The sequence below is a fragment of the Populus nigra genome, chromosome 7 (genome assembly GCF_951802175.1).
Source record: "Populus nigra chromosome 7, ddPopNigr1.1, whole genome shotgun sequence".
In the NCBI taxonomy this organism is placed as follows: Eukaryota; Viridiplantae; Streptophyta; class Magnoliopsida; order Malpighiales; family Salicaceae; genus Populus; species Populus nigra.
In genome coordinates, this window is record NC_084858.1 from 14,294,739 (window position 1) to 14,365,022 (window position 70,284).

Genomic DNA, 70,284 nt, shown 5'->3' on the forward strand with positions numbered 1-70,284 from the left:
ACCCTCGATCTCTCCAACTCTTCCGCAGATTCTTTGTTTCTTGGCTGATTCCACGGGACTTCTCCTCTACCAAATCCCCCATGTTTCTCCATTGTTGCTTGCAATAACAGATCAAGAAACAACAAGACAGTGCTACAAACAGGAACAAGAACTGATATTTCGATCCTTCTCAATTGTTTTAACTGATATTTGCTTCTCTAATATTGTTTTATATATAGAGAGAGGGGATGAAGTTAATCAGTATGGAGTTCGGAATGTGGAAGTCGGTCAGTATGCAACTCGGAAATCGAACACGAAAAGGATTAAATTCTGTTATCAGGTAATTCAACGGTAACGAACGTACTCGTGCTCTATGTTTTCCAACCACCTCGCCCAATAAAATTATCCATTGGGTTCCCATGCATCGCCCAGAAGCGCTCTTCTCATCTTGGGCTTGGCTCGTAAATGATCCATCGGCTTTTCTATTTTTGATTTTATAAAAACCATGGATATTAAACCCTACACGCTACCCTGTGACCCATTTATCCAGATTTTAAAATAAATAAGGTTAACTTGAACTTGCTACTCCATCGAAATTTAATTTAAATATTTTAATTTTTAAAAAATAATATTATTTTAATTTAATATAATTTAATTTACTCTGATCAAATATTAAATTGGGTTAAGTTTAGTAACTTTAATAAAAACATTCCCACACAATTTTCGATTAATCTTTTTAAAATTCGTTATTTTACTACATAATTTTCTCGAGACATAAATATCATTATGGTTAATCTAAAATATTCAAGAGACTTTAATAATTATTTTTATTATTAGTTTCTAAACATAAACTTGATTTTAAAAATCAAGAAAGAAAATATTACTTTTTAATATATGTACGGATTCTATCTTCCTGCTTCGGCTTTATTCTCTTATTTCGGGCCTATAAGCTGACAGTGGTTTGACTGTGTGTAGGCCTGGCCTGGATTGTTCTACCTGTGGGCTAGATTCTGGTTTGCGCTCTTGCGTTGAAAGTATGGGCTACATGATCACCTCTATTTTAAGCTTAGCCCAGTCTATTAATTGGAAGCATTTAAACTAATAATGTTTTTGGACTTACCGAGATAGTAATAATAATAATAATGTTTTTTTTTCTTAGAATGATACTACATCACTTGCTAGACAAGATTATTAAATAAATAGGTTATGCTCTGTTTTATAAACTATGTATCTTTACTTATAAAATATATAGTTTTTTTCCATACTCAATTCATACCATCTAAGAATGTTCTTTTCATGTAAATTCCAAAAAATAGTACTATTAAGAAAACATTTGGTATTGTAATAGTTTTTTTTTATTTAACCATAATAAAAGTATCAAAATAATTTATTTTAATTTTTTTTTATTTTTAACATCAACACGTCAAAAACATTAAAAACAACGTTAACTTGATGTTTTTTCAAAACATAATACCGAACAATAAATCAAATAACTTCGGTTTTTTATTAGGTTTTATATATAATTACATTTCAAACCTTAATTTTTTAAAAGTTAAAATAATTTATTGCTTTTCTTTTATTTTTTAAAATCTTTTTTTTTTAATACCTCAACTATAAATGTTTTTTCCAAACTAGTTTTTTTAAAACTGTAATTATAAAAACTACCACAATGTCAAATACACATTAATATTTTGAGTGTTTGAGATTATGGTGCAAAATACTTTTTAAAATAACTTTTCACTATAAAATATATTAAAATTAATTTTTTTATGAATTATTTTTATTTTTGATGTTGGTTCAACAAAACCATTAAAAAAATATTAAAAAAATAATTTAATATTTTTTAAAATTAAAAATATTTTTAAAGAAACATATAAAAACAAAAGTTACGACAAACACCCTAATTCTACCTCACAGCATACATCCGCGATCACATACATCTATCTAACCCAAGAACATAGAGAGAAGAACCCAAAACAAAACTCTATCCATCCAGTTCAGAAACAGCCCACCAAGCAACAAACAATGTAACTCAAAGTGGGACCGTCTCAACCTTGTCCGAAGCTAAATTCCTGTCCCTTTAACTGTCACATACATCTAACAATATTGTTTTTCCACGTTAGTTATCATAGTGGTGGACCAATTTATTTTCCAAACTAGTATATTTAGAAAAATAATTTCAACTTTAGCACAGTAACAATGATCATGCATATAGTATTTGCACAATCTATGATGACTGAGTTTTTTAACATGGTTTTTAAAAAAATTAATTTTTTTATTAAAATTTAATATGATTTGTATGCTTTGAATGGTTTTGATTGCTGATGTAAAAAATAATTTTTTAAAAATAAAAAAATATCATTAATATATATTTTAATACGAAAAATTATTTAAAAGACAACTATTACACACTCAATTAACTACATGTACGGCCTATAAATGATGCGTGTAATAAGAGTGTGTTTGGCAGTGTGGTTGCGGGTGCTTTTCAAATAACTTTTCGTGCCAAAATACATGTCAATGATGTTTTTTCATTTTTTAAAAATCATTTTTGACATCAGCACATCAAAACGATCCAAAACATACAAACCGTATTAAATTTTAACAAAAAAAAATTTTCAAATTTTTTAAAAACATTACCGCAACCGCATTCCCAAACTCTGCCTAAATGTATAACCTATTAAAATTCATAGGCGACCATATAGCACATGCGCCACTAACAAATTTTCACAATCTCGAAACATTAGCAGTCCAACATGCTGAGTGTTCTTTGAGTGCGCGCACAGGACACCTTTACTTTCTTTCCTTTCTTGAGCTGCCCACTTGTCTGTTACACCCCCATTTTCTCTCTAGTGGAAGTTCACCGACCCTTCCTTTTGGTAACTTGCATTATTATAGTAGATAGTGATAATCGAATGAAGAGACATTATTGTTGGTGCATGTTTTTGTTTTGCTTCAGTCATGGCCTTCTCTTCCTGCTTTCGCTACCCTCAATTCTCAGTCAAGGTATGATCTTTTTGCTTTTTTCAGTGTTATGGACTATTTGTTTTTCTCTTCTGAGTGTCTTTGTTATCTTTTGAATAAATGAATGGATGAGTTCAGGTGTTTTGTGTAGTATAACGATAATTGAATTGAATTGCAAGTGTTTGCTTGGGGATCTTTTAGCTGTGTTTATGCAGTTTTGGGAATTCTTGATGTTACTGCTTTTCAAGAAAAACTGGCCCATTTAAGTGGTTTTGGATGAATTTCTCTTTGATTGGAAATGGGAAGTTGGGTTACCTTCAATTAAGTTAATATAGACTTTTTATATATCTGTTGAATTTCTGCAAATCAAAGATGCCTTTTCCACCCATTTGATATTAGAGGGATTATATTTTGGGGTTGCCTTTATGAGAGTTTTACCTTTGTGTTGTAAATATATGAAGTAAATCAGTGACAGCCTATATTTGTCTAACTGTTATTGTCTACTCGAAATAAGCTTCAACAACATAAATTGAGTTATGTTTGGGCAATTGGGGTCGTTCCACTAGCTGAGGCTTATGATGATTCAGTAATGTAGTGAGGATCTGTCTCAGATATAAGCTGTTGCATTGCTGCAGTTTCTATGTTCACACTTCACCTATATGTGGTTATTTTCTTTTCTAATTTCCTCCCTCGTTACACAGTTGATTTTCTTAGCATTTCTTTCACTTGAATTGCAGTTGCTAAGTTCACAGCAATGTATTGTGTTACCTCTCTCTATTGTTCACAGGCACTGAGCTTATTGTTCTGTTATGATGTTATATCACAGGATGATCTATTATGTATTCTATGTCTTGACTAGATTAAATGGGTTCCAGTTCTATGAAATTGTTGTCTTTCCAATTGAAGTGTTTTATGCGCTGAATTTGAGTTTGACTTGTCTCTAGAGTGCACCACAGAAGTGAATCACTCAATTTATATTCATGAGCTTGAGGGCTTTTCTTAAGGTTTTTTTTTTTATCTCTTATCAGAATGATTGCTCAGGGCTGACTATAAGATCTCATCACATTTTTGGGAAAGATCGAAAGTTGTTTTCTTCACTCAGAAGTAACAGCATCGAACTTTTTGGCCAACGGGTTGCAAGAGTGGGAGCTGACTTACACAGAGACTGGAATTTTCTTGGAGGTTCAAGAATTATCGTTCATCCAAAACTAACAAATTTCCTTGTCTATCGAAAAAGCTCAGGAGTAAATGCATCATGTAATTCTTCTTTTTTCCAACTGTCCGCTTTATTCATCTTTTATGATGTTTAATTGAGAAGTACGAAGCATTTCTTTTCTTCCATTTTTTATTTTTATTTGGATTCTGCTTGATATATTGTTGTACTGATAGGCAGGTCCTGCTTATTTCTAGAATGTAACCCAATTTTAGCTAGACCCCCTGCTGTTTTCTATGAAAATATTTCTCTGGCTATGGGGGTCAGATGCTTGGAGCAGGTGCTGCTTTGAGATGCTTGAGGTCGATTACTTGGTTTGAATTATTTAGTATCCATTTATTAGCTGTTGTCGATGGGTGATCTGGTTCATCAGAGTCAACGTATAGAGCATCCCAATTCTGGATGTCTGACTTATTATGCCTTTACTTTATCTCCTCTAGAATTACCTGCTATCAGAGCCTCGGAAACCAGGGACTTTATTGGTTCATGCTCTTTCACGGATACCAACAGGGACTTATGGTCAGGCAGGAAAACTTTTCTTGTCCCTTCTTGGATCTTTTCTGCGTGACAAAACAGGTTTTCTGTATTATAAACAAGTAAAGACTAGTATGGAACAAGCTGGTTTCATTCTATGCTATTATTTGTTACTGATAAGAGTCCAGGACTTCTTCTTTTCAAATTCATCTACTAACTTTAAGTCTGTATCTTGAGGATGTTATTCCTTACTGTTTTATTGCTTTATATTACAGGGTTGACAAGTTCTCAGATTGCGAGCAGTGTTTTTACTTTGGGAACAGCAGCTGTTCTCCCATTTTACACGCTCATGGTTGTAGCTCCTAAAGCTGAAGTGGTATGCTTTCTGTACCTTTTAAGGACTTCATATGTATTCTCTCCTTTTTTCATCTTTCAAGTGACATAGTGTCCGTTCTTCATGTATGAATATTCAACTTCCTGAATTTTGCTGATTTTGAACAGAAATCTTAATGGTTTACTTAGTTGTAGGCTTGTAGCGACATTTATACTCTTTTGGACTTTGGTTTTAAGTAGTTAAGTGTCCTCATTTTTTAATTATGTACACTTATGAATATTGTCCACTATCAGTCAAGATGCTCTTGGTTAGAATCTCCCTCTTTCTTTCTCTGTGTATGTGTTTACAACTAGCACTTCAAGATAATAATCAAGTCTAGATTTTTATTTCTTTCTCCAGTGTTACAAAATCCCATGTTGGCCTTTAACTTCTATAGTTCTGTTTGCATGTGATTTTCCTTGGAAGCTCATTGATCACGCCTTCTTTTCTAACAATCAACATAAGTGCTTAAATTTGAGCAAAATGCAGACTAGAAAGTCTATGGAAAGTAGCATTCCATATGTTGTGCTTGGACTTCTGTATGCATTTCTATTGTACCTCTCTTGGACACCTGACACAATGCGTCTAATGTTTGCGAGTCAATACTGGTTACCAGAGGTAAGAATGTAATACCCCTTTTCTTTTTTCCCTTAAATTTTTGAAGCAGATGCCTGTTTACTGGGAAAAGTTAACAAAAACTTCTATCTGGTTTCCGTATACAGCTGCCTGGTATAGCGAAGATGTTCTCCAATGAGATGACATTAGCTTCAGCATGGATTCATTTGTTAGCTGTAGACCTCTTTGCTGCAAGGTCTGCTCATTTCCCCTCTCTATCCACTTTTTATCTCTTGCAGTTCTAACACTTCTGCCAATTATCCAGGCAGGTATTTAATGATGGACTAGAAAATGAAGTTGAGACTCGACATTCGGTTTCTCTTTGCCTGCTCTTTTGTCCGATTGGAATCGCCACTCATTTCATCACTAAAGCACTAACCAAAGGTTCTGGAACTACCAGGCATGACATGTAATTCATTATTGATTTGTGCTGAAACAATCGAATCAAACTATAAGAGGTTGACAAAAATTGGATTTTCCAACATGAAAAAAATACTACAAAAAATATCAGCCTTTTATAAACTCTCTTTTTGCAAAACTTTCGTTGTCTTTTATCATCGAAGATTACATGGTTGGTATTTGCTTCTGTTGGCAATCAAGCCATCAGAATATGGTTGAACATGTATTACTTCTTCCCTTAGTTGAACTCCAAACTTTTGATCTACCTTCTTCTTAGCCAAAGCAATGTGGTCAAGCATGTCTTGGGAAGTTGAACCACCAGCATTTATGAAGAAGTTGGCGTGGATGTTAGAAATCATAGCTCCATCTTCTCTGAAACCTTTCAATCCAGCTTTCTCAATCAACTCAGCTGCTGCAACTCCCAATTCAGATGGATTTCTAAACACGGAGCCAGTACTACGCTCTCCTAGTGGTTGAGTTCTCTTTCTCCTGGAAATGGAACCATACTTCATAAGCATGATCTATTAACCATACTTCATACTTGAGAGTAATGGGGTTTCTTGGAGAGGGAAGCAGCTGGGGACGGGGTAATTGATCTTATTTGTTTGATTGACATCTCCATCACTCCTATCACATTGCCTTGATCATTTTGGAGAAATATGAGATTATGTTACTTGGTCACCCATTGTAAAGCATGAAATTAAGATTAAGTTAATATTAAAGATTAAGGTTTCGATGCTTTACATGAAATAACTTATATTTTTACCTGTAAAATCCCTCATTGAAATTAAAATCCACTCGTCTTTCTAATACAAAAAACAGTGAAGTCTGAATTGCTCTTACTTGTACTATATTTTTCTGATTTTTCATCTTTGGATGAAATTATAAACACCTAGGGTGATAACATCATCGTCAATTGAAAAGAGAGAAAGGAAGCAACCCTAAGAGCTTATCTCTTCAACTTCTCTCTCCTCCGACCTTTAAACCATGCAATACCATTGCCATTCTTCTTCTCTTGAAGAGAAACACAACTATATAATCCTTATAACCTAACAACCTCATTGTGATCAGATTTGAAAGTTACAAAATGAATAGGTAGAGAGAAAAACCACCACCATATATTTCTGGTGTTATATCTCCCATACCGGCGGGAGGTGGCCTGCACCACCACCACATGTTGAAGTAGACATTTGAGCGCACTCTTTGGATCCATCCACACGCTAATCAAACATTAGTGGAGCGTGCAACAAGGCGCTGAATATGACAACTCACTTTTCTTTTTTTTTTTGATTATCAAGGGGTGTCCGGGCCACCTTGCGCGCACCACGACTATTCCCCATGGCCCACTGAGCATCCTGCAAGCCCAGTGAGCAGGTAAGGCACCGCGAGGGTGACAGGCGTGCACATAGAGGATCGAACTCCGGGACAGGAACGAAACAAGTCACACGGTTGACCACGAAGCCAGATCTTTAAGTGTTGACAACTCACTCTTGAAGCATGGCTATCATGTGTCAACACTAATTTTCTTCATTCTAGCAATGTTTTGCCACTATTTCGAATCTCGAACCTCTCTTGAATAGTTGTATTGCTTTATTATTGATTTTTATCGTGTTTCATAATGTGGTTTGGATTGGATAATATTCATTGAATGAATATTTATGCTGAATAAATATCATGATGATTATATATATATATATAGGATTAATTTTATGTTGGAATAAATCTGTCAAATCTTGCATACCCATTCTCATGTGTAAGTATCGTGTGGAATAACATGCGTAGACTTTGTATGTGACAATGTTTAACAATGAGTTCCATGAGCATGCATTCTGGTGGATCACTTCATTTCATTAACCATATAAAATATTTGGTAAGATTTTATTTTATTTTTAAGTACTTTTTTTTTAAAGTTAGTGATTATTTCTAACAATATTTAATTAATGATTTATTTTACAAGCCACATGACTTGGGCATGAGCCAACTTTATGGAGTTATATGTGAAAATATATATACGAAAAAGGATAAATAAAAAGAGTGGAATAATTCGTAGCAATCAAGCTAAGACGTTTGTTATAAGTAAACTTGAAAACCTTATGAATATTTTTTGGACTCATGATTTTTTGTTGACATATTTAGCTTTTTTTTTTAATGAATGGCATACATGCCAAATACAATAAAGACCCTTCAATCCATCTGGAATACAATCCAGAGTGTGGTTGAAATTTGAGCAATCGATAGATCCGTTAGAAATCAGGTTTATGGTATTTCTATTATTACGGTATGAGATATGAGGTTATGTTGTAGTGTCTCAATTGTAGGCATCCTACAATCCAACCTAAGGCAGCCATTATCAGTCATTTAAGAGCTGGTTCAAGAATAAATTTTTTTTGCGTGAATATTTTATTGGTGTTTCTTTCGGTAAGTTACTTTACCGATTGAATTACAAACAAACATGAAATCTCTCATGAAAATTCTTCTGACAAGAAGTTTTCATCAACAAATTTATTTATAATATTTATATGCTACTAAAAATATAGCTTAAACAATGATAAAATATTCCGTCAGTGATAATCAATTTTCTAGTTATGACTTGGATCAAAATTACAAAATATACATGAGCTAAGACATGGATTAATGTTACTAATCATTCCAGTCATTAACCAATAAGTTATGAAAAAATTTCAAACATCTAGGCATGCATATAAATACCTTGCAAGGGGACAGTTAGAGGCATTTCATGCACAAGCCTTGAATCCTAGGGCACATAATTAACTGCGTGATGCATTTCCTCAATGTAGGACACTAAGATCAGACAGGATAACACATATGGATTCACACTTTTTAACACAAACATCTCTTGGGAGTCACTTCAGTCCCCCTCTGCACTCTTTATTGTTAAACCACATCCATATGTATCCCAACCTCAAAATTTAAGGACTGGCATGTCTCGGTTTCTTTTAGGTAATAAGATGTTCCGAGGTCCAAGTTAAAGAATTCTTTTAAAATAAAACCATATTATTTTAATAAAAATAATTAATTAATTGGTTGATATAATAATTTTGTAATTTAGATTTTTTTTTCTAAGTCAGCTATCAAATTATTTTACTGTTAAAGATTTCATTGTTTTCCTCTCACGTGTTATTATGTGTTATTATGGATGGACTATGTAAATTTTTTTATTTTTTTAATTTGATCCTTAATTTTTTTTTCAATAATTTAATTCTAATTAAAAACAAGTTTTAATTCTAATTAAAAACAAGTTGTTTTTAATTTTTTTATGATATAGTGAGTTTGAAAAAAAAAAAAACTGAAATGAAAAGACATCTAGTGTTGATGGTGTGACATATGTTTCATAAAACATATACTTTGATTCTTAAATTTTAAAAATTATACAAATTATATAATTTCAGTTCCTCAGTATTTTTTTAATTTAATTTTAATACAAAAATCTATTTTTATTATTTTTTAATTTCTCGTCAGTAGCCTTCACTAACAACTGTGCCACCACTTCTCTTCTAATTTTGCACATAGCAGTAGCAAGTTCATAGATCAAATTAAGAGTAGCAAAAAAAGGGTTACTGATAACTGTTCTTTCAAATCAGGAAACTTGAGTGGAATATATAATTTATATCGTTTTCTTATCCACTGATGTAATAATACACCTTGGATTATTGAATTACAGGACACTTTGAAACAATTTCCTCTTTACAAGTCCTCTTAAAATGCTATTCTTAGTCAAATCTAGGAGGGGGGGGGGGGGTCATGTTGAGTGTAGATAAGATTTTTTTCCCCTTTTTGTTAATTCTTTTTATTTTTCCTCTAATATTTTCTCTAAGTTAGGTATGGGAGGTTGATGATGAAAGCTAGTGTGCGTATATGTTGATGATTGTTCATTAGGCTCAATGGACATGTTGTCACACGAGCAGTTGTCTGTTCCATGTGCATGCACCAACAAAAAAGACTAGTGATGAAGAAACAAATTCTTTCAGAAAGTAGTCAAAAATCGCAGATAGAAGAAGCTTTTAAGATTCTTATGGTCCTTCTCATTCAAGAAAATCTAAGAACACATATTGCTCTATCTTCTTGTGAGCATGATATGGCCCATTTAAGCTGTCTTCTATCTTATATATATCTTTGGATTCAATGCATCTGTACATGTTTTTCCTCTCTTTAGTGCCATGAAATTATTCTACAATTTACTCATTACAATCATTCAAGTCTATGAATTGGAAACATCAATGGGATTCTATTCATCCATCTGTTTGTAGGACCTATATTTCTGACAATAAATCCTTAAGATTGTTTGTGTCTTGTTATCGTCATTGTTGTATGTCGCAAAGCCTATCGTATGATTCTATTTGAAGTCTGCCTGTCCCTTCAACCAGGGCCGGAGGCAGGGGGTGGCTGGGCCCCTGCAATTTTTTATTTCCTGGCTTCGTCCCTGCTTTCAACGCAAACTGTGCTTTTCACCCGATAGAAACTCATCGTTATGCAAGAAAGAAGTGGTTAGGGTCAAGTGATTATCCAAAGGACATGTGTTTTTCCTTCAAAGACTTTGCTACCAATCTTGATGTTGCCATGATTTCGAATTTTCAATGTTATTGAGCCTTGATGATGAAGCAATTGATTGTGTGGTGATGGATTCCTGGTTGATTAGCTTTGAGCTATTGTTTTTTACACAATGGAGCTACGACTGTTGCTTGGTTAATCAGTATTATGGAAGGCATGATAGAAACCTACCACCTACAAGAACAAACACCAGAGAGCTAATAAGAGAATGAGCCATTTCTTGGAGGTCTATTCCATTGGACTTTATCTTTGTATCATCCCTACAGCTAGCTACTTACTGGGAATTGTTTTTTTCTCAAGGGTTTTGGCCATTATAGTTTTTCTTTAGCTGCTAGTAACTAGTTCATGGACAAGATTGATTTATGCAGGTGATGGTCAAGGGAAAGTCTACTTGATTTGATTCATAGGGAAACAAGCACCAATTACACCAATTCAAATGTTACTCAACAAATATGACTGTGATTGAGATTGAGATTGGATATACATCAAATTTGTCTACATATTTATGGTACATGCAAGGAGTATAAACAGTAAATCGCTAGTATGCATGTTCATATAAGATCATTACTTAGATTCTGCTGACAGCTGCAGAAGACTATCTTCTCTTCCTGTTTCTCTGTCTCTTGCACACTAAAAAAAAACCATGAACCACATGAAAGTGTCTGGTTAAAAGGGTATGACAGATTCACCAAGTGGCCCAAATGCCAAATTCCAAATCATGAAGTGGGTGCATGTATAATTTTGTCACAAAATGGATAATGAATATACAAGCAATACATAAAGCCAAGAGAACCTGTTGAATCAAATGGAACTGCTCATGCCGACAAAGCAGCATCAATACATAGGATGTTAAACACCACAAATCACTATAGAAGGTCAAATTTGAAAAAAGAGAAAAAGAAATTAGCCCTCGAATTGGACAAGTAAATAGCAATATAATCTCTCTTTTTTTGTACTTTATTTCTGGACCTTTTTGTGAAGTAATGCAAATATCATTAGCATCTCTGCCACATAAATAGACATTTGATTTGCGGCAAAGGGTGATAGCTAGGGAACATATTCTTGTGCTATATAGCAACAAAGAGTAATTGCCAAAAATGCAGTCAAATGGACCATGTAGAGTGGAAGCAAGTGATTTCTCCATATCTTTCTCTCGACCATTTCTGTGTCTCCTGTGCGTCATCAGTTGAATTTGTTCCCTGCAGAATTGATAGTTCAGCATCAGTCACTTTTGACATGCACCAGGACATATAGATATGTGCTTACAACTGTATTTAATTCCATGCCAGCACATGTAGAGATACAATGTATGCATATACGAAATGGAACTTCCAGCACATAGTGACCAAATTATCTAATCAACTGCAATTCAACATATTAATTATTAGGGAAAAGATAAGCTGGTCAAGATTCAAGAAGTTAATGTAAGAGCACCTGAGCCTTCTTGGAAGATTCTGTGAGATTTTTCAGGTCATTAGAACAACTGGCAGCGGCAAGCTCCATGGAGAGAAACTGGGTTTTGACAAAACAAGGTTAATCCAAACACGCTGGTGCATGGAACTATAAGATGAAACAGTAAAAATGTTTGTACCAGATTTTGTCATAGTAGGGTTACCTCAACTTGATTCTGCAATGAGTGTACATAATTGATTATCTCCTCTAGCATAACTGCCATCCCCATTGACTGTATGTTCATGCACTCATGTCAGCTACATCTTATGGATATAATCAAGAGATTTAAACTTCAACTCCGAATAAGCGAAGGTACATGTTTTTTACGATTATACAAGAATAATAAATGCATGAAATATACTAACAAATAAACTTGTGCAAAGGATTATTACCTTGTGGCATCCAGGAACAATGTCTTGCAAGCATCTTAATTTGTTATTGATTTTCTCTCTTCTTATCTGGCACAACAAATAGTAAATTCACTGTCAAATTCTTCACTTCTTGACTTTCACTAGTACATTCCTATTCTTACACGTTAGAAGATATAATAAGCCTGGCCAGCGGTTAATAATCAGGCTTTATTGAACGTGTAAACTCTAGTACAAATTTACCCTTTCTGCTATACTGTGACTGTCTGTTGCCTGGCCTCTCTTAGCTCTAACATGAATAACTTCCTTTGATTTGTCCCCTTCTTTCTCCTTGTTTTTGCCTTTCTTACCTCTTCCTAAGTTCTGAACACATCAAGAAAAAGTACTGCTCAACTTACTTTTTGCACAAAGACTAGGAGTTAAAAACTGAAATTATAAAACAACCAGTAATAACTTCAAGAAACAGACAGATACACACATTCTTTTTCTCTGTGATGTTTATAGAGGCTGTAGGAGAAACGTTCTTGGAGCTGCCGGTTGATTGTTCCATTGCTTTTGGCTTCTTCCTTTCATGGAAAACATTTTGATTCAAGCTGACAGAATGAACAAGTGGTGCTGTACTCAAGATGTGAGGATGGGAAGTGCTTGAAAGGTTGTTGTGATTATATGTTGCAGGAAATTCAGGTTGTTGGTGGGCGAAGAAAGAGTCTGCTGAGAAGTCATGAGCGATGCTGAAATTCTCCAAGATGCTTGGATTCAGCTCTGGAAGATGCTTGAGCATTTCCATGTTCATGTCCATCATCTCTGTCAAGGGTTGAGAAGCCCCAAGCCTCTGCAGATATTCTGCAAACTCAGCCATCAAACTTCCAAGTACCAAAGCTTCTTAAAGGGCCTAATTTTGCTTACATACAAGAGGGTTTTGGAATACAATTTATAAGATTCCAACATGGTGCATTATTAGCTTAACAGCTTGTATTATTAGTAACTTGGATCTTGGGCCATCAAAATATGGGTATCAATGTAAATTTGTTTTGCTTTACAGTTAAGCAAGTAAAAATTGAAAGCACAGGAGAATTACAAGTGGAAATTTCATTTTCTGAGTCTGAGTTTAATGGTAGGTACATGCAAAAGATATACATATCCAGTAGAGTAGGCCATGTATGTTTTTAGATAGTGGGGCTAAAATATTGGAAGAAATATGATAAAAGTACACTTCTTTTTCGCTTTGCCAAAAGAAAAGAAAAGGTTAAAGTAGAAGGTAAACTTCGTTTCTAGCTTGCCTTTAGGTCAACTTGGGACCCTGTAAGTATCCTTTACAAAATAAAAATGATATAGGCAATGTTTTGAGCAGCATAAACTATTTCTAGCACACAACCAGTTTAACTGTGTAATGCTTACAGTAATTTGTTGCACTCAATAATTCCATAACATAGCTCACCATCAGTGAACTTTTTCAATGTCATTAGATTTGTATTTTCGAGATTTTTCTAATCATACTAGTAAAGTTATAATTAAAGTTTTGAAATATTTATAAGTTCTTTTAATTTCTCTTTTCTCACTCCTAATGCATGGCATTTCACAAATTTTTTTAAATGTCGCTATTTTGAATAAGAAGAAGTTATGAATGTTGCTATTGTGCAACAAATATGATTTAACATTTAGGTATTGTTTGTGTTTATGCAGTGTAAAAATATTTTTGAAAAAAATTAATTTATTTTGTAGTTTTAGATTGTTTTAATATGTTAATGTTTATTTAAAAAAATATTATTTTAATATATTTTTAAATAAAAAATATTTTTAAAAAATAACTATTATTATAATGTTAAATAAACGAGGCGCAAAACTAAAACCTGAAAAAGAAATAATAAAACCTGAAAAAGAGATTTATTACTAATAAACTAAAAGAATTGAGGAAGAGTAATAGTGTCATTGGATTTGCACTGAAACTCGGGTGCATTGTTGATTGTATTATTCATATATATGAATAGTGGGCAATTTTTTCCTTTCGGGTCATTGAAGTTCTATTATTTACAATTTTATCCTTCTAAATCATATTATCATGGTTCAAACACATAAAATTTTCTGTGTTTAAATTTCTTTTAATTCGCATGTTGTCGTATACACAAAGCGTCAAGGGATATTCTAATATAAATTAAATTTTGATTTTTCAAAATAAAACTTTATATTATAGTTAAAAAATTTTAAAAAATGAAGCAAGCCCCATTTAGATTATTGCGTGGAAAGCTTGACTTTGCTCCCTGCAGATTTAGCTTATCTACTAGATTTATGGACCCACGGTACGTTATGGGCTCAAACTTTTTTATATAAAAAAAATACAACTTGGGAGAGACCTTATTATAACTCAATTTCAATCCTGAATTTTTTTATATATATATTTCAAAAAATTAAAAAAAGAAATGTATTTAGTCAATTTTAATCATTTTTTTATTTTTGTCATTATGTGTCAAATTAAGTTAGAAATAATTATAAAAATCACAAAAAAATACAAAAAAAGTCTAAAAGATAAAAAGCAACAAATATAGTTGGAAGTGAAGATGGACCAATAATTGAGTCAAATATTGAGTTTGGGATTTTTTAAAATCTCAGGAATGGTTTAAGTTGTAATAGGAGATTTAATTGAAGAGAAATCTAAGAAATAAGGCTCAATGGGGTTTAATTGGGCTGAAAATACACAATTCTGGAACCATGGACCAAACAGAAAAAAGAGGTAAAATATAGGGTTCAAATAGGACGATTCAAGGGCAAAATTGAAAGGAAATTTGGAAATAGAAATTCTGATGGGGCCTAATTTACTGGCATTACGAGATCAGGTAAATTGTGTTCCATTTCTTTGTATTATGTTTTCGAAATGTTACAAGATTTTGCTCGAATCATTGCTGGATACAAAGGGCATGCTAAATCAGATGTCATGAATTTACCTGGGTTTCTCGGTGATCAGAAGGTGTTAGTTCTTTCTTTTATATAATCATCCCACGAACAAATCTTGCATCCTGTAAAAACTCAGCATGCCCACCGTTAGAATTCCTAGTAATTATAATATCAATGGCGACTTTATTTTATAAGATTATACCTTTCCCAAAAGAACATAAAAACTTTTTTTTTCCATGTCACTGCAACGTCGGGTAGCCATAGACCCACCAAGGAAAAAGATTGATACATGGATCACCTTTTAAAACAATTCACCTGAACCTGAAAAAGAAAAGAAAGGTTACGAAGTTTCGAGGAGGAACAAAATTATAAAGTTAAAAAAAAAAAAAAAAACTTGAGTTAACTTGATTGGACATGTTAAATATGTAAATCGGGTCATGAGACTGAGATAAATAAATAAAACAAAAGCTAAAGTTAAATCCCAAATAACTCTGGCATCGAATAATAAAATTAAATAGAATGTCAATTAAAAGAAAATAATAAAAAAATCCAAGCAAACCAAACTCTCGAATCTAAATCAACAACTTCGACATCGAATGATAAAATTAAGGAAGATCAATTAAAAGAAAATGACCAAAAAAACCCAAGCAAACCAAACTCTCAAATCTAAATCATGTGAATGAGAGAACTAAATAGAAGACATATAAGGAAACATCATGCACCTCAACTCTAAAATAACATGATGTTGAAGGACGAAGCCCAAAAAATATTCAATTTAAAAATAGTGACCCTGCAAAAAAAATCAAGCCAGCTCAGACCAACTTGCAAAACTTGTGGTCTAATCGATGGACTGGGATAGACAAAAAGAAAGGAAATGGGAGAAAATTATAAAGCCTAATATGAAAAACCTCAACCTTGATTGATAGATTCAAAAAGAAAAATAACTATTTATCGATACAATGTTGAAGAATGAAATCATTTTAAAAAAATCAATTTAGAAAACTTGTCAGAGTAAATCCAAGCGAACCTCTCAAACTTGAGTTAATTTCTAAAATTTGTCAAAGTGAAGCTTGACTGCAAAAAAAAAAAAAAAAAACAAGTCAACCCACCAAACTTGCGTTCGAGGTTATAGGACAAGATAAACGAATAAAAAGAAAATCATGAAGCCCAGTATAAAAAAACCTCAACTTTGAAGGATGAAACTTAAAAAATAATAATTTTAAACCAATATTTTATTGAAGGATAAAATCAGGAAAAAAAAATCAAAGTACATTCAACAAAAAATGACAAATAAAAAGACTCGAGATTAACGCGAGTCAATATGGAAATTCATAGAAAATCCTACATAAAGCAATAAAAAAAATTATGGAGTCTAATCGATAATAATATAAATGTTGAAGGATGAAACTGAAAAAAAAAACATAACTTAAAACAATAAGAAAAACCAAGCAAACTTAGGCGAATCCTTTTAAACATTGGCAACCCATGAAATCCCAGACCCGGGCTAAATAAAAGAACTCAATTCTCAGTCAATCTAATATTGAATAATGGAATAAGAAAAAGATATATCAACTTAGAGAATTAGTCAAAGAAGATTCAATAAAGACCGATAAATAAAAAGACATGAGATAACCCGGGTCATTTTTAAAATCAATGAAAAAACCAACAGAAAGAAAATAAATAAAGATAATATAGCCTAGTCTCTAATTGAATAAATATTGAATGAAAAAACTATATAAAAAAAAGATCTTAAGGAAAGGAAAAAAAACCAAGTAAACCTAAGTGAACCTTTCAAACTCGCAATCCTTGGGCTAAATAGAAAAGCTCAATTCCCAACCAATTTAATGTTGAAGAAAAATAATAATTTAAAACATTTGCCAAAGTAAAAAAAAAATAATGAGAATCAAATTTTATAGAAAAAAAAGTTAAGCATGATGAAATTATATAAAAAAATCAATTCAAAAAATTATTTTAAACAAAACAAATAGCAACCAAAAGAATGGGATCCAAATTTGAAAGTTAAAAAAATGGAAGGGGTGAAAATGAAATTTTTTTGCCAAAGTTAAAAAAAATAGAAATAAAGAGAATGCGGATTAAATTTGACAAAAAAAATAAACATGAGGAGGTTGAAATTATAAAAAAAAATGATCTCAAACAAAATAAATAACAATCAAAAGAATGAGGTTCTAATTTGATATGGAAAAAAAAGCAAAAAAGGATGAGATTGAAAGAAAAACAATTTATAAAATGATCCCAAACAAAACAATAGCAATCAAAAGAATGGGAATCAAATTTGAAAGATAAAAAAATGAAAAGGGATGAAATTAAAAAAAAATCTAATTTTATAGATTATTCAAAATAAAAAAAAATAGCAATAAAAAGATAGGAACCAAAAATCAACTAAGAAGAAAATAAAAGGTTTGGTCTAAAATTTTGAAAGGGTTGGCACGACATTCGAAGTGGAGAGAGAGAAGAAGGAAAATAAAAAAAAATGATCATTAGCACCAAACCGATGGTGTGTTCAACGCGCACCACATCACCATGAAAGGAACGCTGAGATCTTTAAATGTCACTATAAAAAGCGGTGTTTGGTGATCATTCTACCCTGCACACATTGCCAAAAGGGCACGAGAGTTGTTCATTTGATGGTGTATGTGTGGCAAGCGCCAATAATTTTTTGTTTAAAATAATATTTAATAAATAAGAAAATGCCCCCGAGTCTCCTTTATATTAACAAAAAAACAGCTAAAAGGACCAAAAAGGTATTGTGAAGCAGTTTAGTGGAATATTTTTTAGGGGTAATAAAATCATTTTACTGTTTTTAAGAAATTGAAAAGACTAAAATGCCTAAAAATGTAAGTTAAGCTATTTTTTTTATTTAAGAGGCAACCATGTAATTTTACTATACAAAAAATAATGAGAACACTAGTATGCTCTTACACAATTTTAAAAAGATAATTATATCACATTGTTGTCAGTGCTTAAATCAAATGTTTTAAAGCACAAGGACAATTTTGATATTACATTATTATAATAAATAGCTTTTTTAGTCTTGATGAACAATAATTTCACTTCTCTTTAGGTTTCTGATAATTTATTTGGTCCCTTTTATTTTAGTAATTCACATTTTGACTCAAAACTTTATTATTTCACGTTTTAGTTATTGGATGTTGAGAGATAAGAGAAAAAGTTGTTGGAAAATGTTGAGGAGAGAGAAAGTGCTCAGATGATCATATTTTTAATAATAAAAAGGGCTAATTTTGGTGTCAATGGGTTCATTTTTTCAAGAAAAGTTTAAAAGAGGTGGTGTTGTTCTTTAACCATATTAGAAAAAAGTAGATTGGAATTCATACATAATCAGCTAGGCATGCGATACTGGGCTTTTAGATCCCTAGCCAAGCATTACTCCACCTAGCTTCTTTTTTTACTTTGCATTAAATTTTTATTTTTATTTTAATTAATACCATCTCTTATTTTTTAAATTGTTAATTTCACTTTTTTAAAATAATAATTAATATATTTAATTGTTTTTTAATTCTATAATGCTTCAAAGGGATTCTTGTAATTTAGCTTTATTTTTTCCTTTTATTTTTATATTTTACATAAATAAATTGTATTTACATAAAGTATTTATAACAATAAAAATTGTTTGTTTTTACTAACCATAATTAACCTCTAAGATAAAATAATTAAAAACATATAAAATAAAAGGTATAGTCAAGGTTACATATTTGCATAACGTTTATCTTTTTTTTTTCTTTTTTTCTTTTTGCTAGGAAGATTAGTTTTCCACTTTAGTATTCAACTAGCAATGTTGTCCATGCTTCATCGCGGATTGATAAAAACAATTATGTAAAAAAATTGCCATGCTAAAAAGAATCCAAGTCTCGAGTCATTGGTTCAAGTGACAATTTAAAAAAGTATGAAAAAAAAACTGACGAAAAAATTCAACAACAAAAAAAGATAAAAGAATCATATCTGAGTTTATTCAAATTATCAAATAACTCAATGTTAACTTAATAGAAGGAAAATCGTAAAAAAAACTTGAAAAAAAAAATTCAACTCAAAAAAGGAGAGAAACCAAGTAAACTTATACGAACCTCCTAAATCTGGTCTAATATCTAAAACCTAACTCTTGTGAAATCCTATACATGAGTTCAATAAAAAAACTTAACTCTCAGCAAATTTAATTTTGAAAGACGAAACCTCATAAAAAATATTAATAAAAAAACTTGTAAAAGAAAAAAAACAATAAAAATAGGGATAAAATTTGACAAGAAAATAACCTGAGGAGGATTAAATTTGAAAAAAATATAAAAAGAATCCCAAATGAAATCAATTGAAATTAATAGAATGATGACCAAATTTGAAAAATTAAAAAAAATCATAGGGGGTGAAATTGAAAAACATTTATAATTTGATAGATTATTTATAGATTAAAAATTGGTAGGGGTGAATTAGAAAGAAATTGTTGAGGGCTAACCCAATAGAATCAAAACGCCAAAAAAAAAAAACAACCAAAAGAGAGAATAAAAATAAGAAAACATCAGTTTAGAGAAAGGAAAAAAAAAAAAGCAAGCAAACTGAGCGAACATTTTAAACATGGTCTAATCTTTAAAAGTTGCAACCCATGAAATCTTTCACATGTACTCAATTAATAAGTCTGATTCTCAACCAATTCAATAAAAAATAGTGAGGTAAAATTTAAAAGAAAAAACCCAAGAATGATGCAATTTTAAAAAACAATATCATGCCAAATAAGATAAATAACGATTAAAAGAATAAGGATCAAATTTTAAAGATAAAAAAAACATGGGGGTGAAATTAAAAAATAACAAACCTAGGCAAATATAGTAAATCTGGTCAAATTTTAAAAACTCGCAACCCCTAAAATCCTGAAACCGGATCCAATCAAGAAGTTTATTTTGAGTCAATTTAAAAATATAAATTTTAAAAACTTGTCAAGGTAAAAAAGAAGGCAATCAAAATAATAATGATTAAATTTAATAGAAGCAAAAAAAAAGGATGAAATCATCAAATAAAATCATCTATGATTTAAAATAAAAAATTTTCAATGCAAAAAAATTGACAATCAAAAGAAAATGGATTAAATTTGATAGGGAAAAAAAAAGCCAAAGAGGGTGAAAAAATCAATTGAAAAAATGATTCCAAACAAAAAAAAATAGGAATCAAAATAAAGAGGAATAAATTCAATAAATTATTCAAGAAAAAAATTATAATAAAAAGAAGAGGAATCAAATTTGAAGAGCCAACAAATTAAAGAGTTCTTTTTTTATTTTTTTAAAGGGTTGGCGCGAAAATCTAGGTACGGAGAAAGAAAAAAGATGGGGAAGCATCCACCGATGCCAAACCACCTCGAATATTGGCACACGCGCCACCTTATCTGGTCTGAGGAGCTGAGATCTTTCAAACAATGCCCTAGAAGACAACGTTTGATAGTCGGACAACCACCACACGCCGCTCGAACTACACAAAAGTCGTCCACACACTGGCATGTGTTGTGCACCCCTAGCAAGATTTTTTTATATATTTAATAAATGTAATTTATGACAATACCCTAAGCACCCTTGAAAATTACAATAAATACAATGTAAAATGATGAAAAAAGCCCTTGGGTAAAAGTTCAGTTGGTTTTGTCTTTAAGAGTATCATAGTAATTGCAATATTCTAAAAAAATAAAAATACAAAAATGTCCATGAATAGTAGGTATTAGATTATTTTACTCTAGAGTTAAATTAGTAATTTTACTATACAAAATAAAACATAATTACCAATCTAACCCAATACAATTTAAAAAAGACAATTGTGTCATGGTAAAAAGACAATCTTGTCCCTAAAGCTTAGTGCATTGCCTTTTTTTCCAAGGGAAAATTCATAATTTCACTATTATAATGAATAATAATTTATGTCTTTATGCAAAATAACTTCCTTAGCAGATTTAGTTTTTTTTGTTAATAAGTATTAACAACTTTTTTTATTTATTGATTCAAATATTTTTTTATTTTTTTTATTAATCTTAAAAAATATCTTTCTGTTCCTCAATTAAAAAAAATCATGATACATAAAAATGCATTCATAACACTAACACCCTCTTCTCTTGCTTTAAAAAATAACTTAAAATCTTAATCACCACTACTTGGTGCAGATTATAGGTCCATTAAAAAGAAACTAAAACATCTGGAGGCTTTAATCTACCTCGAACACAAAAAACTATGGATTGTAAATAGTTTTCCTTAGTGTTTTTTTTTTATCTTTTTTTGGTCACTTGAATTTTTTTTATTTTGTAATTTCATACATTTACGTTGAATTTATATGGGATTGAACTTGGTGATTTTTTTAAGTTGGCTTGATATATGGTTCTCGCGATTTCAAGGAAAAATATTGGAACTAGGTTAATGCTCGAATCAGCAAAATAAAGTTCAATTTTATTTATGCTAAAGAATTAAAGCTCTATGGACCGAATTTAAAACTAGGTCAAATGTTCAAGTCTTTTTTTCTCAAATCAAGGATTAAATGTCTAACCCTTTTTTCAGCCTTTTTTTTGTCACATAACTCTTTTTCTTTTTTCAATTGGATCCTTTCACATATTGTTGATGTGGTATTGGACTTGATGATATCTTTTGTTTGGCTTGGTTTTGGGTTATCGCGATACCATGAAAAAAAATATGAGGCTTGAAGATCCAATTTTTAATTTTAAATATATTTTTATTCTTTTTTTATCAAGTTAGGGAATAAAATGGACAATTGGCTGGCGCGTGTGAAAAATGTCATCACAATATGGTGGTGTAAGCGGGGTGCATACAATTTCCTCTAGGGTCCAATAATGCCTCATTTCGAATCGTATAATTGTCTCGACGAGGACTTTCATTTAAAGCACATGATGGTGGTAAGGGTTCATGTGGCTCTGATGACCTGGCCTTCTTTTCTTTCTTCTTTTCTATTTCTCTCTCTCTCTCCTTACCTCAGTTTCTAGGCCTAGCCTTCTCCAAAATAGCAAAGTGGCTTGTGAGTTTTTATGTTAAATTTGATATCAATTCTTTTTATTGTTATTTTTTATTTTTTTGTTCTTTTTTTAAATTGATTTTTTTTTTAATTTCACTTTTAAATATTGGGTTGATTGAGGATTAATCATCATAATTTTTTTTTATTTGTTATCTATGGGGTATTCAATTCTTATGACCCGGGATGTTGGACTTTATAACTTGTTTCAATTTTATTTCTATAAGATTATCACAATCTCATGACCCGTTTCACAGGTTTTGCAAGTTAACTAGGGTTGACACAAGTCGATCCAATGTGTCATTGTTTCAATATTTTTTAAAAATACATATTGTTCAATATGCCACCATCTCAATATTTAAAAAAGATATCATCCAATATATATCAAAATTTGAATCAATGATTAATTTATTTTTTCTTTTAATTAGCAATGACTTGGTATTTTTTTATGTTTTAAAAATTGATCACACAAGACAAAGATCTAGTTAGTTATAACTAGATTTGTGGCTCGCACTTCATCGTCGGTTGGCAATTTTTTTAAAAGTAAACTAAGAAAAAAAATTGAGACTCGAGTCATTGTTTAAATTGATAATTTTAAATGATATGAATATAAAATACAACAACAAAAAATAAACTGGTAAAAAAAAGCTAAAAAGAACTGGACCTGAGCCCATCTGAATTAATAAACAAACCAATGTTAAAGGGAGAAATTGAAAAATAAATAATTTTAAAAAAATAAAAAAAAATAGAACTAAGTTAAACTAGGTTAACTTACAAACTCCGCGACCATGAATATAAGATTGAAATAATCTCATAGAAAGAAAAACACAAAAAAAACGTTTGAAGGGCAATTCCTAACAAATCAAATAAGAACATAATAACTCCATAGAAGAAAAAAAAAGTTGAAGCTCAATTTCTAGCAAAACAAATGTTGAAGGACAAGAATTAAGAAAAATATATATAATTAAAAAAAGTACAAAATACTCGATCCGAGCACACTTGGGTTAAGATGCAAAATCTTTGATCAATCATGATGCCAGGGTAATTGCTTTTAAAAGAAAATTGAATAAAATTATAAAACTCAATATTGAATGATGCAAAAAAAAAGAAATTGAATTAAAAAAAGCAATGAAAGAAATTCTAGTCAACTCGGGTTAACTCACTAACCTTGTAACCTAATGTTAAAGGGAGAAATTGAAAAAAAAATATTTTAAAAAAATTAAAAAAAAGAGACCCCAGTTAAATCGGGTTAACTTGCAAACTCCACGACCATAAGCATAAGATTAAGATAATCTCATAAAAAGGAAAACAAGAAAAAAAAGTTTGAAGGGCAATTCCTAATAAATCAAATGAGAAAATGATATATATATATATATATATATTGTGATATCCCACATCGAAAGCGAGCGTCCAAAGCCAGGGCTTTATGAGTAGTGCTGGTCGCTGACCTGTTGTACGCGTTTGGATCGTCAAGCGCAGAAGTGAGCTCGCGTCACCAAAAACAAAACCGTGAGAGCGACAAGGCCTAAAGAGGACAATATACGACAGGTTGGGCCATGCTATTACATATGGTATTAGAGTCGAGGATGACTCGTCTTAAGGTGAGGGGATTCTGATTTCCCACATTAAAAGTGAGTGTTCAGAGCCAGGGCTTTATGAGTCGTTTTGGAGCCATGTGTGGCTACCAAGAACAAATCTGTGAGCCCGTGGGCCAAAGCAGATAATATCTTACTAGTAGGATGGGGTGTTACATTTGGTACCAGAGCTCGGCTCACTGGCTGTCCGATGGTGCCGACGGGGTCGTCGGACTCCTTAAGGGAGGTGGATTTAATATCTCACATCGGCCGGTGAGGACTTGGGGGAGAGCCTTATATGAGCATGCTCATCTTGACTAGTAAGACGCGTTTTGAAGCTATGTGTGGATGCCAAGAACAAATCCGTGAGGCCCGTAGGCCAAAACGGACAATATCTTACTAGTGGGATGGGGTGTTACAATATATATATAATTGAAAAGTAAAAAAAAAAACCTTGATTTGAGCATACTCGATTTAAGATGCAAAATCTCTAACCCAGTCATGATACCAGTGTAATCACATTGGAAAGCAAACTGAATAAAATCAAGAAGCTCAATTATCAAATAACCCAATATTAAATGATAAAAATTAAAAAAAAAACATTTTAAAAAAAAGCAATGAAAAAAATTATAATCAAGCCGGGTTAACGTGCTAACCTTGTAACCATAAACACATGATCAAGATAACCCAATAGAAATGAAAGGGTAAAATAAGCACGAAGAACAATTTCCAATAAATAAAGGCTAAAATTTAATTAAATAAATTTAAAAAATAACAATAGTCATTCTGCATTAACTTTTAAAACTAGTGATTATGGTCATGAATCTAAGACCCCATATAAGACAAATTATAAAAAATAACAAAACTAAACTAAAAAAAATGATAAAAAAAACATCACCTTAAAGAAAAAGGGAAAAAAACCATGCAAAATCAAGCAAACATTTAAAACCCGGTCTAATCTTTAAAACTCGCAACCCGTGAAATGAAAGTAGGAAAAAAAATCTAAAGACCAATTCCTAATAAATCAAATGAGAACATAATAACTCCCTAAAAATCAAAATAAAAAGAAAAAGTGATGAAAAAAAGTCAAAGTCAACTGGGGTTAACAAATTAACCTGCCAATCATGGACAACATAATAGCATGAAAGGAAAAGAAAAGCACGAAGATCAATTTCCAAGACATCAAATATTGAATAATAAAATTAAAATAAATTAATTTTAAAAAAGGATAATAAAATACAAAAGTCCGCTCATGTTAACCTATGAAATTGATGACTCTGGTCATGAATTTGGGACCAACCCCATAGAAGACAAATAAAGAAAAAAGCAAAACTCGAATCAAGAAGGGTAAAAAGAAAAACAACAATTTAAAAAAAAAAAGAAAAAAGACAAGCAAACTCTAAGGAGCCTTAAAAACTTGATTTAATCTCTAAAACTCACAACCTGTGAAATCCTGGACTCGGGTTCAATCAAGAAGCTTAATTCCCAACCACTTTAATTTTGAAGGATGAAATTGTAAAAAAATATCAATTTAAAAAACTTGTCAATGACAAAAAATAAAGATTTGGGATCAAATTTGATAGAAAAAAAACCATGGAGGATGAAATTAAAAAAAATCTAAGAAACGATATCAAACAAAACAAATAGCAATAAAAAGAATGATGATCAAATTTGAAAGATTAAAAAATGAAAGGGGGTGAAATTAAAAAATATTTATAATTTTATAAATTATTCAAAATAAAAAATAGTGATCAAAAGGACATGAACCAAATGTGAAGGAAAATAAAATTGAAAGGGCTAGTCTGAAATTTTAAAGGGATAGCACGAGATTCAATGAGGAAAAAGAAAAGGAAAATGTTGGTCGAACAACCCTAGCACGAGATTCAATGAGGAAAAAGAAAAGGAAAATGGTGGTCGAACAACCCTGCATACATCGCCCGAAAGGCGTTGTGGCCATCCACTAGCTGGCAAGTGCATAGTACACCCCAATATTGTTTTAATAATATTTAATATGTAGTCAATTATAATCATGCCTTGAGTAATCTTCAAATTAAAAATAAAACCAATATAAAAGGATAAAAAACCCTTGTGAGAAAGTTATGTTAATTTTATCCTTAAAGACATCAAAGTAATTACACTATTTTAGAAAAAAAAATAAAAAAACCAAAATGCCATTTAGTGATAGGCATTATATTTTTTATTCCATGGTAAAATTAGTAATTTTTTATGTGCAATAAATAAAATGACTAATCTAACCCCATATAATTTGTAAAAGATAATTTTATCATGGTAAAAATATCACATTGTCCCTAATATCTAGTTCAAAGGCTTTATGGTTGAGGACTAATTTGCCATTGCACTACTATAATAAATAGTGTTATGAGTCTTGGTGAATATTAATTCCCTTAATAGATTTAGATTTTTTTAATAGATCGGTGGCCCACGCTATGCTGCAAATCAGATCAAATTTTATTGAACATATAAAAGAAATATCTAGGCATTGCTAACTTTTTTCTAGTATAAAAAAATTTAAAACCATGTAAAGGTTGACCCAATGTGACATGCGACTTAATGGATCCAAAAACAACCGGTAAAAACATAATTTGATTCATAAAAATTCAAGATAATATTTTTTTAAAATAATATTTAAACAAAACATATTGGATCGATTCGGGTCAACCCAGATTAACCTTTCAAATCTACCTGAATCATAAGACTATGATAATCCTATATGAAGTAAACAAATCAAAACAAATTACAAATCTTAATTCCCAATCAACCCAATGTTTAAGAATAAAATTTAAAAAAAATTAATTAAAAAACAAAAAAAAATTAACTTGAGTTAACCTACCAAACCAGTAACCTGACTCATGAGATTTAAATAACCTTATAGAAAATAAACAAACAAAATGACCTGAGTCAACTCGTATTAATCTGTCAAATATGCGACCAAGGTCATGAAACTGTGATAACCCTATAAAAAACGAATCAAAATAAATTATGAAGTTTAATTCTCAACCAACTCAATGTTGAAGGGTGATATTGAAAAACAAATTGTCAATTTAAAAAAAAAACTTGAGTTAACCCACCAAACTCGTGACACTAGTTATGAGACCGAGCTAATCATGTATAAAAAAATCACAATAAATTATGAATCCTAATATCCAATAAACTAAATATTAAAGTATAAAATTAAAAAAAGATATAGATTTAGAAAAAAAAAAAAACTATTGAGATGAATAGTATTTTTGTGAGGTGATGGAAAGTAAAAACACCACCTCTTTTATTTTATACTATAAAATAATTTAATTTAATTAACCTGTTATAATAAATAACAACTACCAACAAAGGTTGTCAAAAATTTTTTTTTTTATTAAACACAAAAAATACAATATAAACTCAAATCATAAAATCGTAAAATTATGAGTAATTTTTTTAACTAATTAAATATTTACAATTCCTGCCAAGAAATTAAATTATATTAAAATCTAATAAAAAAAGTCAACAATATTATAATCAATGAATAATCTAAATAAAATGAGAGAGAGAGAGATGATATGAATTAAGAAATTAATGATATAGAAAAATAAAATGACTCATAACAAAACTTTCCAATATAGGGGGAATCACCAAATGATATGAAATACACAAGAACCCGGTGACAACTTAGTTATTCCAATCACAACAAGTCCTTATAAATCTTTTTTGGGTTGCAAGCTAATTGGTCTAAACTAGTAATTAACTAACATAAGCTTAATAATGAAATAACCTCTAAACAATGTCTAATATGCCATAAAAAACTCAAATTAAAAATAATTATTTAACATTAAATAAATAAATAAAATAGGATAATAAAAACAAAATCTTCATGCTATAATTTCTTCATGTAGCTTGAATCTCTAATTTTCGCACATTCTTAGCAGATTTTAGTTCTAATTCCAAACACGTCATTCTCTCTCGTATGGATGAATTACTAAACCTACCATATATAGTTGTAAAGCTTGAGATGTCTAGTTTCCAGTTCAATTTTAATTGTAGCAAAATTTCACTGCTCCATATATGTTCCAGACAGTACATCAAGGTTTAGTTTAACAAATTTGATAAAATTCATCTAGTAATTTTGATCCTTTGAAATAATATGTTATCAAATTTTATAATCATGCTGAAATTTTACTATAATATAGTTTCACATGTCTGGTATTTTCTTGTAAAATCACAGCTTAATTTGATATACGGTTTGAAAGATATGTTCAATTTTATAAAACTAATTAATAAATATTTTAAAATCAAATTCAAACCTAACTATCATATTATAAATTTAATAAACTCGTAAAATTATATTAGTTTTACTAATTTTACTGTAATTAAATCTGATTTTATTAATTATTAAATTTTTAGTTAGATTTTACATGATACACACACACGAACGAAATCACGATGTTGACAACAACACTATCAGCAATTACAGGGGGCGAGTAAAGGGCAAAAGAACTGTGATAATAAAGATTAAAAAGAAAAATAAAAAAGGCTAAAGGAGATTACAAAATCTTATCCATGAGTGAAAAACTGAAACTTTTGGTAGTTACCCAAGCTTGATAGCAATGGCTGCCTTTTCTCTCCTCTCCCTATTCCACCCAAACCCCTCAATCCCCAAAATGACCACAAAACCCCTTGCTGTCCTCAACAAAGCCTACAAAATGCAGGTCCCTTATGAGTTGAAGCAGGGGCAGACACGTATTTTTCACCAACTTCCATCTGGTCTGAACATGGAAGTGATTGAGCAAAAGGGTCGTGTTCTGGCAGACAAAGAAAACAATAGAAGCCCAGGAAACAGTGAAAAAAACCCACCTTTGGTTTTTGTTCATGGAAGTTACCATGCTGCTTGGTGCTGGGCAGAGCACTGGTTGCCTTTCTTTTCAGGGTTTGGTTTTGATAGCTATGCTGTTAGCTTGTTGGGTCAGGTCTGTGTCTTTCCTTTCTCTCTCCCACAAATGTTTGATTTTTGAATTCTTGGTTTTTCAATTATTGTTATAATTTCTGTATTGAATGTGCCATTTTCTTGAAAATTTGATACCATAAGTTAGCGTATAATAGATATGTATATCCTATATGGAAGAAAGGCTGTATTTTGGTGGAGCTTTATTCTTGTTGCTGTTTCTCTCTATCTTTTATTTATTTATTTATTTGCTTTGGTTGACTGTTGAGAAATGTGTGATGTGGGCAAAAAAAAAAGATATGTAAATCCTTTCCTCATTATTTGGATCAATTAGTATAAAATTTACATGATTGATTAGTACAAAATCACGCGTTTTTTTGACAATTTCTGTCCGGTTTAAGTGGGTTTTAACAAAAAGAGTTTGGAAGATTTGGAAGGAAAGGCATTTCTTCCTATGACTTGCAAGTAACCAAGCAATGATCTTACATTCAAACATCACCAAATTTCAAAACTATAAGTTCGTTGTCTCATACTTTTATGTCTGGCTTGTAATCTTTTTATTGTTTCATTCTTCTTCTTTTGAGATATAGCAATTCAGTCATTTATTGCTTAATGCCATCCCTGCTGTATGAGCTAGAAGAACCGTTTTCCTATCATATGCATTCAAAGGTGTTAATTATATGAGGGCATTGAGATGCAGTGGAACAAATACCTGGAATTATTTTGATTGCCATTATAGCACTGATTAGGCATATGTTGCCTATGTTTATGCAGGGTGAAAGTGATGCACCAGCTAGTCCTGTTGCTGGTTCTCTTCAGGTAATTTAGCTCTTCACTAGAGATGATGAAGTCCTTCACAGACTTGGATGCTTTCCTTCTATATAATAATCTAAGATATCTCACTATTAAAATGCTTTTCTTATTTCATATTCATTTTCAAATCTGCAGTAGACACATGCAGGTGATGTCGCTGACTTCATCCAGAAAAAACTAACGTTTCCACCAGTCTTGCTTGGGCATTCATTTGGAGGGTTAATCATTCAGTGCTACATTGCAAATATAAGGAATAAACAAACTTTAGGTAATATCCATCTTGTAGTTGATTGATTCTTATATTCAAGATGGTTGGGGTATGTTTAGCATGAGACATGATCAATAATATACTCATACCCTTCATGACAACACTGTCATGTGCATGTGGATTGAAACCTTAACATATACTTGATGAAATTAATTACATTTAAAAACAACAGTTGTTTCATTGTGATCAAGAACAAATATTTTTCATCAGAGTAATCTTCTCTGCTTTATTGGTTTGAGAAAGTCCCCCTTCACTTGTACTTTAACTGCAATGCTCTTTGGGCTTCATTCTAGAAAAGAAAATGCTGTACCCAGATCTTGCTGGCGCTGTTCTTGTGTGCTCTGTACCGCCTTCAGGTAATAGGTATGTTCACGTTTTATGATGGATTTACTTTTCGCTTACTTGAACATAACTGGCCAAACTGAAATTTTGACTGATACTTTCCAGCGGATTAGTGTGGCGTTATCTGTTTTCCAAACCTGTTGCTGCTTTTAAGGTATTTGCTTCAGGATTTTGAAATAGAAGATTAGTATGCCTCTTTAATATTTTTCTTTCCTCTTCAATATTGGAACCTGGATGTTGAAAAACTGGACTCATTACTTCAATTTAGACTTCATCAAAAACATGAGATCAGAATTTCTTCTCTTTATTTTCTTAACCCAAAGAGTAAGATTGGCTGATCAAATAAGTCTCTTCAAATAATAGATATGTTTATATGAACCCATAAGCAGGTGACACGCAGCTTGGCAGCTAAGGCTTTTCAAACTGATCTTTCACTCTGCAAGGAAACATTTTTCACATCAACCATGGAGGATCATCTGGTGAAACGGTTGGTTTATTAGCTCTTCTCCATGTTCTTATAACCTAGTCTACTCTTCATATTGTTCTATATGACAAATGCACAATACACAGCATATTTATGTGGTTTCATGCGACTATGGTTTTGTTGATGTAAGCATATGGCTTGAAATTTACTTTGGGTTCAAAATTACTTTTTGCACGACCTAACTAGAGCTGGAAGCTTGCGTTATGTCAGGAATTTCTATTTCTTTTTTAAAACTTCAAACTCACATTTTTAAAAAGGTGTTGGCCTTAAAGGAAATGAATCAAATGATTTTTTTTGCATAGCTTATTGATGTTGCCAGTAGAAACGTGCATATATCAATCAATTATGTTAGTGTGATTCAAACCAATAGTCCTTAGGGAAGCATTTGATAAGTATGACTTCCGCTCAGAAGTCCTTTCAGGATGCTCAGGACTGTCAATCAACATGTTATACCTCAGGGGTTGGCCAACTGAGAAAACTCAAAATTCATCCATGAAATTCCTAGTTGTAAACACTGAATTGCCATTGAGAATGTGCCAAATCATGACTATATTGAAAATTTATGCATTTTTAGGGGAGTTTATGATGGAAATTTCATGTGCAATTTATCAAAGGCTAGGCTTTAGGTACTGATTTTTATGGTTTTTGATGCCATATTTTGTGCTTTATTAATCTGATATATAAATACTAAATATCTCCAATCAGCAGGAAGCAATGAAAATCATATTTTGAAAAAAAGGAGGATGTGTTATTTCCACTTCACTACTTGTGACTCCTACTTCACCATTTTATTAGCGAGTAATGTGACCTGCATTGAATTCATATCTTAATCACTTTATAATTTTAGATTCTATGATAAATTCATGTTTGTGTTTCATTGAAAATAATAAGAAGAAGAAAAAAGACTACACAAAAAAAAACCTATATCTCAAGAATTTGTTTACATCTTCAATTGATTCAAATTTTATACTTTATAATATATATTTTCTTAAATAATATATTTTGAAGAATCTAACTTGTCAAACAGTGATTGGTATTTATAATTACTATGAGTTTGAGTTCCTAATATATAACTTTAATGTTGAAATCAATACATTATAAAATAATAATATAAGATTAGTAATAATTTAGAATTTATAGTATATGTACTTTGATACTAAAAAATTTTAGGGTCGTGATTCATTGAGTAACGTATTCATAAAGATTGCAATATCTACCAGCTCAATTTTAAGGGGAAAAAAAATATTTTACATGACTTGTATTTTTGGAAAATAAAGTCATAAATAATAAGCATAACTCTTTTTCTTATATACTCTTTAAAAATTAAATTCAAGAAGTACATTAAATGAGGCTATTTTAGTATTTATAATAAATAATGCAGTAGAAGTTACAAGTTCTGAAATGAGAATAACACCAACCAAGATTCAAATGCTAAGTTGCCAACCCCTAGAAATCTAGCATTTGCGAATTATTTTTTTTACCTTAACCATGCCAATTTAAAAGAATTTGTCCTCTCACATAGGCAGCTACATCCTTAAAAGTGCATCCATTTCTAGGTTTATTTAGTTGACCATCAAAGTTTGAGTCATTTTGATTTCTTTCAGTTACCAAGCACTAATGAAAGAAAGCTCAAGAATGCCACTGTTTGATCTAAGGAAGCTTAATTCATCACTTCCAGTCCCTTCGGTGCTAAAATCATCTATTGAAGTGCTTGTGCTGGGAGCAAATGATGATTTCATAGTGGTAACTTCATATATAACTCAAGCAACTCATATCTTCCTATAAGTATTCAGATCTAGTATGTTGAAATCGTTGGAGTGCCTTAGTATTCCTCTCTCATGTAAGTATTCAGATCTATTTCTCTGAAAAGGTACTGTGTTTCTCAATATGCTCCTTATCATTAGAGATAATCATAGTTTCTTATCATTACAGTGATTTTGTGGTTTTCCTTTATCCCTACAAAAGGTTAGCCTGAGAAAGCACCTTGGTATAGAGTCTTTTCCCTCTGTATGTGATAGGGCAGGGTATGTTGTCTACATAGTGAAAAATCATGCATGGCATGAATCCAACCTCAAGAATTCTGGTTCAACCATTTCGGTGTTGCCGACTCCTTCAGGCCTCCAAGGATTCAAAAAAGGAAAAAGTAAAATAAAATAAAATAAAGTGAAAATTTCCGCAGTTGCTGCTTGTCTTAATTCGTTCTCTTTCTTATCTGATCATGGCATGTGTCACACTCATCTATTCTATATTCAAAGCTGGATCCCATCCTTGGCAATGTCAGTTGTCATGTTTGTGTCTGAACTTCTGAGCGGGACCTTTCCTTCTGATGTTTTCTTAAAGACATTTCAGGGGTGGAGATTCACTCTTAAAATGGTAAGGCACCAGAAGGGGCCTTTCTTGATAAGGGCCAGGCTTATTATACTGGGGGGAAAAAAAACTTCCTTTGGTTGGTCTGAAGTCAAGACCAAAATCCCCATCACCTTGCTATGCTCAATGGCATCCTACTCCCTTGAAACCCAATTACATTTTTCTCCTCTAGCATCTTATGATTTAGCTCCCAAATTTTCTGTATCTTTGGCAAAGCATGTAGTTGCCATATTTGTGGCCTAAGCAATTCATGCATGAATCTAATTCCCTCATTATCATAGTGAAGTCTTTGAATAGTGATCGTCCTTTTTGGCAGAATAATCTCTGCTTCAATCTCAATGCTAGAGTTTTTCCAAATGGTATCATTTTATTGGTTTTGTAGGGATATATATCCTGGCCATTCTAGACAATTTGCCTGAGAATTTCTTACCAAAAATCTTGCAGCTTCAACCCAGGATAAAAATTGAATTGCCATTGTCCCAGTTTGGCTAGATCACTGCAATTTTCATTTGTTTGTAGTCTGGACCTATTTTATTGCTTGCGTTACCTCTAAGTAAGTTTATTGTTTATTGCTTGCTAAAATTTTCAGGACACTGAAGGACTCAACGAAACAGGCAGGTTTTATGGCGTATCACCAATCTGTGTTGAAGGGGTTGCCCATGACATGATGCTAGATTGTTCTTGGGAGAAAGGTGCTAGAGCTATTCTATCATGGTTAAATTGTTTAAGCAGATAGGAGTTAGGACCATTGTTTGATTTTGCTCGAAACTTGCTTATCTTGCAATAGAAAATTGTGTGGTTCTTAAAGCCATAATGAATTTCAAATAACAAAGAAAAAGAAAAACTCAATTGTGGGTCTTATATCATTCTCCTTTGTGGTTACAACAATCATAGATTATACAAACGAATGGCATTAGGTCGTGATATCTCAGACCACATAAAATCCTACGTTAAACTGACGAAAACCTTGTAACAATTAGCCATTGCATGATACCGTTATACTATATCGAACTCACAGGCTTCTAGCTATAGCAAAGTATGCCATCTTCTAAGTCATTGTTCCATTGTTCCTAATCGTCTAACCCATGGTGCTAGCTGAAGAAGACGAGGTCGTAAGTGCTTCACCTGAGCCCTTTCCATCTTAGCCAGCAGCAGGGATTTACAAATATGCGGACCATTGCGCGAATGTAGCAGGCGATGGTCGGAATGAGATTCTGGGTGGAACTTTGCTCGGAAAGCATGTTCTCTTGGTTCTTAAATGCTGAGAAAAAACAAACTTACTTGAGAGGCTAATGGGCATGCAATGAGGCATTCAAGAAGATGGTTCTTGAATTTCCTGAGTTTTAAGCACTGAATCCAAATGCGTATAAGCGGCCTCATCCAAACTTGGGTTGACCTGATGCTTGATAAAATGTTGATCTAAGAGAACTTTTAGACATTTTTTGTCTCAGGTGACTGGTCAAACTCTGTTAAATTCAGGCCAGGTCAATGATATAAAAAAAAAATACATTGATATTCCATTTGTGTTGCTTTGATTCCACCTGAACACATGAGCGACGACAATGCTTGGACATAATGCCAAGTCAGAAATCCATATGTTAGCCACCAAGAGTAGGCTCAACGCATTCGTTTTATTATTATTATTATTATTATTATTATTATTATTTACTAATCTCTTTCTTAAGAGAATTAAAGGGCTTGAATGCCACGATGAGCTATAAGAAAAAGAAATAAATATATTCAAAAGAAATGATCAAAGAAAAAAAATACAAGTTTCTTTCCAACATTCTCATCACAACCCCTTTAATTTTACAATAAATAAATAAAAACAGCACATTTTTCAATTTCTCCTTTTAAAAAAATATTCATAGCAAAATTATCTTTTTCTTAAATTCATAGATATAAGTAATGTACTTTTTATTTAAAAAAACTTGCACATATTTTTTTACTGTAAATATGTATATATTTTTATATCTTTATTTACTTCAATTACTATGTTAATTTGAATTTAAAATGATAATGTCAATTTTTAGCTTCTATAAAAATCATAATAAGTTTATGTATTTTATAATTATTTAATTCAAATAAAATAATAACAAGTTTATTACAACATAGCCCAATAATGTATCATCAAATAATTTCCATCAGAATAGAAAAGAAAAAAATAGGAACAAACAGGCCCTATTTTACCGGCCCAGCGTAGAAATCAGCCCATATGTCTAAGCGAATCCTAACCGTCCAAAAAATATGTAACCCTAAATCTTTCTTATTAAAACCACACTTCATCTCATACCGTCGCTTCTCAGCAGCACCAGCACCAGCACCAGCACCAGCAAGCACGTCTTCTTCTTCTCGTTGCTGCTTTGGTAAGCTTCAAAGAATTCAATGGGCTCTCTTTAATTTCTTTTTTTATCAAACTCTTAATATGAGATTTTTACCTTTTTATGTATTTGCTTGTAGTGATTCTTTTAGCTTCGTTGTTTTGTTATCTTGTTCACCAACTGTTTTCTTATATGGGTGCGTTTTGTCTCCGAAGCAAATGAGTAGCTTTTATTTTCTCTTACTTTGCCCTTATTTGAGAGATTAAAGATGCTGTCTAGCGTGTGCTTTTGTGTGCATGTACAGTATAGAAACACTAGATTAGGCTGATGCATTAACCTTGTCTCTTGCATTTGTGTGCTTAGATTTGATGGTTTCTTTTTTATGCAATGTAATCGGTTTGCTAGTAAATCGAGTAGAGAGGGTATAGAGGAGAAGTGAGAATGGTTTTTAAGATGATAAAAAATGGAAGTTTTTTCGTAATGCATGAGTTGTCTGGACTGGTTCTTGGTTTGTTGTGCTTTCGGCATGTATTTGTTAGCTGCGCTACTAATAGTGGATTTTTTAAAAAAAATTCTGTCTCTTTAAAACCCTTGGTAGCTTACCATCTGTTTTCTGCAAGGCGCTGAAAAATTTTGGAGTTAGGTCTACCTTTTGGTGGGATATCTATACAACGTTGTGGGATTCATCATTCATTGATGTTTTGTTCTCCAACTCCTGGTTCATTTCTGAAAAAAAAAATTGAAGGGATCTTACATGCATGACAGGAAATTAGGTGGCCATTAGGTTGACAACTCGTAAAAGAATATGGTGATAGCTATTATGGTGAATTTGAATTGACAATTCTAGTTTAGTTATGGAATGTAATCTCTTGCTGTTGCTAAGTAGATCTGTGAAGATGTTCACTACAAAGAAGAAGATCCAAAAGGACAAGGATGCTGAACCAACTGAGTTTGAGGAGACAGTTGCCCAGGTTAGCTTCTTAGGTTTCTATCTGATTACTTGCATTCCTGGCTTAAATGAGTCAATTGTGATGAAATCTAAATGCTTTTTCTTCTGTAGGCATTATTTGACTTGGAAAATACCAGCTCAGACCTGAAAAGTGATCTAAAAGATCTCTTTATAAATTCTGCGGTGTAAGTACACTATTGTATGCTTGTTATATGCAAAACTTTTCATTCTTTTCTTTCAATTTTCCGTTTCCCTTTTGGTGCCTGGTCTGTTTGCTAAATTTTAATTTTGTAAATTTGCAGTCAAATAGATGTTGCTGGAAACCGCAAAGCTATTGTCATTTATGTTCCCTATAGACTGAGGAAAGCTTATCGCAAGGTTCATCTTCGCCTTGTTCGAGAGCTGGAGAAAAAGTTCAGTGGGAAGGTAACATCTTCTCAGATTCTTAGTTTTCTACGTGTGTAATTGAGATGGGGCCTATTGAAGTCTTGAACTTGCAACTAGTAGGCTGCAGGTTTCATTCCGGTTTCACTAGAATAAGGTGCTCAGCATTTGCAGTTTTTAATCTTGGATAATATACAAGTCAATCCCGGTTTCAGTTGAAAATATATTTGAATCTGAACTCTGAGGCATGTTTCATATGCTTCTCTTATAATCCGGCAGGATGTTGTTCTGATTGCTACCCGAAGGATCGTGCGCCCACCAAAGAAAGGCTCTGCTGTTCAGCGCCCCCGCTCCCGCACCCTAACTGCTGTGCATGAGGCCATGCTTGAGGATTTAGTGTATCCTGCTGAGATTGTTGGAAAACGCACCAGATACAGGATTGATGGATCCAAAATTAGCAAGGTAACTTGGACACTAGTCAAAAGGAACAGAAAATTATAGATGGAATTGTATGCTCTGTCACCATAATCTCTGCTTTTCTCATGAAATCGCATTTTGTTTTTATTGTCTCAGATCTTCTTGGATCCCAAGGAGCGCAACAACACCGAGTACAAGCTAGAATCATATGCGGGAGTTTACCGGAAGCTTACAGGAAAAGATGTGGTTTTTGATTTCCCGGTAACAGAGGCCTGAAGAACTGTTGATGAGTTTTTGTAATGTTATTCTATTCAAGAGTTCTATAACTGGAGGCAGATAGGATACTATTTAAAATTTTGTCTCTTGAATTTGATTGAATGTCATTTGAATAGGACACGTTTCTTCAAGGTTCCTTTTACCATGCACTTCTGAGTTGACTTCCTATGGATTCTTATGAAAAATTTCTTAAGCATCGGTGGTGGTGGTTGTAGAACATGTTACACTTGGTTGTTTTTCACGTACTTGTTTTAAGATAATATATTTTTTTAATTTTTTAAAATTTATTTTTAATATCTTCAAATTTATTTTTTTTGACAAATATAGGTAAAAAAAATCAATGTTTTAATTTTTATATAAAAAAACTCCTATCAAAACAAAAGGCAACGCAACTTTTTGATAATTTTTTTTTAAAAAAGTCAAACTGGTTTCATCTTGTCAATTTTAACTGGTTTTTATTTTTTGAAAAAATAAAAAAAACTCCACATATCTCGTAAAATTTAAAATAATGTTAATTTTAAAAGAAAACAAAAAATAAAGTCAACATTGTTATCTTGTAAAAGTTAAAATAATGTTATTTTGAAAAAATAAAATAAAAGTCATTTGTTTTGACAGGTTGATTTTATAACTATGATTATAATAATATTATTTCTTCTCTCTCGTATTGTATTAGGATCCCATGTTTCATATAAACTACAACTAATATACTCAATCCAAAGGTAGAAACCCTATAGCTACCATTCCCTTGCCTACTTTAAGATTTGAATTTTTTTTTTTTTAATGCGTGTATGCAAATTATCCAAGAATATTCAATATCAATATTATGCTATAGTTAAAAACAAAATTGAAATAACAAGTCAAAATTAGTAAAAATAAAAATATTATTTCTTAACTATCTATGAAAGGGCACTTTTGTTATTTTATTATGGTTTTTTTGTTATTATTACATGGGATTAGGGGTAATTAGATTTTTTAATATATAAAATATTATTTTTATTAAAAAGTAGCTACACGTGCGCAGCAAATGAGTGTTGCTTACACTTTTAAAGTGGTGCGTGTGGCACTAAAATAGATCTGAATGCTGCTAGTTGAGCTTTGATCACATGTTTTTTTTTTCATCTTCTTTTCACTCTCCTTTCTTAGATAAATGATTATTTATTTGTTGAGTTAAATTAGATCCTTATTTTTTTATTGTAATATATTTGGTTTGAAATCATTTACTTAGTTAATATTTTTTCAATTTCATCCATTGACATTTTATTTTTATATCAAATTTGGTTATCATTCTTTTAATTGCAATGTATTTAGTCTTGAATGATTTACTGAGTTAATATATTTCAATTTTATACCTTGATATTTGATTTTTATATCAAATTTTATCCTCATTCTTTTGATTATTATTTTTAGTTTTTCTTATCATTTTTTTAATTGAAATTGGTTTTTTGTGTGTCAAATTTGATTCTTGTTCTTTTCAAATCATTTTTTTTTCAAGTTTATCCCCAATTATTTTGATTGGTTGAGAATTTTACGTTATTTTTTTGGATTTATCTTTTATGCTATGATTCATTTTAATGATCATTATCATAAATTCTAAAAGTTAGACCAGATTGGCTTCGATCATTTTTTATTTTTTTATTTCATCCATGATCATTAGGTTCATTAAAATTTCATATTCTTTGTTTTTTTATATATTTTTTTTATAGAGTTATCCTAATATCATATCTCAAGTCATGGATTCAAAATATTTACTAGATTTAACTCGCATCTTTTTATTTTTAACTCAAGTCAATGATTAGAATCTTAGATTTGTTTTCTTAAAAAAAAAATATTTGCATTGTCTTGATATATTTTCTACAATGAAAAAAAAAACACGAGCCACCTAACCTAGCTAGTATAAGCTATGACAAATTTATGATTGCTTCATGTTACTTGTTATAGAGGACATTTAGACACCAAAAAAGTAAAGTAGAAGAGGTAGAATAAGTTACTGGGACATCTAAAATGGTCTAATAAAAATTCTAAATAAAAAGCTAGTTATAGAAAAGATAAAACCCAAAATGATGTTGAGAACAAACTCACTTACCCCTAGCCAAGCCTCTAAGAGTAAAATCTCCTGTGCTATACTGTAAAATACCATCCTTATGCACCACAAGGTCCTCGGAGAAGAGTTGAAAATTGTTTGCTTTTTGGCATCAGCATGATGAACAAATTGAAAATAGTATATGTGATTATGATACTATAACTTTCACTATACGTTTGTTGCATTTACATGCTAAGTTCGGATATCATATTACATATAATATAATACATATAAATATAATCTTGAAAATAAATAGTACAAGGCATGAGAACTGAATCAATCCTAAAACTGAAAGCTGCAGTGTCTACCACCTCAAGGTTTGAAAGAATCTGCTATTCACTCCTGCCCTATACAGATGCAACTCAGATGCAGTTGATACGCTGATTTCAGAGTTGGCAGGTGCAAAGAGGACATCTCCCTCCATAACTACATCTTTGGATGATCCAGTGCACATTGCACCGTCGCCAACCATGACAAGAAAAATGGATGGACCTGGAATCGCGGGAAATACTGTTGATGCCCCTCTTGGAAGAATGCAGCGATCAACCTCAAATTCATCAAAAGGTGGAAGGTATCTTGTTATATATGGACTCAAAGGAAATCCTTTTAAGATTTCAGGGAAGCCCTGGATCAGAACCAGCATCATCATTAATGATTTTGCAACAAAAAGTTGCTAAGACAGCCACTAAAAGCAAATTTAGGGGGGAAAAAATCTCCCCTGCATTCTAAAAGCTTAAGTTCCTTTCTTGTCTTTATGAAAAATGACAGCAGTATTGTCTTTTCTTCAATGTGTGTAGATGCATGCTGATGCAACAGTACTATCCACAGCAGAATTTCATTGATTCTTAAGCCGAGGTCAATGAAGAGCAACGAGTGAATAAACAGCACATAACTACAACAGAGCAATCAAACTTCAATTGTTAATTTGTGCAACCCATCACAATCTGATGAAGATTTACTTACGACTCATGGCCAATCTCCTTTCCATTGGCTAATAAAAAAATGAGTGCCCAGTTGAAAAGGAAGGCCCAGGTTCTAACACAGAGAAGGTGTCATAAGATAATATTCTTCTCTGTAAAAATTTCCTGTTTTTGCTGCTTAAAAGTACATTTCTATAGAGTAATCACAGAAATTCGTTCCTAAGATATATTAATGTCCAGTAATTAAAACTGTTATGCCGAGAAAAATTTCCCATCCTGTTCTTTTGGCCCTTTCTAATAAATGACTTTTTTTAAAATGCAAGGCATATGGTTTCTGGAGTATTACATGCTACAGGTGACTGCAAGGGATTTGATTTAAAAAGCCCAACATATTTATCAAATTTAAACAAAAAATAATGCAAATTCACTTCTTTTTTTTAAATGAAGTACATACATGCATGAATTTATTACCTGTTTGTATGTGAGCATGGAACAAAGAGTTTGAATATCCCGGAGCTTGGGTGTAAGACCAGCCCGCACAACATTGTCTGAGGTTGCCATGCATTCTATACACTCACCGTATAGATATGCATGGGGTTCATTTGCCCCGAGATACAAAGCTTCACCAGAATTGAGCTTCACATAATTAAGAAAGAAGGCTGATATGACACCAATATCAGCTGGATATTGCTTTTCTAACTGCAAGACCAACTGTTCCTTTCCTGTCAACTGTCTTATCTGACAGATAAAAAAGTTAAGGTGTTAAATCAAGAGCATGACAGAAAATCAAGAATGATATAGCTTAACAAGTCATTAATAAAATACTCTACTGCAATTCTTTTGTTATCATTTTTTTATTCATGAAAGAAACACTCAACATGAATGCTTTTAACCTTAAATGCAAATCTATTACACATGTCAGTCACGGCATTCAGATCACCTTACTAAGCAGGCATCTTTAATCAAGAAAATCTCAACTAACCTTGCTTTCCATATACAATCTACTTTTTAATTTTGATATTGCTTCAGCCGTGATCTCTTGGCTCGCTGACATGAGTTGGGTAAAAGCTGATCTCAGAACAGATTTTACTTTTTCCTCATGATCTTGCTCATGGATTTGCAATACTTGGTTTGCTTCCGCACTGCCAACCAGTTCTACTATCTCAGGAACATCTCGAAGCACACCTTTAAGCTCCTGGAAAATTTATCAATTTGCTTCGATTGAATGAAAAAATGGATATGGCTTCAACAGATTTATTAATAAAAAAGACATTAAAAATATGCATGTGGAGATGCAATAAACAAAGTCAAGGTTGTTAGAAGAAAGTAATGGTGACCTTGATCGACTGAGAAAAACACCTATGCCTATTCAGATCTAATCGATACAAGATAGATAGATTTCACCCTCATTTTCTTTGGATTAATAAGTTCCCAATTAACATTGAGAAGTCATGGGTTTTCAATATGCCTGCAGTCTGCAGTAACCATTTCCTGTTCAAGGCTTCTTTTAAAAATGCATGCTTTATAAGGCGAAGGAGAAGTTTGTTGATGACTTGGTAATTCTCTCGCAACTTTAAGGAACCCAAAAGGGCAGCAATAAAGGATAAGGAACTCAAAAGTATCCCATCATCTTAGCGATGCAATCCAAACAAGTTGTGGTCACATGATATTAAGAATCGCCAGACAGATGATTATTACAGTTGAGAGCCACATAGTTCTAGCCCATTAGAAATATTAATAACAGGAATTACCAAGAGATACGGGTTAAGTTATGGTAGAATCACATCCATTTGATTGAATCTTTAGATTTCTCATAAAATGAAAAATAAACAATTTAAGGAGCCTATGTGCTTCTCATGCATCAGAATGACCTCTAAAAGTCCTTCAATTCCAACCAAGATTCACAACACTACCAATGAACAAAAATCAACTAGAAGAATTTGCGAATTAGATAAATGCAAGAAAGATAGAGATCAATCGAGCACCTCAATACTGATAAAACCACAGAGGGCCTCAAACTCTGTTATGGCTAAAGCCATCTCGGGCTTATGATTGTCATCCTTATAACGATTTGGCTGCAACTTGTGTAGAACTTTTGCCAATTCCTTGTCTGGGTGAGCCTGAATCGACAATGCTTTTGCCACAGAAAGTACCTATCAGACACCAAACTTTGAAAATCAAATTGAAAACATTCGATCAAAACACAGTGATTTTTTTTTTTTAATCAAACACAGATAAAGAAGTTAGTCTAATATACAGACACAAAAACCACAATTCATCCTAATCATAAAAGAACCAATTACAAAAAATCACACTCATGACTCAACCAAAACATAAATTCAAACACAACAAAACAAAATCATACAAGAAAAAAAAAGATTGTACCTTGAACAAGAAAGGGAGATCACAACCCCACTTATCCAAAACTCTATCACCAAGCACATTAGGATTCTTAAGAATCCATTCTTTCAAACCCATACTCCCGGACCCAATTGAGTCGCCATTCTCCACACCACTTTCCACCACAAAAGAAGGCCCAGAACCATGTGTACCCATCCAAAACTCAGCAAAAGGCTTCTTCTTTTCCAATTCTAGATCAGACCCAGAATTCAATTCATATAGCCTTGCAACCTCAGACCCCTCTGTCCCTTTTTTGCCCCAATCATAGTTTTGAACTGAACATCTCAGTCTCTTCAGCCCTCCTCCTCCTTGATGGTTCTTCTCCAATCCAGTCTCCATTGAATCAAAGACAGGACCTTTACTATATTATATGAAACAAAAAGAATGACACTGCAAAGATGTGAATATAACAAATGCCATGAAGAAAAGGGTATGTGTGTGTGTGTATAATATATAGATATTGCTGGTTTTTGAAGTGTTTGAAAGGGTAAAATGAGAGAGGGAAACAAGTTGAGAAAGAGAAAGAAAAGGAGACTTGAGAGAAAAGATAGAGGAAACCGCATAAGTGGGGTCTGATCTGACTACCAGTTTTCATTCCCTTCCCTTCCTGTTTAGTTCCTAACTCTCAAGATTTTCTTTCTTCTTCAGCACTTTCTGTTTTGTCAGCATATAATTAATGAGCGTGTTCTTGAAATCCCACACTTGATATTGATATTAATTGAAGTACAAATTAATTCTATAATATTTTTTATCATAAATAAAATATTAAATAAAAGAAACATCTGATCCGAACAAAAAAGCATAATTTTAATACGTAAAAACTAACTAGAAAAAAATCCATAACAATTAAAAAAATAACAACTTAACAGATTAATTCAGAATAACTTAGTTTTAAAATAAAATATTAAAATATTATTATTTTTTTAAAAAAAATTAAAAAATCAATCACGTTGGTTTGGCGTGGAATGAGTAAAATTGCCAAGTTTCTATGGGCATAGAGACACAAAACCCGATCAACGCCATGTGAAGGACACAGCGTCACCATCCCATGAGGAGAATATCCAAGCCCCCCAATTTATTAAAATTTAATGCCTGTCCTTTTCTTCTACACTAAGAATTTTTGTAGTTATCATTTCAATTTCTTATAATGCTTTCACGTTAATTAATATATGAATAATGTTTGACTTCAATAGTGTTTTGTCTTAATTTAACATTTTCTTGCATCAATTTCAGTGAAAAAAACTTTAGTTTTATTTAAAAGTAATAAAAGGACCTCTCGCTCTTGTATTATACGTGTCCAACAATTTCAGGCTTTTATAAGAGTATAATTAAAGTTGCTTTTTAAAGTAATTTTATTTTAAAAATAATATTTTTTATTTTAATAACAGCACATTAAAATAATTTAAAAAATAATTAAAAAATAATTTAAAATTAAAATTTCATGAAAAGTCTGTGCAATCGTAATCCTGAAGAAGCAGTTCCTTGGTACATTCTTTCTACGAATCCTCCCACTTTCTACAACATGACTTCTTATCCGTGGATTGTTCGATCCATGGTATCAATTTTGACGAGCATCCAAGCTCAATTCATATGAAATATATTGTCAAAATTGTTGTTTTGAATTCCGATTCTATCTTTGAAATTACAAGAATAAGATGCTTCTTACTAGCATGAGATTTACGATAAAATAAGAAAAGGTCCTTGGACCACCAATAATAGAATAACATAAGGTAACGAGTTGATACAAGTTGGAGAAGGTTCCACTATAAACTAATAATAAATAAATAAAAAACAAAGATAATATAATCTCAAACTATTATAATTTTAAGTTCGAGCCACGCGGTTGTTAATATAATAGTTACTAGAGGTTTACATGATCGTTAACTTCAGGACTCGTAGGATTAGTCGAGATACACGCAAGCTGACTTGGACACCCATATTAATAAAAAAAAATAAAAAACAATATAATATAATCTCAAACCATCAACTTTAATATTGGATATTATACATGTTATTTACACTTTTATTATTGCATAATGCGTCGGTGCGCATATACATGCAAAATCTAAAATAATTATTTATTTGATCATGGAGTTATAGTATATCAATTAGATTAAATCACCAAAAAAATTATTAAAAAGGGAGAGAAAATATATATAAAAAAACCCATATAAAATTGATAAAAATAATCTTAAAATTCATAATTTTTCCCAACAATAGGATTTGGATATTTTTATCGCCTATACTTGGATAAGAGGGAGAGGGAGAGGGGTAAATTCATAGTTTTATGATTGTAAAGGCAGCTAAGATGTACTAAAATGAAACAATATGCAATATATGGGGACTTAAAAGAATTTAATCCGTCAATTATTATACGCGTCAACCATACGCCGTTGTTCTTGAGAAAAGTTTTCTGTTATGCACACGTGAAATTCGAAGAACATTTGTGGACGGAATGGACGTCGGGCCACAGATGCCAACGAAGCTAAGATCCACTTTTTGTGTTGTTCACTCCACTAAACGAATAGAATCCACAAGATTATAAATTCCTTTTTCTTCCCTTCTTTTTCTTCTAAAAAGTTATTATTATCCCATGTTTTAACTTTAGATAACATTCGTTATTATCCCCGATATAATGAACATAATATATAAAATAAAACTGAGAAAAAATTGTATTTTGCAGTAATGTATAAGATATAATAACTGTTTTTATATCTTATTTAGTTATAATAGACATGAAATAATAAAATATAAAAAAAATTATTTCATTTTTAATATATATTGTTATCAAATTTACATATTTTAAAAAATAATTTATTTTTTTTACTTTAGTTTACATCGAGTGTTGAAATTGATAATATTATAATAATTCTAGTTAAAAGATCTGGACTAACTTGACAAATTGATCTGAGATCTGAACAGGTTCGAGTTTAAAAAATAAAGAAAGGATTAACTTGATCTGATACAGCAAAATATCCAGGTCAACTCGGGATAAAACATGAGTGAAAAACCGGTTGATTTTTTTAAAATAAAAATAAAAATCTTGGGTCAGCTGAGTTAACTCTCCCGACCTATGACCCGAACCTTGTCTCGAGTTGACCACTGAGTCAGGTTTTAAAACTACAATAATAATAACTTTTATTTTTACGCTAACTTGGTTAGCCCTCCTGATCCATGACTGGGGTCTTGCCCCGAGTTGACTCTCGAAACAAGTTTTAAAGTTATGATAATAACCACTTTTCTTTTATGTTGACCGAGGTCGATTGATCCTCCTAACACGCGACCCGGGCCTTACCCCGGGTCGATCCTTGAAGTGGGTCTTTATAGCTATGATGATAACCACTTTTATTTATGTTGAATTGGGTTAACTCAGGTTGATCCTTCTAAGATGAGACCTCGACCTTATCACGGGGCGACTTTCGAGTCAGGTTTTAAAAATATGATAATAATAATTCTTATCCTTATGTTAACCCGGGTCGAAGGTCAACTTCACTTATGATTCGGACCTTGCCTCAGATTAACCCATGAGTCAGATTTTAAAACTATAATAATAATAATTTTTATTCTTATGCTAAATCGGGTCAACTGACCTGTGACCCGAGCCTCGACCAGTGACTCGAATCTCAACCAGTGACCCGAGCTTTGCCCTAGATCGATCCCTGAGTTGAGTTTTAAAATTATGATAATAATCATTTTTATTCTTACATGTCTTGGTTGAAAAATTTTGAAACTGAGAGTTTTTTACAATGATATTTTAGGACTAGAAAATAATAAATATTATCTCTATCACTAGAGACATATCACTTCTATACCTCATGTTTTGAAAATACATAAATTCACTTAAAAATTATTTTAGAGACAAATTTATTTCTATATCTTTGTCTCTTCAACCAAATACATTTTTTTTATTGTCTCTATCTTAGGACACTAACTAAATGCTAGGGCTACAAATGTTATTTTCAATTATATTGTTTTGATTTTATTAAACAAAAAATCCTTAAAAACAATATCATTTTATATTGATCCAGTTAACCCATCTAATCTGCAACTTGATTTTTAGAATAAGATATAACAATAAAAAAAATAGAAGATTTTTTTTATTATTATTTTTATCAATAGACCATTTGATAATCATTTTCCTCAATAATATAAGAATTTTGTTAGGGAAAAAAACAAATTGTTATTTTTCTTCACTCCAATCAACCAAGTATTATATGTATGTTTATTCCAACTACGTCGGATATAATACGTGCATGTAAATAAAACAACGAAATTTATGATTTAAAGTAATCATTTGGGCAACGCAATGATTGCAAGTTCCAGCTTCCCAGGGTTAGTAAGAGTCACAATCTTGCCTTAAACATGCTTGTACATAACTACATACCTAGTTTGATCGTACAAAAGCAAGCATAGTAAAATGAGTGACTAACCTTGCAAATTACATGTCAATGGAATGTTAAAAAAAATATTACAAAATACCTGTGTTTTCCATGAAGCAGTTGCAGTTGTTCACAAGTTTGTTTCGGATGTGATTTAAAATATTTTTTATTTATAAATATATTAAAAAAATATTTTTTCCATGAAGAAGTTGCTCCCAAGTTTGTTTGGGATGTGATTTAAAATATTTTTATTTATAAATATATTAAAAAATATTTTTAATAAAAACATATTAAAATAATTTGAAAACATAAAAAAATTAATTTTAAATAAAAAATTAAATTTTTTAAAAATATGCTGTTCAACTGAGTTCCACATGGATTGATCTAGTTATAAAACCTGATTTAAAGATTAATCTAGTTTGAGGTATTAACTTGATTCCACCTAAATTAATATGAAAATATTATTTTTTTAAGTAACATTAAAATGGTGTTGTTTTTATAAATTTTTTTAGAAAAAATCAATGAGCTTTTAATTAGATTTTACTAATTAATCTTGTTATGAGTCAACTCAGATTATTAACTAGATTAAATTATATATATATATATATATTTTAATCCGAACCAATCCAAATTTATGGCCAGTCTCAAGTTAACCCAATGTATCATGCACCACCGGCGAGTTATAAGTATGGTTTAGCTGTCATTTGATGTCTTTCATTAATTGTAGTCCCCCAGCCCACGTGTGTCTCTTTATTTATCCATAATTGTAGGTTATGTTAGGTTTTTTTTAGGTAAAAAATTAAATTTCACATGTGACCGCCTGTTGCTTTACTGATCGTGTTTTTTCCGATTTTAATAAAGGATTTGTCATCACTTTTTGTTGAACGGAGGGAATTTGACCTTGACAGTTCGTAATTTTCTATTAGCAAGATTTGGTACTGTCGTTCCAACTTTGAATTGACAAATTCATATTATTAATTTCTAATATGGGAAAGATTCAATTTCCTCATATTTTAATGTTGAATCTAATGATAATTTCAATCAGAATTTTTAAATCCGCCTTATTTAAAACTCGGATTTTAAGTTTTGACAGATTACTTGTGTTAATTTTAATTTTATTTAAATATCAAAACGATATCGTTTTAGTTAAAAAAAACAAAAGTTAATAGGTTGTAATCGAGTTTTTGACCAGTTCTTGCCAGGTCACTCCAGGTTTTAACTTTTTCTATTTTTTCTTAAACTTAACCTGGTTCCAGCCCTGGGTCAGCCGGGTCCAGAGTCAAGCCACCAGACTAGACCGAGTTTTAAAACTATGATTTCAAATCCTAACTTTCAAAATAATTTAGCAATATACTACTCTATTCGGTGTTTTTGTGACTTTTGAAAATTAATAAAAAAAAAAGAAAAATTCAAATATAAAAATATATTTGGTATTGCGAATACATCATTGTTTTTAAAATTTTTATTTATTTTTTGTTTTAAATTAGTTTTTTTTTATTTTTTTATATATTAATGTTAAAAATAAATTTTTAAAAATTAAAAATTATTTAATTTATTTTTAAAATAAAAAATATTTTAAAAAATAATTATTATTACAATGTGAACTACACTCTAAATAGCTTTTATTTTGTTCTGACCACCAAAACAAGAACGCTAATTTTAACTTTATATCAAGAAAAATTATACCATGCTTGTATACGGACATAAATAGATACGAAAATGACATAAAAAAAATTATATATAGTAAAAAAAATAATAAAAATATTTTTATCTATTGAAAAAAAAATATTTTTTAATTTCCTGTCTCCTGTTTCTCTCTCTCTAGTCTCTATCTCTTTAATGTCTGTAAATCTATTTAACAGGTGAGCCACTATCTAATATAAAAAATAATTTAGCTTATAATTTATAAAAAATAAAATATTGCAAAATAATAAGTTTCTTTGATTTTTTTCTCAAAATGTTTTTTACAAACCTTTTAAACCAAAAACTTCTTATTTATTTCCCTAAAAAAAAATCCTATTTATTTACTAAATCTCTTAGAAAAAAAACTTATATGAAAGCTCCTAAATAATTTTGGTTAAAAAAAATATGCAGCAATTTTTAAGAGAATTAATAAATTTAACAAAGTACACAAATAAAAAAAATACTAAACAAATCCAAACTTTAGGGCCATTTAGTAATAATAGAAAAATCCAGGAACCAAACTACAAAACCCCCCAAAATCTTTTCAAAAACCCTCAAAATTAGGGTTTTACTTGCAGTTCTCAAAATCTCTGAGAGTCAACAATGGCAGAATCAATGTGCAGAACCCTACGAGACGGATCGTTAGAAGGAGAGCAAGCACCAGCTCTTACTATCAAAGATACTGCAGCTTCTCCTTTCGGTTTTCACGTCTTCTCTCACGTGCTCTCCCAGCTCTCCTCCTTCATTTTAGCCTCCAAATCCCAGTCCCGGTTTGTCCAATTCAAAACCACGCCGTTTCTGGTCCCTTTTGTTGTTTTATTAATTTAATCGAGATTAATTAATTGATGTTGCAGTGCTATTGTGATTGTTGCGTTTTCACGGAGCCCTTCGTTTTACGTGGATTTACTGAAAAGCAGAGGGATTGATGTAAATTCATCTCATAAATGGTAAAAAGTTTTTTACTCTATACACACTGTTTGGTTATTGTGAAAGTGAAGGAAATGGAAAAAAATATTAAGTGTTTATATATATATAATTAATTCTTATGTTTTTGGTAAAATCGTGTTATTTTTTGTGATTGTAGAATGTGTGAAGTGATTTATGGGCGGGGACATGTGGGCTGAATTATTGTTGTTGTAGGGTTCAGATTTTGGATTGTTATACGGATCCGCTTTGTTGGAAGGATCAGCTTATGGGGCCGGGAAATTTCATGGATGCTTCCCATGAAACTTCTTCAAGTTTGAGCCGTGTCTGTAAGGATGTGAAGGATTTGGACAAGCTGTACTCTATGATTCTTGAACTGGGGAAAGGCAAGTTCTGTGTGAATTTTTGTTGCTGCTTGGTTTTGTATGTGAAAGATATGGCAATAATGGAAGTAGAAGAAAAGTGGATTCTTCTGAGAAGAATTGTGCTTAAAAAACTGTTTGGTCCATCAGTTGGTTAATTTGCTAGTAGTTTTTTGTGTTTTTACTTGCAGGGTTGGTTGGACAAGGAAAGGATCGTTTTTCTGTTGCCATAGATTCGGTAATTCTGGAACCTGCAAGTTTGAATCTCTGATAACTGTGTTTAGAATATGAAAAATTAGGGCTATGGCCATCGCTGTTAAGTTTAAATGAAGTTCAGGTGATCCTGCTGGTGTGGTCTAATGATTTTCTAGTAAATTGTTGCCTTAGGTCTATAACCAAGTTCCACTTCGTTATGTGTGGTAATATGAACAAATGGATTGTAGGTTGCTTTTCTGTGTGGAAACTTCTTGTCAAGTACTGATATGAGCCAAGAAGTATTTTGGGTTACTATATTGGATGCCTCTGTTAGAAAGTATCGTTCTGTTTTGGATGTGACCTGTGGAAACTTCCTGTGAAGTGCCAATGTTTTCCCAACAAACCTGATGAGGACAGGCTTAGCCAGAGGGAAGGCATTATTAGGGATTGTATGTCTGGTGTCTTACTTCAGAATATTAGGAGGTTCTATGCTGAAATGGATGGATTTGATTGCATTTCTTGTTTTCTCCTAACGCACGTGGAATAAATTTGAAATATGGTTCTTAGAGCAAAATATGCCAAAAGGTACTTGCATAGTGCTTTTTTGTCTCAGTTTAGTTCAGCAGGCATGCTCACATGAATAGTGCCCATGGAAAACCCAGAGAATTTGTTGATTGGTATCGAAATCATTCTCCTTATTTCTCGAGGCATGTTCTAATGCAGTAGAATGGATCCTAGGACATAGAGATGATGTTGGCTATCCTTGGGAATGACACAACGCTTCCTTCATCATTACAGTTCTTCAAAAACCTGATCAATACAGAGTATATTTATTTGCTGTTAAATCACCAAAAGAACAATTTCAATCTGTTATCATAATTTAATAGTTTTTGTTTAACTTGTGAGATATTGAACTTGTGGTAGTTTGTCCTTTTATATAAAATTCTAGTGACAGCACAATATGTCAGAATGCTCAGTTTTAATGTTGAGTAGTCTTTCACGTCTTACAGCTCATATGTTTGCCCCTTTTCTTCTATGATTTCATTCTGATGGATTCTTCACAATTTTAACCAGATAAATGAAATGCTAAGACATACATCTACACCAACAGTTGCAGGCCTTATAAGCAACCTTCGTAGCCATGGTATTAGCATTTATGTTCCCCCCCAGACTTTCTCTAATTTAATGCACTGTTTTCCTTTGATATTCTGCTGTTACTTGGCTTAGAACAAGAACTATATCTTTGGTGTTTAAATACATAAAAATTAATGGTTTGCCTTTCCTTTTAAATAAATCTGACTCCTTTAGGATTGGCAGAAGGGTTTTGATGACATTGATGTGGTTTAATATTGAGTGTATATTCACTGTTGTTTCATGATTGCAGAACAGATTTCTAGCATCTTTTGGTTGTTACATTCAGACCTTCATGAAGTCAAAGTTACATCTGCTCTTGAATATCTGTCCTCTGTGGTGGCCAGTGTAGAACCACTGCATCAAACTGCTGGTGGAAAGAGAGGGGATTTAGAAAACCTCTCTTTGTTGGAACAGAACTTTGGGAAAGGAAAGCTTCAAGTCCGATTCAAGCGCCGGAATGGGCGTGTTCGTGTGGTGGTGAGTGTCTCTCTCCTTTTCTCTCTTTGCTTTCTTTCTTTCTTTCTTCTGTTTTTTTGGAAGGGTCTGGCGGGATCTGTTGCCCCTGATTATGAAGCATCAAATTGCTGTAACGGATTTTTATTCTGTTTTTAGAATGAAGGATTTCATATTGATCAGTCAAGCAACAATTTTACATCTGTTTCATCTGAAGATGGGCTAGTTAATCAAATTAATCAAGGCCTTGTGCCAAAGGTCTGTGTGGAGTGCTCTCTCTCTCACACACCAGTACATGCACCCATGCACATGTGCACCCCCAAGATAGCAGATGTACTTTGTGTAACTTCACTCATTTTTCTGTAACTGGTGCTTCTTTCAACAGGTGCAGTTTAATCTAGAGTTAACAGAGAAAGAACGGATTGACAGGGCTAAGGTTGTACTGCCTTTTGAGCACCAAGGTGTGGAAACGTGGATTGATTAATAGATTTGATTCCTTCACTTGAGATTTTATTTAATCTTAGAAAGTACAAGATGTTTGCTTCTACATCAATTCTTAACCTTCGCTTTTGTTTGCTTTAGGAGACGGTGGACCTATTCATATCTATGATGGTCGAAGATCTCTTACAGAGAGCAAAACTGAGGCAACTCTTTCTTCAAGTGGGAATTCACAAAAAACTGACTCTGGTGAAGGTGAGATAATATATTTTCGTGATTCAGATGATGAGATGCCAGATTCTGACGAGGACCCAGATGATGATTTGGATATATAATATATACATGCACTGTTCATGATTATGAACTGATGCCAGAGTGCATAAATTGTAAAATATAGGATCTCATTTTCCGGTTGTTTGCACGTCCCTTAAAACGGAAATCAATTTTTATTTTTTACTATTTGACTATTTTAGTACGGCATAGGAGACCTAGAAAAAAAGGTTATTCCTCGGATCAGTGTGATGCTAATTTTTTGATAAGAGGCAGCGCTATGCTATATAAATGGATCCAGCAGACTTCTAAGCATGCAGAGGATAGCAGATGGAGGAAAGACATTAAGTGTTCTACAACAACAATGGGCATCTAGGCTAATGGGAGTGCATCCAGTCCAGGAAAAGATGGTTCTCAAGTTTGAGTTGTATCCTTGCCAGTTCAAGAACAATTTAGTGTTGTCAGCTCTATGAAGTAATTCCTTTTGCTAGCTTAAGAGGAATGCGTAATGGCCCTGTCCAGCATACATTTTCTTGCCATAAGAGAGAGCTTCAAAGTGGGTGTATGGCCTTGCCCTGATTTTAATGGAAAGGAGTAACCACCACAAGGATCACTGGACTGGTAAAACAAGTACGAGCCCATTGCATTCTCTTCACGTTGGGCAACAGTGAGGGATACAAGTACAAATCATCTAATACCCAGTATATTTTCACTTTTTTGCGAGCATACTCCATAAATATAGAAAGCGCTGTGTTTTGATTTAACATAAGATTGCTATATAGGCTGACACTTGTTGCTCGTCAAGTGACTTCTTTCTAGGAGTCTGGTGTTGTTTGGTAAGTTACTGTGAGGCTTCTACATGTTCGATCCTCCAATCTTCTGAAGACTGGCAGGTTTTTTAGCTTTTCTGAGTGTGCCTTTTGGTTTTTCCACTGCCCTGAATATCTTTCTTAAGCGTGACGAAGAGTGTTGTGAGATACAGGCATTCCGAGTAATTCATGTGCTGTCTATAGTTTTGGGTCGCCTAAGATTGGATTTCGTTACAAGATGATTGAGCTCCTTTAAAAGCCGATCTCCATTTGTCAGTCGGTATATCTCAATAGGCGAAATCCATTATCTGTACCACTCTTTTATACGCGCAGCCCGCCAGTTCCCCGATTACAACATCAGAGAGTACACTAAACGAAGCACCGTCGACGCCTTCCATCAAAACCAAACCAAACCTCACCGACCCATCCTCCATCTCCGCTGCCTATGAGGAATTTGATTTTCATTTTAAATAATTGAAATAATTCTTTTTAGAACTTGTTAATTAATAGTATTAGCCTATAAGATTAATTTATGTTTGTCTGGCTTTCGACTTCACTGTGAATGTGAAGTTAATTAGAGATGTGTTAATGTTTTGTGATGATTCTTCGACTTCGTGTAGTAGTTGATGCTGATGTGTAGCTACCACATATATGAGACATGTTCTAATGAAGCAGGATGTCCTGCAGCTACAACATATGAATGAAGAGGACAAGCAAGAATGCCCTCTCTGCTGGTGTTTTTTAAAGCTAGCAAGAGGCAGACAAATCAACTAATATGGTCTTTATGATGTTCGTAAAAAAAGATTTGGTTTGGATCTGTAGCAAAGCTCTACTTAGTTATGTGTGGTAATTTGAACAAGTAGATTGCAGGTTGCCTTTCTGCGTGAAAACTTGTCAGCTACTGATATGAACCAGGAAGAAGTGTTTTGGGTCACAATATCGGATGCTGTTTTGGATGTGACCTGTGGAACTTCCTGTGAAGTGCCAATGGTTTCCCAACAAAGCTGATGAGGATAGGCTTAGCCGATGGCAAGGCATTATTAGGGATTGTTTGTGTAGTGTCCTACTATAGAATATTAGGAGGTTTATATGCTATAATGGATGGATTTGGTTGCATTTTTTGTGTTCTCGTAACTCTTGTGGAATAAAGTCAAATGCTGTTCTTAAATCGAAAGATGCTAAAAAGTACTTCCATGCTGCTGTTGTGTCTCATTTTTAGTTGAGCAAGCATGCTCACACGGCTAGAGCCTATGGAAGCCAGAATCTGATGACTAATATTGATGCAACCAGGGTTGTAGATGTTGATCTTTGAGTTAAATATTAATATTTATATATTTTGATGATACCAATTAAATGAATATGTTTGATTAAAAATAAGTTTAAAGGTTTTAAATGAAAATCACATTAACAAGTATGAAGAATTAAATGAAAAAATCAATCAACAAGTTCAAGATACAAAATAAGTGAAGATTTAATTTTTAAGGATTTTTTTAGTACAAATTGTGTAAATCTCTACATCTTACTTGATAGCACAAATTAAAATGAATTCACACACTTCACATTGCATGCATTATATGATTGATATGCATTTAATCGACTTAAGATTCATTAGGTTTAAAACTATCAAATCTAGGTTTTTAAATTGAATCGGTCAACTACTTGGCTATATCAAGTGAACCGGTTAACTGCTTGTTCATCCCTGAGAATTTGTAGGAAACGGTCAATCGATTGTCCTAACCAATATGAACCGGTCGACCGTTTCATCTATCAAAGGAACAATAACAACTATAAAACTACTAATTTTTGCTAGAAACATATATATAGCTTGTCTAATTACAAAATCAGATAAAGAATTTGAACATATATCATATACAAGCTATTTTAAAAGCAAAACAACTTCAAAATCATCAAAATCCTTAATCATACTTGTATTTATGCATTAAAACCTTCATAATCTTGCACAAGAGTATATATTCTCATTCTCACAACATTTAAACACTTTCAAATCCCTTATGCTATTAAGTGAGCTATATAAATCATAGATTCTGAATTATAAAATCCACTCCATGAAGAGTATTTTGTGACTACAAAACACTTGTAAAAACTTGAGAGTTTGGATAAACTTTTGGCATTGGTGAAGTATTGTTACCAAGAGAAAAATCTCGAGAGGGGGTATCTTCAAGTGGCATATAAGCTTGGTATGGATTCATTAAGGATATTGTATCTTTAACTTGAATTAGTAAAATAATACAATACTCAAGTTTAGTTGGTACTTGAGGTGTGTTTGTAGGCTTACTGAACCACGTTAAAAACTTGAGTTTGCAATCTCTTTTCCCTTACCTATTTATTTTAATCACTTTAATTATATTGTTGGTTATTGTGTTTATTATGCTTAGTATGCTTAATTGTTTTAAATTTCATTTTGTGTTAATATTAGTGGAACACCTAATTCACCCTTCTTCAGGTGTTATTGTTGCCTTAATCCTAGAATAACAGTAGAAACTGAAGGTTCCAAGAATTTAGGTAAGGATATGACACTATTAGATGGAGATTTAACAAGCAGACTATATAGATTGCTTAATAGATGCTTTTATAGACCAGTATGATAGGTCTAGGCTCAAGAAAATGCTTGGTTGCATAGGTTAAGCAAGCATCTTAAAATTGAGATAACTGGAGATTCAATCATTGGATCAAGGTCAAATTTTTCTAGGTGATTCCACATGTAATTTTCTTTTAAGAAGCTACTCTACGCTTATTGGAGCATTGAATATCCTAGAATTAAGCTCAAAAGTTGTTGTGCGATCTAATTTTGTTATTTTCCTAGGATTTTTTTAGATTTATTATTTTTATTTTGGATTATGTTTTAATTTCCTTAATGTTTTTGGACTATAGGTTGTTTTCTAGAAGAGGCATGTTTTCCTGGCCTATTTAAAAGTTTTGTAAACCTTTTGAAGAGGTAACCACCATATATTTAAATTTCACAGAATAAAATTGTGAATTTAGAGTTCATATCTGTAATCCTTTTCGCTTATTAAAATTTTTATGTTTTATATGCTATTACTATCCTATTAGCTTTCACCTATATCAGTTGGTAATTAGAGCTCAACAATCCTATGTTTTATATTGCTTGTTGTGTGCTACAACTTTATAATTTCATGAATAATTATTTGCTTGATGTGTGCTACCAACAATTATGGTAGAAATAGGTCATGAAGTAAGACATTGCCAGGGGGATGATAAGGCTCCTCTTTGGTAGAGATACATCCAGGAGCCCATCAAGAAGGATATGAAGAAGCAAATCATAGAATTGACTTATAGGTTAAAAGATAAAAAGCAACAAGAACCGATCCAAGAGAATGACCATAAATCCTTGGCTAATACTGAAAACGAAAGGCATGATTAGAGGAGACAACCTTATGAAAAAGAAGAGGTTAGATTTGGGGATTTCAAGCTTCATATCAAACTCTTTGAGTTTACTAAAACTTTATAAGCAAAGGAGTTCAAAGACTAGTTGAACAAAGTTAAGAGTATTTTTTAGTATAAAAAGGTTCCTTAGTAAGTGTGAGTTAAGTTAATCACAATCAGACTAAAAGGCTAATCATTTGTTTAGGGGGAACAATTAAAGAAGACACGAGAGAGACAAAGAAAAAAAAATCAATTAATGAAATAAGATAAAGAAGACGATGAGGGAACACCTTTTTTTTTTTCTATTTCTACACCCTATATCAAAGGTTTCATACGCTAAAACATGAGGTAAGTTTGTTAATAATTCACTGATAATTTCTACCAGTTAGTAGCTCAAAATGGTTTGGCAGAAATGAAAGAACAATTAGCGGCAATGTATCTAAGTTGTCTACAATAGTTCATACAAGATCTATTGTGTATCTAATCTTTATGAACAATTTTTTAGGCCTATTAAAGTGCATCGACAATAGAGAAAAAACATGTTGCTTATTAAAAATCTTCAAGCATATTAGAAATAGAGAAGGATGACATAATAATAATCAGATGGGTACCACCACATAACCTAGGCTAGCCTAACAGAACCAACAGACAACGGGTCAGGGTTCCGACTTCAGAATTCATTGCTTAAGATATGATAAACTAGGGCAACAAGCTAGTGAGTATGGCAAAATAGTGAGTCATCTAAGAAAAAACTTGCTGATCAAGGAGCCTACCGATGTGATTGATCTTAAGTATAATGATGACTCGAGAAGTGATGTAGAGATTTTGTATAGAGATGGTGGTACTATCTTTATTATTAAAAATAATTTGTTAATGCCCAAAAGTGATTTAGAATAGGATTGGTGGCATACTAATATCTTATACTCTACATGAATGATTAAAAACAAAGTTCGGAACTTGATTATAGAGTGGTAGCTGCGAGCATATAATATTTGTGAAGACAATGAAGAAGCTTTAACTTACTACTGAAAATCATCTTAAGCCCCATAAGTCAACATGGATGAATAGTGACATTCAGGTAATTATTGATAAATGCTATATTTTTCCTTTTATACAAAACAAAAATATTTTGATAATGTTTAGTGTGATATGGTGTCTATAGACTCGTGCCATATTTTGTTGGGAATGATATGATAAATTGATAGGAGTGTGATACATGATGGTAAAAAAAATACATACACCCAAAGCATTAAAGAGAAACATATAACATTGACATTTATAAAAGAGAAAGTGGATACAAAAACTAAAAAAAAAAGGATTTGCTGTTTTTTTATCACAGTTTCTAAAGGAGATATAAGGCGAACAAGTAATGTATGCCCTAGTTACCAGTAGTATAATAGTTAAGGATGATGATGTTGTTGTTAACAGCCCTGAGAAATTACAAGATGTGCTGGTGGAATTTACAAATTTATGTTAGACAAGTTACTTTAAGGATTACCTTCCATGTAAGATATATAGCGCCAGATTGACTTGATTCCAGATTCTAGTCTCCCAAATAGACTAGCTTATAGACTTAAACACAAGAAAGCTAAAAATTAACAAAGGTAGGTTGTGAAGTTGTTAGATAAGGGATACATTTGGAGAAGTATGAGTCTATGTGTAGTCCTAGCTCTCCTAGCCTAAAAATAAAAAAAATGGTTCATGACATATGTGTGTGGATAGCCAAGTCATTAATTGGATCATAATGAACCATATATCCTCCATACCATGACTATATGACATGTTAGATGAGTTGTCAGGTTCCAAGTTGTTTTCAAAGATTGATCTTAAGAGTTGGTACTGTCATATAAGAATCAAACTGAGAGATGAGTGAAAACACAATAACAATTATACGAATAGATGATTATTCTATTTGGTTTGTCTAATACTCCCAACACTTTCATGAGGTTCATGTATAAGATATTAAGACCATTCATATACAGATTTATAATGGTTTATCTCGATGATATTTTGATTTATAGCTTTACTCTAGAGTTTCATTTAAAGCATTTACGTGTTATTTTTTACATTTTAAGAAAGGAACAACTATATGTGATTTGCAAGAAAAGTGATTTCTTCACTAGTATTGTTACTTCTCTAAATTTTACCATGTTTGTTGATAGGGTTTAGATTAATCCATCAAAGATATCTGTAATTATGGTGTGGTCGACTTCAAAATGTGTTCATGATGTCCAAAGTTTTCACGGACTTGTATTTTTCTATAAGAGGTTCATCTAAAACTTTAATTCTCTTATTGCACCAATTACAGAGAGTATAAAGGAGCACACCTTATAATGACAGATAAGGCTGAATCTAACTTTCAATTAGTAATTTAGTAAAGCAAAGGATGACTGAAGTTTCTATTTTGGCACTTCTAGATTTTATGAAACTGTTTGAGATAAAATATGATGCATATAGGTTAGGAATTGAGAGAGTTCTTAGCTAAGATGAAAGGCTAGTTGCTTTATTTAGTGAGAAGTTATCTAGCTCAAAGAGGAACTACTCCACGAATGATATAGAGTTTTATACTATTGTTTAGAGTTTTAAGCATTGTCGATATTACATTATGCTGAATGAGTTTGTTCTAATCATAGATCATAAAGCTCTAAATTATATAAATGGATAACATAAGTTAAGTCTTTGATATGCAAAGTGGGTGTTGTTTTTATAAAAGTTTATTTTTTCGCTAAGTCACCAGTTAGGCAGTTTAAACAAAGTGGCTGATACCCTCAGTAGATGGATTGCTATACTCAATACTATATATACCCAAATGTCAACGTTTGATTTTTTTTAAGAGGGTGTATTCACATGATTATGATTTAGAAAGATTTATGCTAAGTTGATGGATGGAGGCAAGTAAGATAACTTTGTACTTATGAATGATTATCTATTTCATGGATTGCAGCTTTGTATTCCATATTACTCATTACTAGAACATATCATCTGTGAATTGCATTTTAAGGGACACTTTAAGCAGGACAAGATATTAACCCTAATATCCGTGTATTATTATTAGGCTAAGCTGCCAAATTAGATATCTAGTTTTATGAGGATATATGTTATTTGTCAAAGGTCTGAAAGAGCCTTAATGAATGTTGGGCTCTATACGCCATTACCGGTTCCTGGTACTTTATGGTTGAATGTTAATATGAATTTCATATTGGGTTTACCCTGTATACAACAAGTTATTTATTCTATTTTTATTGTTGTATATAGGTTCTCAAGGATATCTCATTTTATAACATATCAAAAAACCATTGGCGCATCCTAGATAACCACCTCTACTTCAATGAGGTGGTTCATTTACATGACATTCCTAAGTCCATGAATTTGGATATAAATATGAAGTTTATGAGTAACTTTTAGAAAAGCCCATGGAGGTAAGATGAGAGCTTAACTAAACTTTAATAGTTTATATCCTCCTCAAACAAATAGGCAGATAAAGGTGGTTAATTGAAGCCCTAACAATTTGCTACGAAGTTTAGTGGGAGACAAGCAGAAACAATGAGATTTGGCCTCGCTGCAAATAGACTTTACTTATAATAAGTCTCGTAATTAAACTACCTAATTGAATCTATTCAAGATCGTTTATGGACAAAACCCTTCTAGAGTGCTGGAGTTGATGTCTGTCCCTTATATTGGATGATTAAGTGTCCAAGCTAATGATATGACATATTACTTGCACGATATTCATCAGCAAGTCAAGAAGAAAATCACTAACAACAATGCCAAGTATAAAGCCCTAATTGATACTTATCATATGAGAGTGGTGTTTTAAGTTGGGATCTAATATGAACAATGCTTACTCATGACAGATTTTCAGTGGGCGAGTACAACAAACTTAAAGAAAAAAAGATAAGCCCTTGGAAGGTGTTACAGAAGATAAATAACATTGCTTATAGACTTTGCCTTCTTAGCCATCTAAAGACTTTTGATGTCTTTAATGTGTAACACCTAACACCCTATCTAGAGGAAGAATAGAATTTAAGGACGAGTTCTCTCCAACCTGGAGAGAATGATGTAGTTGAGGTTATAGAAACTAAAGGTTTTGAGCATTCAAGTGAGGATCTGACCCTATTAGATAGGGATATGATACAAGCAGACTATAAGGATGGCCTAACAGATGCTTCTATGGACCATTAGGACATGTCTGGACCAATAGGAAGGCCTGGTTGCATTAGGCTAGATTAATACCTTAAAACCGAGATAACAAAAGAGTCGACCGTTAGATCGAGCTCAAATCTTTTCAAGTGATTCTACAAGCAGTTTCCTAATAGGACGCCACACTATCCCTTATCGAATAATTGGAACTCACAGAATTAGGCTTGGAAATTACTGTTTGGGCCAATTTTATTATTTTTCTAGAATTTTTTGGATTTATTATTTTTATTTTGGATTTTGTTTTAGTTTCCTTAATTGTTTTCGGACTTTGAGTTATTTCTTAAAAGAGGTAGGTTTTCTTGACCTATGTAAAGGTCCTTTAAACATCTTGAAGAGGCAACCACCATATGCTTATATTTCAAAGAATAAAATTGTTAATTTAGAGTTCACATCTGTAACCCTTGTTCTCGTTAAAGTTTTTGGATTTTCTGTGATATTGCTATCTTATTAGTTTTCACCTGCATTATATATCCAAAGTGTTGTTCATATTTTTTGAGGCATGGGTTAATGCAGTAGAATGGATCCTAGGATATAAAGATGATGTTGGCTATCCTTTGGTAGTGGGCTAGTGGCACAAAGCTTCATGATTATAGTTCTTCAGAAACCCAATCAATACAAAGTATATTTATGCGATGTTAAATCGACAAAAGAGTTATGTAATATTTCTTCATAGTATAATAACTTTGTAACTTATATGATATTGATTTTGTAAGGAGTTTGTTCTTTTATATAAAATTCTAATTAACAACATAACATGTCAGAATGCTTAGTTTTAATGTTTAGTAATCTTGACATCTTACAGTTCATATGCTTGCTCCTTTTCTTCTATAGTTTCATTTCGATAGGTTCTTCACAACTTAAATTAGATGGATGAAATGCTAAGACATACATCTACATCAGTAGAAAGAGGCCTTTTAAGCAACAATCGTAGCCATGATATAAAATTTAAGCTCTTTTTAGATTTCTCTAGTTATAGGCAATTTTTATAATCTCTTTTCCTTTGATATTTCTCATGTTCCTTGGATGAGAGCAATCACTATTTGTTAGAATTTATTCAATGTTATTTCATGGGTAATGGTTTGCCTTTCCATTTAAATAAATCTGAATCCTTTTAGGATTTGCAGATGGGATTCCATGGTATTGATGTGGTTTAATTTTAGGTGTTTATTCACTCTTATTTCATGGTTGCAATTTGAGTTAACATAATAAATCCATAACTCGGGATATAAGATTGAGAAAACCTACATAAAGGATAGCAAAAAAAAACCGCGAAGCTCAAGGCTCAATAACCTAAAGTCGAAGGATGAAATTGAAAAATAATCAATTTTTTAAAAAAGACATAAAAAATTGAAGTTAAATCAGGTTAATATATGAAATTAGTGACCTGAATTATGAGATCTGGATCAGCTCATGGAAGGCAAACACTAAAAATTACTAAGAAAAATCCCTAATCATTCAAAGTTATAAATAAAACAAAACAAATAACAATAAAGATAATGAGAGCCAAATCTAGTATAAAAACTCAATGAAAGATAACAATGAGGGACTAAATTGAAAACTAAAATAAATTTTTTAAAAAAGATAAAATAATAGCAATCAAAAGAATGAGAATCAAAACTAGATTAAAAAATTAAATGAAATAAAATGATAAGGGATGAAATTGAAAAAAGAAAATAAATCAAGAAAATGATAAAACACAAAAAAATAGCAATAAAAAATGAGGATCAAATTGAATAAAAATAATTAACTAAAATGAAATGCCTAGGGATAAAATTGAAAAAAAAAACCTTCAAAAAACATTAAAAATACAAATAGTAATTAAAAGAATGGGGGCTAAAACTAATAGAAATACAATTTAGAGGACACAATAGGGTTAAAACTAATAGAAATACAAATTGGAGGACACAATAGATATTTGAAAGGGCTGATGCGTATTTCTATTTCAAGTGAGAAAAGAGAGGAAAAGAAAAAAAGCTCACCGAAGCCAAATTGCACCCCCTTCGTGAACACGTGCCCCACTACCGTGACAAGGATGAAACAACGTTGTCGTAGATGACGATGTTTGAACACCTGGAGGAGTCACTTGCTGTCCGAAAAATGCGAATGCCTTCTACTTGTTGGTGATGGCTACACACGTGCTACCCTATTTTTTATTTTATTCTTAGGTTTATTAAAAGACCTAATTGCCTCACATTCAATAGATAATTACAAAAAAACATATGGAAAAAACTTAAGTGCCCCTAACCGTAAGTCTTAATTTTTTTTTATGTTCATTCAAAGTACAAAAGATCAAAAAGCCATTCTGTCCAGTTTTAACTATTTTTACTTTTATGAGTATGCAAGTCATTACACAATTCATTTAAAATATAAAAAAATATTGATTTGTCCCTAATCAATATAAAAATGATGAATGAATCTTAAGGGAAAGAATCTTTTACCTCTAAGACCAAGTTATATGAATTTTTGTTTTCAATTTTAAAATGATAATTTTGTTGTTTCAATCCATAGTAAAATGTCTTGGTGCACAATAAATCAATGAAGCCTTTCAATTTCAAACTTGAAAGATAAAATTAAAAAAAATATAAAGAATAATAATAATAAAAAAAAGCAAACTAATTGAGTCAACTCGGGTTAACTTGTAAAATTCATAATCCATGTAATGAGATCGAGATAACTCTATAAAAATAAAATATAAAAAATTACAAAATCCAGTTTCCAACTAACCCAATATAAAATAATACAATTAAAAAAATTAATTAAAAAATAATCAAAGTTAACTTGAACTAACATGTTAAACTAGGGACCCAAGTAATGAGACCCGAATATCTTCATAAAAAAAATAAAAAAATTACAAAACTCCACCTCCAATAAATCCAATGTTAAAGATTGAAATCAAGAAAAAAAATTTATGAAACCAAGATAAATCTACAAAAAACCAAATTAAAAACAATTACAAAACCCAGTTCTTGAGTTGTTAGGGTTTTAAAAAAAAGAATCAATTAAAAACAAAACAAAAAATAATTTGAAACATCTTAGGTCAATTAGAAAACTCGTAACTTGTGTCATAAAATCAGAATAACCTAATGAAAAACAAATGAAAAAAATACAAAGCCCAATTAAAAAAAATATTCCATTAAAAAAGGAAAAAAAAAAAGGCAGAGTCAACCTAGGCCAATCTGCCTAATCCACGATCCAGTTCATAAAATCGAGATAATCCTATAAAAAAATTAAAAAAAAAATTACAAAGCTCAATTTCCCACTAACACAATATCGAAGTATGAAATAAAAAAAATCAATGAGAAAAAAAAAATCTAAAAACCACTACTCGAATTAACCTAGTTTAACCTAATAAACACAGAACATGGATCATGAAATCAAAATAAATTCATAGAAAGCAAATCGAGAAAAAAAATCATAAAGCCCAACTTCCAACTAATATAATGTTAAAGGTTGAAATAAAAAAAAAAAAACCAAATATATGAGACTGATATATAACCTAATAAAAAAGAATTAATTTTTTTTTTTACAAAACACAATTCCTAAAATAACCTAAAAGATAAAATAAAATAAAAAAACTAAACAACAGAAGAATTTTTTTTCCAATAAATAATATTTCACGGATGTAGCTAAAAATGATTTAACCACTCATGTTAGTTTTATAAATGATATACTTTCTACACGGGTTACATCAACAAAAAAAAATAAAATAAAATGAATGAATACAGAAGTCGATGTCAGTTACATCATTGTAACATGTACATCTGATGCCATAGTTCAAATCCACACCATGATTACTGAAGAAGAGAAACTCTTTGTTGAATGCTGAATTCTATGATCTTCTCCTGATAATTATTTTAACCAGTCATCAAATTAGCTTCTTGTGGATATGATTGCATGAGTGCTTCCATGAAAGAATAAACAAGAGGGCATTTCATAATGGAATTCTAAATTTAGAACAGTTGATTGCGTCAAAATTTTCAATTCAATTGAAAGCGAGTACAATGATATCAATTTTCTACAAAACAATAATTCAAACCAATCATCATAGCCTACTAATTACCCTAGAATCAAGGGCAAAAGAATTAAGGGATAAACAAGATTGGCAGGACCACCAATATATAATGTTTCAAAATTGAAGAAATATCATGCACAGGAGCCATTCCAATATATAATGTCTTGGATCATGAGTCTGGAGTCTGGACCTGGAAATGTAAAGGGGAATTAGGAGAACTTGAAGATATCAATCATGGTGATTCTACAGATGTTACAGGCTAGGGTCTATGATTGAACTTTAAGTAAAGAACATTAGATAATTAAGCTCAAAGTGGAAATTTCCCCATGAATAATCCTCAAATTACTAATAACTCTCCTATATTCTGCTGACATTGTACTTCAACAGACACTCAGATAGTACAAAGAAAGCTCAATGAAGGAAGCAAAACTCACAATACTCGGTTCAAATGAGAGTACCAAATATAATTCAATAATGCTAAACACTTCAAAGATCTAACAGTGACTCCAGCCATGAAGTAAATTAAACTTGTTGCATCCAAAAACTGGAAAAAAGCCTATAATTCATGATTTCCATGGAGAACTTATTGAGACTTTCTCCAAGGCATTTAGATCTCTTCCCGTTCTTCATTTAGGCAAAGCATTCTTAAATGGGGTTCTTATTTCTATTAACTTCATATAAATCACGCATGTTACACTCAATGGAATTTTTCAACATTTGTAAGAGCTTCCTTTCTGTTTCTCATGACCTTATTATAGATGACTTGCAATGCCAAAATTCCAAATCACACAACTCCAATAGTCCATAAAGAATGAAAAAAAAAAAAAGTTCAAAAAATCAAATCATTGCAAAAGTAGGCTATACCTCAGGATAAGATGACCAGTCCAAGATATATGGATGCACTCAGAAATAAAAATGAGATTATTCCCCTGCAATTGAAGTCACACACAGAAAAAGGAAATGCAGACTTGTTAAAAGTGCACAAACTCCCTTATCAGACATTGACTCTATCAACCTTTTATGGTCCTGTCAAACGTTAAAAGCTCACCAAATGACTCCCCAACCAACACCGGTACAAGGGCAAGGGCATATTTCTGCAAACTTCTCAGCATCACTGGTGTGGACTCTTCGAGATATTAGATCGTCATAAATATCTGCAGACCATTTATATTGGTCAGATAGAATCAAATTATCAATAATTATATTAATGGCGCATGGTTAATTAAAAGGACAATAGAAGAACAAGAGAATATTCACCATAAACCGAAAACAAACTGTTCATCACACCTGCAATTGAAAGACAGAATATAAGCTAAATCTCTATTTCATTCACCTTAACAGTGACACCATGGTAGAGAGGGAAGTTCAAATAAAAAAGGGAAGATATAATGGCACAAGCATATACCAATAAAGAGAATGACATATCGGAGAATTCGTACAGTTGTTTTTTCTTGCAGTACCCAAACAACAGCTAGGAAAATAATGAATCCTGAGAATTGGGTTTGTTAAATACAAGATGTGAGTATTAAAGACAGTGGATATCAACAACAACAATGTATGAATGAATTGTTGATGGACATTCATGAAAACGCTCACCAATACAAAGTCCTCGAAGAGTCCACTGCAAGAAAAAAAATCAAGTGAAAACATACTAATTTAAAGCTTGAGAAAACCTTTCAAATGAATGTCAATAATCTGATACAGATCATCATATTTAGGGATTATAATATATTGCAGAAAATATAATCTTCTCATGTCACTATCTTACATTCTGAGCAATAAAGAGAACAATTAACAGGGCAACAGCCAAGCCACCAGCTGCTATTCTTGCAGTAATGAGATTTGTGGATGCTAGTACCAAAGCCATCCCCCAAAATGATGAACCAAGATCTGGAAGCACAAGGCAATGGCACAAAATGTGAGTGCCACAAGGAAGCAGCACAATAGAGAACATGTCTAACATCTAGTATCATAAAACTAACAGAACAAACATTGAGAGTTTATGAAAAAAAAATTAGTCCAAAGCAAACTCTTCATGGCTCCTGTATAAGCTTCTAAAGCATAAACACTGAGAAAGATAGCACTTTCAAATTGATGTATCACACTGGACTTGGCAAAATTAAAAAAAGGGGCTCCACAACAAGTTTGACTCGCATTGTACTAATCCATAAACATGTATTGGTTACGGAGGCAAATAAGACTTGGAATTGGAGTACTAGAAACAAGCAATAAAAATTAGGCCCACTGTGATTAAAAGAAAAACTTTCAAGGGCAAAAGGAATGTACATCCTGCAGGCAATATCAACCAGTACACACCACCACGTGTCTGTGTCACTCCACCTTCATTCGCATGAACTTGCATCCCTTCCACCTGCATAGCACAGTGGATACTAATAAACTAAAGATGAGCATTCCTCAACGGAGATCAAGAAGATAGTGTGAAATAACAAACATGGTAACTATCTGTAATTAATTATGCTATAAAAAAAAATACAAAGTCTATCCATATCACAGGAAAGAAAAAATAATCATTCAAGGAAAAAATCACGGTGAAGGGTGAACATAACAACCAAACAATCAGAAGTCAGTGCCATACTTATAGAACAAGGCAGGATGTCCTTATTGAAAATTTCATTTGCAACTAGCTATAACTCTGAAGAACCATTCAGAAAGTCAAATTAAGGTATGATGGACAAGATGAATAACATTGAAGTCATCTTTTCATTGACCAAAGAACTCACTTAGATCATCATTTCAATCAAAGCAATGGCACTAAAGGCACTTCATGAACTGCTTTTCGAGAAAACCAATTACTTCACTTAATAAAAACATAAGTCAAAATACCACAGAATCTATCTAACAAGAGCATGTCAAATTGTTGTTTCCTCATGCATAATGGCATGTTGAATGATAACATTGTCGAAATCTATGAATACAAACATCATACATCTGACTCAAGTACAAAGTAAACTATATGCATTCTGTTACATAGCTTAAAGTTGTAAACAAAGAACCCAAGTTCTCATTATATTATTCCTTAATATGACGGGGAATCATGAAGTTCATTAGAGAATTAATTGTGAAGATCACTTTTATTAGTTAATAAGGAAAAATGATAAACTACACCCTTTAAGCGCCTGAAAACCTCATCTTCCAATAAGCAAGAAAGCATGAAGTATACCTCAATATGCACGCGAATTCACATTAAAAGCAGCAAGCAGCAAGCTAGTTAATATTGGATCAAACAAGCATGGAGCATGTTAATAGTACTGCACAGAATTCCACTTAAACGATGAGTCAAATTTTGAGGGGAGCAATATTACCTAACAGAAAAAGTAATGTGCTTTCTTTCAAACTCCCTAATTGCATCTTAAATTACATATTAGGCCATACTGTTAATAAAACTCAGTACTGAAACCAAAAGCATCTAACTTCCCTGGCCTGCCAAGAACACACAGGGCAAAGAACGAGCTTCATACCTGACCACATGTCAGTTTACAAGCAATCGCATGACTTGCTTCATGCAAAAACACAGTGATGAGCTTGAAGGGTGTCATTATGAACGTCCTCCATAACTGCAACAATAAAAATTCAACAATTCAGTGTCAAAGAACAAGTCCAACACAACCGAACCGCATAAAAAGTGATAAGGGCATCTCAATTTTCATCAATTAGTGTAAAAAACTAAATATAATTGAGCCAATTAGAACTACTCATAACCCATCAAAGCAAATCTTTGACCAAGTTGATTTGATCTTCTAATCTTTCAAAACACAGAGGCAACAAAAACATAAAAGAGCCCAAGAAGCCAAAACCAAAAACAAGAAACAGAAAACTGCACGTACCGCGAGGATAACAACAGAGAAGATTGCAATAGTGACCAGGAAGAAGAACTGGTCACGTTCGCAGCAGTTCTTGAGTTCCCAATTGGGCATTTTCGGGCTTGGAAGGTGAGAAAATGAGAAAAGGTCCAGAGAAAAACAACACAAAGTAAGAAACTTTGATGGGTTCGTTTTCTTTATAAGAAAAACCTCTCAATTTTTCTCCAAAAACACAAGGGTCATGTCAAGTTTTGCTTTCTTGTTGGACCTGAACGTTGTATTGTTGAAATGTCAAGGAGAAGAGAAAGAGCTGATTGCGTGTTGGATAGATTTTTTTTAAAGATTATTTTGGAGCTTAGTTGTTCTTGGTGAGGGAATTAGGCAAGAAATAGAAAATAATGTTTGGGAAACCGTGTTTTTTTTTTAAAATTTGAATTTTTTTATTCAAATTAAAATTTTAAATTGTTTTGAAATGTAAAAAAATAACTTTTAAAAAATAAAAAAATGATTTATTTTAATGTATTTCAAGAAAAAAATTAAAAAATAACCACTACACTCTTAAATATTTATGAATTCTTCTTTTAGGAATTTTTTAAATTTTTTCTCGGATTTTACTGACTACAAGTGTGAAAAGGAAAATGATTTGAATATCATTTAATATAATAATATAATAATTGGGTTTAAACTCCAGGAAATTTCCTTGTGAAGACTTGATTTGTAAAGAGGAGAGAGTCTATCAGCTAAATATTCCAAAATGTTCATACCAAAATTCTTGAATATCCATCTTTGAGATTTTTATTTTTTATTTTTTTTAAAGTCAATCTTGAAATATTAAACAAGTCGAAATATGCTGAGGGTAATTTTGTATTTTCACGTGGAAATTCAAATCATGGGGGCGAGGATAAATTATTGGACGTGGCAAAGGTGCTTCCCTTTTTTAAGTCAATGAATGCATGTCATAACGGTAGGTTGTCACGTGTGAAAAGCTCCAGTGTTCATTAAAATAAGGGCAGGAAGGCAGTGAGAAGAAGGGAAAACAAAATATAATAATAATAAAAAAAGGATGCGATTGGAAGGATAGTTGGTAGACTGGAGGGTTGATTTATGAATGGGTTGTCCGTTGACACGTTCCAGTTTAATTGTGTTTTTAGAAATTTTTGAAAATTTTGAAATTTTTTATTTTTTTTGTATGTTTTTAAATTTTTTTATGTATTAATTTCAAAAAATCAAAAAAATATTATTTTGATATATTTTTAAGTAAAAAATACTTTAAAAGGTAATTTTTACCACACCACCAAATAATCCAATTAAGATTCAAAGAAAAAAAAACACTTTATAGGATATTAACACGAT

The 70,284-nt window shown here is 31.9% G+C and overlaps 8 protein-coding genes across 16 annotated transcripts in view; 4 read left to right on the forward strand and 4 right to left on the reverse strand.

The window, feature by feature from the left end:
- LOC133700083 (B3 domain-containing protein At2g33720-like) overlaps positions 1–92 on the reverse strand; it is a 564-nt gene extending 472 nt beyond the window's left edge. The window contains exon 1 of the mRNA XM_062123645.1: positions 1–92. This exon is cut by the window's left edge and continues 472 nt beyond it. Within this exon, the coding sequence (XP_061979629.1) occupies positions 1–92 (92 nt within the window).
- Positions 93–2,682: 2,590 nt separating this feature from the next.
- Positions 2,683–6,156, forward strand: LOC133698323 (protein ABA DEFICIENT 4, chloroplastic-like). The gene is made up of 6 exons (XM_062121204.1): positions 2,683–2,985; positions 3,972–4,200; positions 4,906–5,006; positions 5,493–5,621; positions 5,726–5,814; positions 5,884–6,156. Exons 1-6 carry the CDS (start codon positions 2,941–2,943, stop codon positions 6,029–6,031), a joined length of 741 nt encoding a protein of 246 aa, XP_061977188.1. The 5' UTR covers positions 2,683–2,940; the 3' UTR covers positions 6,032–6,156.
- Positions 6,157–11,364: 5,208 nt separating this feature from the next.
- On the reverse strand, positions 11,365–13,361 carry LOC133699149 (transcription factor BEE 1-like). Its single transcript, XM_062122303.1, has 6 exons — positions 12,885–13,361; positions 12,650–12,769; positions 12,431–12,496; positions 12,202–12,270; positions 12,021–12,098; positions 11,365–11,785 (listed from the first exon to the last, which is right to left on the reverse strand). The coding sequence occupies exons 1-6, from the start codon at positions 13,263–13,265 to the stop codon at positions 11,690–11,692; spliced, it is 810 nt and encodes a 269-aa protein (XP_061978287.1). The 5' UTR covers positions 13,266–13,361; the 3' UTR covers positions 11,365–11,689.
- A 15,034-nt stretch (positions 13,362–28,395) lies between these two features.
- On the forward strand, positions 28,396–34,708 carry LOC133698336 (uncharacterized). Of its 6 annotated transcripts, none has more exons than XM_062121221.1 (9): positions 28,399–28,850; positions 29,600–29,644; positions 29,777–29,906; positions 30,200–30,269; positions 30,354–30,402; positions 30,638–30,735; positions 32,337–32,475; positions 33,689–33,791; positions 34,195–34,708. In XM_062121221.1, exons 1-9 carry the CDS (start codon positions 28,491–28,493, stop codon positions 34,242–34,244), a joined length of 1,044 nt encoding a protein of 347 aa, XP_061977205.1. In that variant the 5' UTR covers positions 28,399–28,490; the 3' UTR covers positions 34,245–34,708. The 6 variants fall into 6 exon arrangements, with proteins under 6 accessions (XP_061977209.1, XP_061977210.1, XP_061977208.1 ...); XM_062121223.1 differs by having other exon boundaries at positions 34,201–34,708; XM_062121225.1 differs by lacking the exon at positions 32,337–32,475 and having other exon boundaries at positions 28,396–28,850.
- Positions 34,709–35,340: 632 nt separating this feature from the next.
- LOC133698392 (small ribosomal subunit protein eS7-like) lies at positions 35,341–37,595 on the forward strand. Its single transcript, XM_062121292.1, has 6 exons — positions 35,341–35,465; positions 36,307–36,391; positions 36,481–36,554; positions 36,672–36,795; positions 37,033–37,215; positions 37,327–37,595. Exons 2-6 carry the CDS (start codon positions 36,317–36,319, stop codon positions 37,444–37,446), a joined length of 576 nt encoding a protein of 191 aa, XP_061977276.1. The 5' UTR covers positions 35,341–35,465; positions 36,307–36,316; the 3' UTR covers positions 37,447–37,595.
- Positions 37,596–39,647: 2,052 nt separating this feature from the next.
- LOC133699869 (mannose-6-phosphate isomerase 1-like) lies at positions 39,648–43,485 on the reverse strand. 2 transcript variants are annotated; one of them, XM_062123373.1, is made up of 5 exons: positions 42,832–43,482; positions 42,432–42,599; positions 41,429–41,641; positions 40,918–41,184; positions 39,648–40,151 (listed from the first exon to the last, which is right to left on the reverse strand). In XM_062123373.1, the coding sequence occupies exons 1-5, from the start codon at positions 43,183–43,185 to the stop codon at positions 39,831–39,833; spliced, it is 1,323 nt and encodes a 440-aa protein (XP_061979357.1). In that variant the 5' UTR covers positions 43,186–43,482; the 3' UTR covers positions 39,648–39,830. The 2 variants fall into 2 exon arrangements, with proteins under 2 accessions (XP_061979357.1, XP_061979358.1); XM_062123374.1 differs by lacking the exon at positions 39,648–40,151 and adding an exon at positions 40,158–40,418 and having other exon boundaries at positions 42,832–43,485.
- Positions 43,486–49,453: 5,968 nt separating this feature from the next.
- Positions 49,454–53,180, forward strand: LOC133698583 (elongator complex protein 5-like). Its single transcript, XM_062121559.1, has 9 exons — positions 49,454–49,678; positions 49,763–49,855; positions 50,049–50,218; positions 50,386–50,432; positions 51,464–51,533; positions 51,774–52,000; positions 52,136–52,234; positions 52,362–52,437; positions 52,559–53,180. Exons 1-9 carry the CDS (start codon positions 49,512–49,514, stop codon positions 52,747–52,749), a joined length of 1,140 nt encoding a protein of 379 aa, XP_061977543.1. The 5' UTR covers positions 49,454–49,511; the 3' UTR covers positions 52,750–53,180.
- Positions 53,181–64,679: 11,499 nt separating this feature from the next.
- On the reverse strand, positions 64,680–69,305 carry LOC133698672 (uncharacterized). Of its 3 annotated transcripts, none has more exons than XM_062121685.1 (10): positions 68,956–69,305; positions 68,590–68,685; positions 67,397–67,481; positions 66,879–67,000; positions 66,707–66,731; positions 66,516–66,599; positions 66,368–66,397; positions 66,159–66,264; positions 65,975–66,039; positions 64,680–64,940 (listed from the first exon to the last, which is right to left on the reverse strand). In XM_062121685.1, exons 1-9 carry the CDS (start codon positions 69,043–69,045, stop codon positions 65,976–65,978), a joined length of 702 nt encoding a protein of 233 aa, XP_061977669.1. In that variant the 5' UTR covers positions 69,046–69,305; the 3' UTR covers positions 64,680–64,940; position 65,975. The 3 variants fall into 3 exon arrangements, with proteins under 3 accessions (XP_061977669.1, XP_061977668.1, XP_061977670.1); XM_062121684.1 differs by lacking the exon at positions 64,680–64,940 and adding an exon at positions 65,066–65,300 and having other exon boundaries at positions 68,956–69,304; XM_062121686.1 differs by lacking the exons at positions 64,680–64,940; positions 68,590–68,685; positions 68,956–69,305 and adding exons at positions 65,066–65,300; positions 68,292–68,527.
- Positions 69,306–70,284: the final 979 nt, after the last annotated feature.

Bases quoted from the DNA above. Each gene is read 5' to 3' on its own strand.
- LOC133699869 (XM_062123373.1), bottom strand. From the start codon at position 43,185: ATGGAGACTGGATTGGAGAAGAACCATCAAGGAGGAGGAGGGCTGAAG. The intron at 41,642-42,431 runs GTGCTCGATTGA...TAAATTTTCCAG, and splicing joins GTGGTTTTATCAGTATTGAG to GAGCTTAAAGGTGTGCTTCG. The intron at 41,185-41,428 runs GTTAGTTGAGAT...TTTATCTGTCAG, and splicing joins GATTGTATATGGAAAGCAAG to ATAAGACAGTTGACAGGAAA.
- LOC133698672 (XM_062121685.1), bottom strand. From the start codon at position 69,045: ATGCCCAATTGGGAACTCAAGAACTGCTGCGAACGTGACCAGTTCTTC. The intron at 67,001-67,396 runs GTACATTCCTTT...TTGTGCTTCCAG, and splicing joins GTTGATATTGCCTGCAGGAT to ATCTTGGTTCATCATTTTGG. The intron at 66,398-66,515 runs GTATATGCTTGT...TTTCAATTGCAG, and splicing joins ATATGTCATTCTCTTTATTG to GTGTGATGAACAGTTTGTTT.
- LOC133698392 (XM_062121292.1), top strand. From the start codon at position 36,317: ATGTTCACTACAAAGAAGAAGATCCAAAAGGACAAGGATGCTGAACCA. The intron at 36,392-36,480 runs GTTAGCTTCTTA...TTTCTTCTGTAG, and splicing joins TTGAGGAGACAGTTGCCCAG to GCATTATTTGACTTGGAAAA. The intron at 36,555-36,671 runs GTAAGTACACTA...GTAAATTTGCAG, and splicing joins CTCTTTATAAATTCTGCGGT to TCAAATAGATGTTGCTGGAA.
- LOC133698336 (XM_062121221.1), top strand. From the start codon at position 28,491: ATGGCTGCCTTTTCTCTCCTCTCCCTATTCCACCCAAACCCCTCAATC. The intron at 30,736-32,336 runs GTTGGTTTATTA...GATTTCTTTCAG, and splicing joins GAGGATCATCTGGTGAAACG to TTACCAAGCACTAATGAAAG. The intron at 33,792-34,194 runs GTGCTAGAGCTA...CCATGGTGCTAG, and splicing joins AGATTGTTCTTGGGAGAAAG to CTGAAGAAGACGAGGTCGTA.
- LOC133699149 (XM_062122303.1), bottom strand. From the start codon at position 13,265: ATGGCTGAGTTTGCAGAATATCTGCAGAGGCTTGGGGCTTCTCAACCC. The intron at 12,770-12,884 runs GTGTGTATCTGT...TGATGTGTTCAG, and splicing joins ACATCACAGAGAAAAAGAAT to AACTTAGGAAGAGGTAAGAA. The intron at 12,099-12,201 runs GTAACCCTACTA...GTCAAAACCCAG, and splicing joins CATTGCAGAATCAAGTTGAG to TTTCTCTCCATGGAGCTTGC.
- LOC133698583 (XM_062121559.1), top strand. From the start codon at position 49,512: ATGGCAGAATCAATGTGCAGAACCCTACGAGACGGATCGTTAGAAGGA. The intron at 50,219-50,385 runs GCAAGTTCTGTG...TTTTACTTGCAG, and splicing joins GATTCTTGAACTGGGGAAAG to GGTTGGTTGGACAAGGAAAG. The intron at 52,235-52,361 runs GTCTGTGTGGAG...TTCTTTCAACAG, and splicing joins ATCAAGGCCTTGTGCCAAAG to GTGCAGTTTAATCTAGAGTT.
- LOC133698323 (XM_062121204.1), top strand. From the start codon at position 2,941: ATGGCCTTCTCTTCCTGCTTTCGCTACCCTCAATTCTCAGTCAAG. The intron at 4,201-4,905 runs GTAATTCTTCTT...TTTATATTACAG, and splicing joins CTCAGGAGTAAATGCATCAT to GGTTGACAAGTTCTCAGATT. The intron at 5,007-5,492 runs GTATGCTTTCTG...AGCAAAATGCAG, and splicing joins TAGCTCCTAAAGCTGAAGTG to ACTAGAAAGTCTATGGAAAG.